Source organism: Liolophura sinensis, chromosome 13 (genome assembly GCF_032854445.1).
Source record: "Liolophura sinensis isolate JHLJ2023 chromosome 13, CUHK_Ljap_v2, whole genome shotgun sequence".
NCBI lineage: Eukaryota > Metazoa > Mollusca > Polyplacophora > Chitonida > Chitonidae > Liolophura > Liolophura sinensis.
Window position 1 is genome coordinate 12,933,483 of NC_088307.1, and position 71,569 is coordinate 13,005,051.

General features: G+C 39.5%; 2 protein-coding genes across 2 annotated transcripts; both read right to left on the reverse strand.

The window, feature by feature from the left end:
* Nucleotides 1-789: 789 nt before the first annotated feature.
* LOC135480779 (peptidase inhibitor 16-like) lies at nucleotides 790-13,848 on the reverse strand. The gene is made up of 9 exons (XM_064760704.1): nucleotides 13,717-13,848; nucleotides 8,890-9,067; nucleotides 7,241-7,317; nucleotides 5,549-5,732; nucleotides 4,787-4,920; nucleotides 3,628-3,722; nucleotides 2,248-2,280; nucleotides 1,573-1,675; nucleotides 790-914 (listed from the first exon to the last, which is right to left on the reverse strand). The coding sequence occupies exons 1-9, from the start codon at nucleotides 13,788-13,790 to the stop codon at nucleotides 905-907; spliced, it is 888 nt and encodes a 295-aa protein (XP_064616774.1). The 5' UTR covers nucleotides 13,791-13,848; the 3' UTR covers nucleotides 790-904.
* Nucleotides 13,849-28,529: 14,681 nt separating this feature from the next.
* LOC135480878 (tripartite motif-containing protein 64-like) lies at nucleotides 28,530-44,125 on the reverse strand. The gene is made up of 7 exons (XM_064760807.1): nucleotides 43,434-44,125; nucleotides 41,845-41,940; nucleotides 40,154-40,384; nucleotides 39,476-39,498; nucleotides 38,916-39,052; nucleotides 37,257-37,771; nucleotides 28,530-28,955 (listed from the first exon to the last, which is right to left on the reverse strand). Exons 1-7 carry the CDS (start codon nucleotides 44,112-44,114, stop codon nucleotides 28,530-28,532), a joined length of 2,109 nt encoding a protein of 702 aa, XP_064616877.1. The 5' UTR covers nucleotides 44,115-44,125.
* Nucleotides 44,126-71,569: the final 27,444 nt, after the last annotated feature.

Genomic DNA, 71,569 nt, shown 5'->3' on the forward strand with positions numbered 1-71,569 from the left:
GTTTGCAGCGAAGAATGACCGGTCGTGCGCCTTCCAAACAACGGTCTTGCATTGCTTATTTATTTATTTATTTATTTATTTATTTGATTGGTGATTACTGAAGAAGGAAGGCATTATGGTGAGAAGAAACCGTGCATAGCCAGCAATTAGGAAAACCCAAGACCTTCCCACGTAGCACTCACAGCGATTGTGTTTTATTGTCCATTGTTGATATCCAAATGCAGTTCTCCCTTAACTTTAACAGAAAGTCTGTTATTTGAATGGTGATAAAATGTATTCTGTTATTCCAGCAGATTATTCTGTTAAAGAGGGATTGTATTACACTAACAGGATATTATGTTGAATAAGACACATTATTATGTTATAACAATGGTCTACATCACTTAGCATCTAGCATCACTCAGACAACAGACTTCCTGTTAAAATTAACATTATTTTTTTGAGTGTGTAGTTTTCAACAAACTTCATGTAACACCACCAAAGTCACGATTGATCGTTTGATGTGACCAAAGTCCCGAGAACGATCGAAGAAGAGGAACTGCCCAGGTTCCTTCCAGTGTGGACATGGATCAACATCAGCGAAAGAGGTAATTAGGTCTAAAGAAAGGGAAGAAAATTTTCCAGTTCTTCGAGATTGTAGATCTTTGATTAACAAAAATTCCCGCAATTTTTTTTTCACAAAATATTGTTTTTTCGGAAATGATGCTGTTGATGTAGACTTAAAATGCGACGTGTTTTGATATGATTTGTTGCGTCGGATAAAGAAAGGAAAACATCCCAAGCTGTATATGATTTACATACTTGTGTATCAGTTTATTTATTATTTCTTTTTAACATAGTCATCATTTGTGAAACCATTCCTTTTTCGTCCTCCAAGTTGTCCAAGGTCAAACAGGATGAGTTTTTAACACTTGCTAAAATAAAAGAGAAAAATACAGATTATGTGTTTATGAAAATAGATGTTAAAACAGTTGTATTGTATAAAATATGATTGCCCAGGGAGTAACACCAGAGCAGCGATGATAATGCCATCTACCTATGATGCTAACCGTACCAGTGACTTCCATAAGATGGCAAGTCATAATGAATGAATAATGATATTTAAACATGGAAAACACATAAAAACTACATAAACTACATTTACGCCTTACTTAAGAATATTTTACTTAGAGCGGGAGGAAACAGGCAGAGCCCAGGGAAAACCCCACGACCATCCCTAGATTGCTGCCAGATCTTCCCACGCAGAGCCGGAGAGGAAGCAAGCAAAACCTGGACTTGGCAAGTTTATCACCTCGACTATGGAGCCCCGCGCCCCCCCCATATTAATATCATAATTTAGATTAAATGCATATGTTTATATATAAACAACATTTTTTGATTCAATTTAAGTTATTACACATGCATGCCTACATTATTATGCAAAGGCTATGTATATAGAGGTGGTCCCAAATTCCCACTGCTGCTTTTTGAGTTACAAGATTTACTTTGTGAAGTGCCGGAGAACTCCTTCAGAGAGAATAAATACCGAAACAGCGTGCCATGGTTTCGTAAGCAATGGAGGTGCATACTCACTCGCAGGTCTTCAAGCAATGCGTGAAATAATAACCACACCAGCCCTTTGACTTGACATAATTACAAGTACCGGCCGTGCTGAGGTCTTGGCATCCATCGGTATCTGAAACAAAACGTTTGTCAGGTGCCGTGCTTTCAACAAAATACTCCATTTAAAAAAAAAGGCTGTTTTCTGAGTAATGTTAGAACATGTATTGTCATTGCAGCAGATTATTCTGTTAAATATAATACACATACTCTAGTAATTCGACATACCCAAAACTAAAAATTGTACTTGGTGCCGCCTTGCTTCATGCTCAGCACTGAAAGTTTAGAGCATGGAGACAGGACTGATTGGCCAGGGACCAGTATATGTCTTGACTAGGTGGGGTATGTCTGGCTCACCCTGCCATAAGAAGACACATTATATGCACCCACACATATAATCATATCTATTAACATATGCCCGTAACGTGGTTATACACGTAAAAACCTTCCCTAGTACCAATGTTCTTTAACGTGAGTACACTGGCAAATGGACAGAAGACAAAGAAATACAGGCCCGAGGGCTGATTTAACCCCATCACACCAGTCTACCAAAGCGTTACAATTTCTCTAAAGTTCTTTACCTTCCAAGTGGACATTCTGAAATACTGTATGGTTATTACAGTTATAGAAACTGTATAATATACTTACTTATGCAGTCAGTTTCGCCTTCGTTACATTTTACTGTAAACAGACAAACGTAACAAAATAAAAATGTTCACCTGAAATTTTAGCACAAGAATAGTCAATTGTGTTTCAACAGTAGATAATTTTGTTTTTGAAGTAAGAAATTCTTAAAAGTGGAGTTAACCACCGATCAGATCACTAATACATTTTTAAATTTTAAAACGCTTAGTTTTGCCCCAGGAGTTCTTCGTTTTCCTCTGATAGTCATACATTTTTGTTTTGAACGTGGTAAATGTTGTTTTTCCAAAATGATTACTGTTTTTGCACTATCTCTCACACGTTACCCCTTTTGAAAACCGTATTCTTGTAAAAGTTAGACAACGTCACCGCTGATCATCTATGCAGAAGACGAATTCCTCCACATCTTTCTTATGGATACATATATCCAAGTCTTAAACCTATGAAGCCACATTACGAAGATGATTTGTTTTAACTCAGTTTATTACTTAAATTTTTCGTTAATATAATGCACATAATGAATTTAACTCTTTTATCGCTAAGGGTAAGCAATTCCTGCATTATCATGTTAACTGTCGAAGATGGTACTAATATCTATTATTGTCACATTTACAATAAAATGTTTGAAGAAAAAAAAAACGATAGAGAAAACTGAGGAAATGAACTTCTAAAACACGACGGGACAGGTGATCAGTGAAAAAAGGTTGCCTAGCAATTATCTCAAAAAATGTCAGATGATACAATAGGACTGCTTTTACCTTTAACGATGAAAATAGTTCGAACTCGAAACTTCCCTGTTATCGCATTATAGGTCTTGTCGTCTTTACCTCTATCGCTATACGAGTGCTTATCCTTGCAGGGCTCACTCTGGCTTCAGTGGTTGACGAGTAAAGCGAATTTTGTTCAAAGACATGTAACACATTTCGGCAAATGAAGTTGCCAGAGCGACAGACCAGTTCAGACCAATCAGAGTACTGGTCTTAAGAGGCCAAGGCAAACTTCAGGTCAACTGATCACACAACATGGATTTATAAAAACAACATGTGACGAGAAGATATGTATGTTCTGAGAGCTTTCATTGGATGATCAACACTAACATGTATTTGGGTGGAACTAGTTCGTATTTAGATCAAACTACCAACAGAACATATTTCAGAAAATCAATCTAATCCTTTTTTATTAGTTTTCCATCTTCAGCGTATCACAGCATGCTTGTTAAAATTGGCAGACTGACCCTATCGTGCCATAAAGCAAAGAGGTCTCGCCATAAAGGGACACCACTCTGTTATCATAACGTCCTATCTTGAAACCTGCGTATTGGTATGAGTTGGTTAGAATTTGTATAAGATTCCTGCAATTCAGTGAAGTTAATGATGGATGTCTTACCACACAAGCCATCTTCACACCTAGACCAGTCAAAGGAGCATTCGCTGCACTCGGAGCCTTCTTCGTACAGTTTCTCACCGCTGATTCCCGACAAGCTGAAATACAAAACAACACGAGGACAGATCTATTACTAGTTTCACAACTCCAAAATGGACGTGGCCAAATGGCTGTTACTAGCGCAGCAAAATGACACCGGAGCCTCTCGCAAATACAAGTACATCTCCTACTGCCTTTCTCTCCTTTTTGCGGGAAAGCCTTACGGCAACCTGCGGATGGTCGAGGGTTTTTCTTTCTGCCCGGTTTCCTCCCGCCATAATGCTGGCCGCCATGGCAAAAGTGAATACACACCCCAGTCAAATAAATTATCAAATAAATTATCAAATAAATCAGTTAATGTATCAAAACGGAAATCGAAAAATGGTACCTAAACATCCTTTGACGTGTAAACTACTCGACCCTCTGATTGCATACTGATGGAAAGCGCATGGGCCACCCCATACGCTCAATTCCCAGGACTGCCACCACCAGACGAAAAATTGTGAACAAAAACCTCGATCAATTTAAGCCACAACGCCAAAGGTCTCTGAGGTGATAGAGCGGGAAGCAAAAGCAAAACCCCGGCTTTCATCTTTATTTGCCGTTGCCACATGGTATGCATGCAATCTTTTACAGATATCGTACACTTCACTGATCTGTCAATAAGTGATGAGGTAGACCTGGTCTAAACAAAAGCACGTGTGGTCAGGTGTCAACCTTGTCCATTGGTGTCAGTGATGTAAAACGAGCACAGGAAACGGTGATAGCACTGTCGCTGAATAAGGTAAGAAAATATCTAAAATGCTAAAAACCTCTTAGGGCGAATTTTGGAAGAGACGATGCCGATTGTGTATTTCTTGATTTCAATCGGATTTAACGCTATGCTCAAGAGCATTTCGCCCGTACGACATATTACTTTTAGGAGTGGGTCAGCGACCCCGGAGTAAACCACGGACATTTGGCAAGTTAGTGACGAACTTTCCGATGTGTGCATAACGTTCCGATGTGTATAGCATATTACACATGCGTGGAAGCAACGTGAACTTCTTGTAAAGTCAAGTAAACATAGGGGCGATGTAGACGGCTTATTGCTTCTAAGCCCGCAAGGGCTGGCTGTACTTACGGAAACTCGAAATTGAAAACACAGAAGGAGACACGAGTAGGGCTGTTTGTGAAATCGTGCATGCCGCTGTTGTTTTCCCAGAGTTCGCAGAAGTTACAAGCAGCACCTATCTTCGTCTGTTTATAAATCATCATCTACAAGAAAAAAGGATAATGTGAACTCACCACAAAAGGCTTAAAATACAGTAGGTTGATTATAGCAATGCCCCCCCCCCCCCCCCCACGATACAACGTATACAAGTATACATGTACATGTACAGGCCCTATCAGATAAAAGAAAAAACAATCATTTGGGATTCCTTAGTGTACAGCTAAACATTGACATGAGGAAACATTTTGATGAATGGCATAAATAAATAAATAAATATCAGAAAGTTCATATTTTGTAATTGTTCTTTCAAATTTTCGATTTCTGAGGCATTTTTCACTGTGGGGGTGGAGAGGGTGGTGGTGGGTGGGCAGATTTCTCAAAATTGAAATATTTTCCTAATTGTTCTTGAAGGATCATAAAGTCTTGATGTTCTCAAACTGGTTTTCTTTCTCCTGATTATGTTACTAGCTTCCCATAATCTAACCTTTCTTGATGTTCAGGAAAGAAAGCGTTTATACTCAATTAGTACGTTAGTAGATGGTACAGTGTTTCAACCGGGCTCTGTCCGGTCTCTACAACAGTAAAATATTGTCGAGTACGGCATAAAACGCTCATCCAAATAAATAAATAAATAAAACAAACTTGACGGTTTGTTGTTATGGCATAACTTACCATTCTGTAGTGGTTACATTCTCCACTTCCCAGGCAGCCAGAATCCGGGTAATTATAGTGAACTATCTCGTTGTAGAAAAAATCCATGTAATATTCCAGTTCAGAGGGTCCCATGTAAGTAATGGAGGAGTTGAAGTTGCCAGCAATGATGTTCTGCCCAATAATCATCTTACCACCAGGAACACTAAACATGAAACACAAATGGGGAATGTATTTGAATATTTGTTTACTATCTTTCTTTTCATTTAGGCACACTCTATTTGTCTGAGTTTTGAACTTTGTATTGCACAAGGTTTTTTTTATCACGAACAACAGAGCAATGTCGGGACCAGATTAAATTTACACCAAGGCGTACATGTATGAAGAAATTCGAAACATAGTTTCAGATAACAGTGAAATGCTTTTTAAAATATAACAATTAAAATTCTGATACAAACATACGGTGATCGGTTAATCTACAGTTTGAGACACTGAACTTTTGTCAAGCAAAACACTTTACTGTGTTCAATCATATCAGAGTAAGAATTCCCTCAGTAATTCAAAATGGTCTTGCAGCAACCTGCATATGGTTGTGGGTTTCCCCCGGGTTCTGTTCGGTTGCGTCTTACCATAATGTTGGCGTCATCGTATAAGTGAAATATCCTTGAGCACAGCGTAAAACGCTAATCAAATAATTTTTTTTTAATTCAGAGACGGGGAGCTTCGTGGCCTAGTGGTTAGCATGTTAGAACGGCACAATGACCCATGAGCTTTTCATCAATGCGACGACTGTAACGTTTTGCCTAACTCATGCTGGCTTCCTTCCCGGGCGTACGTGGGAAGGTATGCCATCACCTTGTGGCTGGTCGTGAGTTTCCCCCAGGCTCTACAGCACCCCATACTGCTAGCTACCGTTGTATAAGTGAAATATTCTTGAGTAAGGTGTAAAACTCCAAAAAAATATATATATTCAAATGATTCATGGAAGCATGTTTCAGAATAAAGCCAAAAAGATTACAGTGGCTCGTAATCTGAATCCCTTTAATGATGCATTTGGTCATTAACGTTACACTCATTGACAGGAGGGCTACTTTATCAACGCAATTTCTACAAAACATGTAGCCTAAATTTTCATACACTTTTTTTTATTTATTTATTTCATTGGTGACAAAAAAAAAACATAATGATCGTGAGGATTTCATCGAGAAGGGAGCTTTTGTCCGGCGGGGCTTTTGTCCGGTGGAGCTTTTGCCCGTTCCTCATTTAATTGTATTTAATGTTGTATGCTTCCTGATTTGAATGCCGCGGGATATCACTAAGCATACTCCTTACAGCGCATTTGCCGCTCACTATGATTGCTTTATATCACTTCCACCACTAGATAACCTTGACCTTTGGACCTGCGCGACCCACATAGGCTTTTTAAGGTTTAGCCTTATCACCAGTGTCCTCGCGAGGAACTATTTTATCAGCATTCATCAATAAAAGTGTTTCAGTGTTGGTCAGAATCATCCCGTGCATAATTTTAGTAAAGAGAACGGATGTAAATAAAGTATCAACAGAACCAAAGATTGAGGCAGAGTTCCTTCTTGTCTCATCGGCGTGACCCCAGTGACGTCAAGATTTGTGTACAAAATTTGGTAGTGGTGGCAGTGGTATAAAATGAACGTTAGTGTTAAGAAATATGAGCACTGAGGTGTGACATGAACTTACTTTCTCAGATCGTTGTGCCCCCAAACGCAACTGTCGGCTACTCTCTGAGCTTGACAAGCCAGTTCGTCATCCCAAAACTAGACGAACAAACACAAAAAGACATAAAAGACACGCTGTACTGAAACAGACACCATTTTGTTTTAATCATAGCGCCCCCTACCTTCGAGCATCGAAATCAGTCAGAGTGATACCTTGTATCTATGTATCTTTGGCGTGAACATCATCGTTGTAAGTGTGTTTATTGTGATAGGGTAAGAAATATTCCTGATTTAAGTTTATATAAATAATAATTCATTCCTTCCGAATCACCAACCACCTAATGCGAACAGCTATCTTCACAAGCTTATTACTGGATTTAGGTTACACGAGTGAACTAATTTTGTTTACTATACGCAAAGAATTTAATTAAGCAATTAAATAGAGTACAGTCCAGACTTGTGTGCGCCAAAAATTTACCTACTTTACTAGTGAATATGTAACTTCAATAATTTATAAAATTAGTGAATTGCACGCCGGTGTGGATGACAGAAAGTCTTTTAAAACTTTTGAAGTTTCTGCATAAGAAAGTTCGTCATCAAAGTTAATTGTTATCGGAACTTTGGCAGAAATTCAAGTCGAATGTGTAGTTTGAGAAGGATGCTCCCTGGTAAATCCCTCCAGTTGTCCTTGTGCGAGTGTCATGGCTCACATTGTGTGTTAAATTTTGTGAAAAAGGGCATCGTTCTGCAACGAAGAAGTACGGGATGGAACATATGAGTCCATTTCTTTGGATGTACTGGGTTGATAGGACAGGGCTATGCTTGAGGTTGAAGGCTTCGTGGGACAGGTGCACTTGAAATGATGTGTCTCATTATTTCCTGCATAACGTTACAATGAGAAGCTACAGCATAATTGTTGATGCTTGCAACATTTGTGTGACCAGTGAGTTGCTATGCTATTGCTATGAAGGAGTGGGGTACACGCAGTTTAACTAGAGCTATTGTTTGTTAAACGGCCAGATAAGTTAAACTTTTTGCCATAGTCTTCATTATGGATTTCCCATTGGCTGACATTTATACCACATGCTACTGGAAACTTTTCTCCTGTAGCTGGTGCCGAGGTAAAATGGTGAGAACACTTAATGTGCAGATGGTTTGAACGATAAATCTGGCCTGAAATGACAGCCGCATGCGCCACGGAATGGAATCTGGTCAAACAAAAAATCACGAAGCACACGACACAAGAGAGCGACGCAAATAATTATTATAAACAGTTTGCCTTTGATAATATGGCATGCAGACAGTGTAGAAAATTAAACTTTTCCCGAAGGTTTAAGGACAGTAAACGGCGTGTTCATGTAAATAGGTCTGGACTGCATGGAAATTCCCGTTTAGAAAGACAGGTTTAAAATCCAGCCAGAGGTTACCCAGTGCGAAAGTATTTCGACGCGTGCGAATATTCAGGGGATGGTGATACGAGAAAATATCACACGGTTCTGTATCAGGCGGGTAACACGCATAAGCATATGATAAATATACTCCCCAGGCTATTCATGTTGCTACTACTGCCTTTCTGGCATCAGGCACCATTGTGGTAGCTGTCTACTTGTATTTGGAAACATTAGTGCCTTAGTGGTTAAATTGCTTGTATTATTAAACTCCTATACTTACCAGTTTGTTCATGTTGCTACTGCCCTTCTGGTAGCGAGCACCGTTGTGGTAGTCGGTGATGAAGGCCTTCTGGTTACCGTCTAGCTGGGAATCTCGTGGGCATGATTCGGACAGGAACATAGTCTGGTGCTCCAGGGACCTCTTCTCAATACGATGCTCAACGCTCGACGACTCCACTCTAGGAAATAGATTAGTCAATTAATTGATTACACGGACCAATTAATTAACTACTCAGTAATCTTACACTTATGCAACCTCTTTAAGGTTTGTTTATTAACCACCGATTTTGGCAAATTACTGACTACCCTTCCCACATATAACATATTTATATGCACACCATATTAGTGGAAAACAAGTGGAGACGCAAATCGCCACACAAGCGTCGTCGATCGCTTAGTTACCAAGGGCCTAGATAGGGGGAATCTACAAAGTCCCTGTCCCTAGGCAGGGTTGAACCCTTACCTCAAGTGTCCTAGCCATTGAAAAGCAGGTGCTCTGCATGGTAAATAGACACGTGTTCTATTTAATTATTTTATTGGTGTTTTACTCAAGAATCTTTCACTGTTACAACGGCTGTCAGGTCTAAGTGTGTATGAGGAAACCGGAGGGGTCTTCATTTATTATTTTCCTCATTACATGTTACAGTTACATGGCTACATATAAGTAAGTTTATATCAATCGTGACAGTGTAGCGATGTGAAGTGCACTTACCTACTGGGTACCTAAAACTAAGTACGTTTCACGAAACTGGGGCCTGGGACCAATTTCTGAAGGCCATTTCTGACTTAAGTCAAAATTTGAAATGCGATCTTAACGCTCAGTTTACGGGCTTGAGAAATTACGATTTTGTCCACCTCATGAATTTTATCTTTGGACAGATGTGTCCAAATTTCAACTTTCACTACCAAAAATTAAGCATTGTGAAGAGGTTTTAAATTTTTAAATCAGTCAGAAATGGCTTTGTGGAATCGGCTCCTTATATTGAAAATTTCATTTATACATCGGAGGCGAGGAATCAAGAATGGCCGGAGTTTATTTATTTGTTTATTAAACTGACGGCTAACAAAGTTCTCAGGAATTCCACTTCTAGATGGGCGATGAAGTTTCCTGTTGGAGGAAAGGAAACCTCGCCATTCCCCGCATATACCTGGCACACGTGAAATAACATAGATTGTGGTTTGCAATTGGCTGTTAAGCTATTCAGTCTTTATTTCTATAAAGATTTCTATTGCACATACAGACATCATACTTGGCTTATTAAATGAGATTTAATGTGGTTTATCAAGTGTTCCCGATCCACCACCAGCGGGCGCTTCCGTGAATAGCAATCTGGCCCATATCTCCATCAATACTGCACCTACAGACATCATACTTGATACATCAATGACACTGAATGCGGTTTGTCACGCGTTGCCAATAATTCCCGATTCTAACACCACGGGACGCTTCCGTGTATGGCAGTCTGGCCCATATCTCCATTAACACTGCAGATGCAGACATCATTCTTGGTACATTAGTGACACGTGATGCGGGGTATCACGTGATGACGAATATTCCTAGCACACCTCTTCACATAAAGTCGCTGTCGAAGCCGCGAGGCCTGGATGTACGCCCGTGGCATCACTGGTAAGGGATCAGTCGCTTGTGGCGATCTTTACTGCATATAAAATTCACCCCGTGTAGCAGGAATACGTAAAATAATCAGGTACAATAGTAACTGCATGCATTTTGAATATTCATACTGTTAAGGCGGGGTATTCTTTTCAAACATGTCTGATCGTTCCTGGTTTGCTAATCTTGAACATGTAATGCTTAACCCCGCTTCTCAACTTGAATTTCCTTCAGTAAGATAGGAATGACACGCGACCACGAGTGTATCGCATGACACGCAACTTTTGCTCTAAATTTTTACTCGGCTTTATACATGAATTTCACGCTAAAATAACTAAGATTGATAATCATGGCAATCATGTATGGATTTCTCAGAATGTGTGGAACTGAAGACTATGAATAAATCCAACCGTAGCCCCTCAACGTGCAATTTCACGCTAGAGACTTCCCCTTCGGCTTACATGAATTTCACACGCTATTCCTGATATCGCAGGTGATTATGTGATATTTACCAATTCGCAATAGCTGTGTCGTCTTATACTCAGGACCGTCGTAAATTTATAATGGCCCATGTTAAGGGATAGGTTGTCAATATATAAATTTCGCGGACCGACCGACCGACTTAAATGTCGAATGATTTACAAAACATCCTCTCTCAGATTAAAAACAAAACATGTTAGTTTTCCAGTGTAATACATTCACATGTGAAATGAGCACTCAAGGCAATGAAATTTACGCGTCAAGCCCAACGTTTGTATACCACTCGTGGATCATAAAGAGTCGTTCCAAGTCGAAAATCGCAAGACCCATTTCGAAAACAATCTAAAACAATGGTTCCTAAAGGGATATGTAAATAGTAAATAAAGCCAGTAACATGCATAGAAGAGAGAAGCAGTCAAAAGTTTTTAGTGATGCAGGAAAGCCAGTCGATGTTCTTGGCTGGCAGCCAGTTGAAATTTCGTAGTTCGTGAAAAATTTTCAGGTCGAAAGCAAATATAGGTATGTTAGTTGCTCATGAAAGCATCATGTTCATGCAATGTACATGGGTCTTTATTAAGCCCCTAGCCCTGGGTTAAGGGGAATTTACCAACCCACGTAATAGTCGGTTGGACTAATTCTAGTACCCGGCCTGTACCCGTATATATGCCCGTATTGGTTTATCCTCGGGGTCTATACGGTGGGAAAAGGTCATTTGATGGTGTGAAAATGGATCATTAATTTGACCTCTACACTATGGGCAGCCTTTGTAGCAGATGTGACTGGCATAGGGCACTAGTATTTATAAATAACAACCATAATGTTGCAACTATGGCAAAGTAATTTGGTAATTTTCCGCATCCAGAGTAATGATGGACATTCATGCTTTCAACAAGGCTATAAATGTATATCAAATCTGGGGCCTTCATTCATAAATATATCTATAGATGTATATAAATATATTGGTAATACCGTCAGTTAATACGAGTATTAAATCCGCTTCTATAAGGCAATAATCTGTAATGATCACGTGATCATGCTATAATTATTGCATCTATGCCATTAATTACTCTATTTACGTGTTCAACTACGAGGCATTTCTTTCCATCTGCCATGATTTGTCTTTGAAATTTTTACTAATGCAAAAAAGAGTTGTTTTGTTCGGTGTTCAGTATAATAACATGGCACGTTGTCCAACTTTTCTCACCTAGACGGCATCAATCATCAGCAAAACTATTCTGAGAAAGAATGTCAGGTTGTATAAAGAGTTCATAGTTTGTATGAATGGATACATTGTCATTTGGTATGACTGTACTTTAACGTCATGTTCGAGAACTGTTCATTGACGCTGGAATAGACCTCTATGCCCGGGATATGTTTTTTTTTTTTTTTTTTTGTAAAACATGTCCTATCCCCCTTATGATAAATGTCAAGCGATGCATCATTAAATAATGACACCGTTTTGTGTTACGTGTTAACGACGGATCAGTTGCTATAAATTATACTAAAACTTCTCCTACCGGTAGCATTGGTGATGCTGTAATCTAGATTAAAGAACCTATTCACATTGCGGGGTTGAGCGTACATGTACTTTAAAGGTAGATAAAATGTTAGCATGGTGGGGTTAGGTCTACATAATTATGAACAAAGAGGGCATTCCAAGGGATTAACAATTGTGCATAAAAACGTAAATGATTATATGGAATAATCCCTTTGTGTAACCATCTAATCCAAGACACACAATTTATTTATCCGATTCTTAATTAATGCCATAATCAAGACTTTTTCACGTGTACTATATTGGTCAATGTTATATGTTGGGGAAAGAGGATTACCTTGAGTGGACTACCGACCTTTGGCAAGTTACTGACGAACTTTCTCATGCGTGCCGTTTATATATGCAACAGTTGAGTGGTCTCTCACAAACGTTAGGGTGGACATACGTACATAAGAGCGTCTTTGACCCTCCAATAAGTTCCAACAAGTAATGAGACGGGGGCGAGGTTGGTTGGTGGTTGGTTGGGGGGGGGGAGGGGGTGTGGTCAACATTCTACAAATTGCGTTTCAAAAGGCAGGTTTGAACCTGCATTTCGTGTGTGCAGCAGGACGTTTGAAATGCAAACGCCTGGACCACTCGGTTTGCCCTCTGCCACTAAAAGACACAAACGCTGGGGTAATATACATCTAAAAAGTTCTCTCTTTTAGCATTGAAAATTCGTTGAGTACTTTTGTCTTGTGACGGACAAGTTTCCAATGTTTAGTATACCAAACAATCCAGACGATTTTTGAGGCCTGTAAAATTAGGCCTTTCGGGAGTCATTTGAAAGCTACATTCATAGGTAGGACGACTATTTAACTATACCAGTCTGTTTTCTATGGAACACGTTCAGATCATGACTCGATTAAACATACTCTTGTCTGTTTCCCCACATTAAATCATACCTACATGTTAGCTGTGAAAAGCTGTCTCGCTAAGAATGGTTTTATTAATTAACCATTAGGGGCCGATTCCACATTTCTGACTCAAGTCAAAATTTAAAACATTTCCACAACACTCATTTTTCGGTATTGAAAGATACGTTGTACAATTTGGGTACAAATGAACAATAAGTTCATAAAATCTTAAGAACGTATTCCAAATTCTGATTTCAAAGTCATGAATTGCTTGGTGGAATTAGTCCTATAACTAATTTCTCTGTTTTGATGAATAATGAGAGATACATTTGCATTCATACTTACGCCTGAATATCAGTTGGGGCGCCATAGAGCGTGGCGAACAGAGAGAGCGCAAATGCCAGCGTGATCCAAACCATGTTGATGGCGAAGACTGTTCCTGATAGCTAAACCTGCCTGGGGAAAGTGCCGAAGTTTTGCACAAGTGCTCCAATATATACCCTTTTCCGGGGTTCCTTTTAGCTTTGATGAGTTCAAAATTGACCAGCTGGCAGTCTATTAAAAGGAAAACTCAATCGTCCGTTAGACTGAGCCTTTTTGCTAATGCACTCATCCACAGCTGGTGGTTAGGTCAATCGTTTTATGACGGAGCGGACGGAGTATAGTAGCTATATAGCTTATCATCAACGTATGAATATTAACTAGCTCATACCGGCAAATAGGCAAATTAAACCTATAGGAATCACTGGGCCTTCAGTTATCTATGTCTTTTGTAGGCTACAATTGGTCAATCTATTTTCATCTTATAATAAAAAAAACCTGCATTAAAACGGCCTTTTATATGATTTAAAAAGAACGTTTCAGCCAAATTAGACATATTAAGATGATATTCCATCCCACAAATATATCAACTATAAAGGTTTTTCGTTTGATAAATTTGTCTTCAAAGGATTTCTCATAGATGTATATGTAAATATGGAACTGATTGAAAGTAAACATTTTTCTGCTGACGCAATTTTTGAATTTTGAACTAATATCACATGTAATTTTTTTTGTGACACACAGCCTTTACGTTTTTCTTAGAAAGTTTTGACAAAAAGGAAAATTTCATTTTAAAGTGGTATATATACAACGTAAAATCAAAAAATGTATACAGTGGATATCAGCTGTACTTTAAATTCGAATGTTTGGAATGTATATATGAAGAAAAGAAAAAGACTGCAGTTCGTGCGGCGGGAGACAACATTCCTCTTGAAATGTGGGTCGAAATGTTTATCAAATGTCAAATTTCCTCCATATATCACCGATTTGGTCTGCTTTTATCGCTTTGATATTGTCACAAGTACACAAAGCGGCCACTTATTGCATGATAAAGCGTTTCCTTCCTCGCACCTTGCCTCACAAACTATTCAATCTTTTACGTTGTGTATTCTTTTTTCCATTTTTTATTCGCCATCGCTTCGCATGGGTCATGGAGATGGCTGATGGCTTGCTCTCTAACTGCCTGGATTGACAGATTAAACGAGTGATAAATTCATACTTCGACATAGAATGAGTGTACAGTAAACGGCTCTGTTTATGATGTGCACTAATTGGACTGGTTGATTGTGTGTAGGGTGGCTTGCTTTGCTTACTCTGTCAAAGAAACAGAAATTCCCATGTACTGAAGTTCTTTCACGCTGGCTCATTGTGCAAAGCGTAGCTCTTAATGCCTCTGATCAGTCCTTTACCAGTTAAGTCGTGTGTTCGAAAACAGCTTTCGCTACAACTACAGGAGCTTTACTCTATCCTATACCTAATAATGATTTTAAAAGTAAACCATCAAGGTATATTGTCTACGTGAACTCTCAGTCTGATACTTAACTAATGACTAACGAATGTTCAGTCATAAAGGTCTAAGGGCAACCTGGCCGTGGGTTTCCCCTGGCTCTGCCGTGTTTCCTCTGCTGGCCGCCGTTGTATAAGTGAAATACCCTTTAGTACAGCGTAAAACAACAATCAAATAAGTAAATAAGTATATAAATAAATAAGTATCTAGGAGGAACAGGCCCTGCATTGTTATAAATAAAAACCTAATATAAAAAATAAGGAGTTCATAGAAATGTTTCAATACCAACATGCGCGCAACGTTTTCTTAAACTTACTCAGCGATTCTTGAAATGTAAATAACAAACACATGACTAAACTTTGATTTATTTATTTATTTGATTGGTGTTTTACGTCGTACTCAATAATATTTCACTTATACGATGGCGGCCAGCATTATGGTGGGAGGAAACCGGGCAGAGCCCCGTGGAAACCCACGACCATCCGCAGGTTGGTGACAGACCTTCCCAGATACGGCCGGAGAGGAAGCCAGCATGACTAAACTTTGAACATACGCGCCTAAATAATACAAGAAAGCTTAATCGTGTTATCGTTCAAAGTATGACCATGTGAAGCTTATGTGAGCGAAACAGTCTCTGGATCTGATATTGACCAAAGATTCAAATACACATAGCGACACTCGATTTTCAGTTTGACTCAATTCACCCTGATAAGCAGGCTTTTGCTTCACGTGAATTGCTAATCCATGTTTTAAATACAAAACTTTTGTCGTTGCATGCTTGGCTGTTTCTCCCTACGCTGTCAGTCTGTTAGTATTATAAGTACTCTGGACTTGTTACGCCATAGTTTTTAGTGGCGAACTATAACATGGCTGGCATTTAAAGTCATCCGCAAACAGCCTAACAAAAGATCATTTGAACTCCTGATTTGCAGCTTAAAGAGATACAGAATCAATGCTGATTGGCTGATAGTAACGCTTGAATAAATGTACTATACCTAAAATTCAGCTAGGCAAGGTATAACCTAGACTGTCTGACATTAGGCAATAAGAATCGATTCTGTATCCGTTTAACCAGTCTTGTAGCTGTCAGCGAACAGTAGTGTTTTAGCCCCGCTGTAAACGATAAGCCCGCATTAACCGCCCGCACCTAAAAACACCTGCATGAATTCGGTAAAACATTATAGCTAGGTGAGGCTCAAAAAATGAGTCCTAATCTAGAAAAGTGAAATATAATAAGCGACAAAAATACAGATAATTTCGAATTTCAGTTAAGCCGTACTTCCAAAACATTGAGTAACTTAAATGTCTAAAAAGTTCGAAGCGAAATCTCTGAAGCTACAATCACAGTGGCATTAGTAAAAGCTGGATTCGAACTCGCGGCCGCATTGATCTAGGTTACAGAAATATGCATATATACGACTGAATTCTCTATAAAAGAGTTTTACGTTATATTTGGAAAAGATTATCAGATCGATAATGTGTTATCTGTCCAACAAATTGTAGATTAGGAATTTATGAGGCAAATTATCTGAATAATAAATCACGCGACATCAAAGAAAGACAGCTAGTGATAAATCCAGCTGTTTTTTCATTAGAGCTTTTAACCGGAACGTACAGGAGTTTTTATATGACCGTATACATCGACAGAGGAAACCGAAGAAAGAAATGACCTTATATTTAAATGAAATAAGAAAATACTTAAAGTGACATATCAAAAGCGCTAATATAGTAACAGGATAATGGATTATCGTGTGACAGTTTCATTAGCATGCCTAACGCAGGTCATATTTTGTCTCGACCTCAGCTCACACACAAGGTTATTTGCTCAAATTAAATTTTAATGTCTGTATCATTTTCACAGCAGGCTTCGACTAAATTAAACAACAGAGGTCGCTTGTACAAAACCTCCAGACAGAGGTAAATACGATTTATATTAATATAATATTAGAGTGGTACTTAAGGCAAATATATAAACAGTTGTGTAAGTAGTCACTGATTTCCAGAGTGTTCTAAGTAATCACTGATCCCCAGACTGTTGTAAGTGATTACTGATCCCCAGACTGTTGTAAGTGATTACTGATCCCCAGACTGTTGTAAGTAATCACTGATCCCCAGACTGTTGTAAGTGATTACTGATCCCCAGACTGTTGTAAGTGATTACTGATCCCCAGATTGTTGTAAGTGATCACTGATCCCCAGGCTGTTGTAAGTGATCACTGATCCCCAGACTGTTGTATGTGATCACTGATCCCCAGACTATTGTAAGTGATTACTGATCCCCAGGCTGTTGCAAGTGATCACTGATCCCCAGACTGTTGTAAGTGATCACTGATCACCGTATAGTGTTTTAAGTGATCATTTGTCTGCAGAGTGTTGTAGTCAGACACTTTGATATGCCGTACTATTGCCAGCAAATTATCATCACGGCATTCTAATAAAGCTAGTATATTATGATTGGAGCCCATCAAGACATTCTAATAAAGCTAGTATATTATGTTTGGAGCCCATCACGACATTCTAACAAAGCTAGTACATTATGATTGGAGCCAATCCCGTCATTCTAATAAAGCTTGTATATTATGATTGGAACCCATCACGGCATTCTGCTAGGGCTAACGGATAGTAGTTGGAACAAATCTTGGCGCTCCACATGACTAACAGATCATAGAACAACCGATGATATTCTTCTGTGGTTAATGGATAATAACTGAAACATACTGCGACATTTTAAACGGATTGATTGGCTGTGGTTGGAAGACTCCAAAATACCCCTCAGGTAATGTTTCTAACACGCGCCGTCGTCATACAAGAGAGATATTCTTGTGTACGACGTAAAACACCGATCATATAAATAAATAAATCAATAAATGTTTGAAACAGGCTTAGCGATTTTAGCATAGTAGGTTCGAGCACCATAATGCTCTACACAGAGCAGTAAATTATGGTTGGAAAATACCACACCGTTCTACTTTTACAAGGTCGTTGTAGTTCATACACACCACGATGCTTTACATAGACCAGTTTTCGAAAATGTATTGCACAGTTGGTAGAGCGTCCGCTTCGGGAGCGGTAGGTCCAGGGTCAATCCTGGGTCGAGTCACACCTAAGACTTCAAAAGAGCAAGTTGTAACTTCCTCGCTTGGAATTCAGCATGAAGGGGATAGTGCAGCGACTGGTTGACCGGTATCAGTATAATGGCTCGGGCGGGGCAGCTTACTTGCCTTCGGTAAGTCGTTTCAGTGAAGCAGCACTAGATAAAAGAGCTGTGGAAATCCGTCCTGCAACAAGGAGGTACATTACATACACCCTAAGGATTCCTTTGTCGCCATATGACCGAAAAATTGTTGAGCACAACGTTAGAGCCCAAGTACTCACTCACCCACTCACTCCAAAGTGTATTAGGTAATACTGGCACTAAGCAAAACTCTGCAGCCAATGCAGTTGCCCAAAGACAAAGTATAACGGCAGCAGTTTTAGTTCATATTTAATATAATGTTACACAATTTTCATTTGGTTAAGTGCAAACTTTAAGACTTGGCTTAAATTTAAAACTGGTATTAAGTCTTAAACCAGTTTTGAACAACCGGACCCAGTAGATAATGGTTTCAACGCATCACGACGTTCTAGTGAAACTAATACGTCATACTACAATCACGCCGCCTTATTCGCCGGGGGCAAGTATATTCGAGGGACAACGTACTTTCACAAACAGGCTAGCTAAGATCTCTCCTATTATATGAGTTGACACGTAGAAAATGTTTCATATCATTCGAAGATCTTAGACTTTTTTCTTTTTGGGTTATCTTAAGGTTATCTATAAAAACATCTAGCAGACATGTTTGCACTTACTTATCTGACACAAATATCGGTTCTCTGTGATCGGATATGTGTTCAGGTATACCTGAATGTCATTTCATTTTTACCACATTAAAAAAAAAGATGGCGGTGGTTTAATCCAGGCATCTGACATGCGCAGCACGGTGGTTTACTCTGGTCACATGGTAAGGAAAGGGCATCCAGTGGGGGGCGACACATTTTTTAATTCCGGTAGATGGCGCTCGAGTGAAGCAGAACTTTTGTTGCGTCAGAAATGGATTGTAAATTAACGTCTACACCGTTACAATGTATCAGGGAAACGAACGTCTGAAGGCAATAAAATGACGTCAAAGTACTACTGCCGGGCGTTTGACAGGTCTGAAATCCCTTGTACTGCCAAAATCCCATGTACGGCCAAAATCCCATGTAGTGCTGAAATCCCTTGTGCTGCCGAAATCCCTTGTAATACTGAAATCCTCCATACAGCCCAAAATACCCTATACTGAAGAGATCCCCTGTAGTGCTGAAATCCCCTGTTGTACCGAAATCCCCTGTTGCACCGAAATCCCCTGTTGTACGGAAATCCCCTGTAGTGCCGAAATCCCCTGTTGTACCGAAATCCCCTGTTCAAGGGAAATAAGATACAGCTATTACAACTAAGAATCAGATCGCCACAGCTTTTAAACGCTCTCCCGATATTGGCCAATCAGAGTGCTACATTCATGGCAGAATTAAACAAACTTAGTGTGAAAGTGAAAGTATTTCAACACTCATAGTAGAATGTTATAATGTATTTGAAATATAATCTACTATCCATAGTGGTTTGTGGTGTTGTGTTCCAAGTGTTATCAATCAGCCATGATAATTATGTCACGTTATGTTTCAACTATAATCTACCACCCACAGTGGCATGTCACCTTGTGTTTCAAGTGCTGTGGTAATTATGTCCCGTTAAGTTCCAACTATAATTTACTACCCATAGTAGTATGCCGTTTTGTGTTCCAAGTGTTATCTATCAGCTATGGTAATAATGTCACGTTACGTCTACTGCCTATAGTGGCATGTCGCGTTGTGTTCCAAATGTTATCTGTCACGTTATGTTCCAACCATCCAAACATAGGTGCATGCAGTTTTGTGTTTCAAGTGTTATCTATCAACTATCATAATAATGTCGTATTATGTTCCCTCTCTTATCTTCTAGGCCAGTCTTGACTAATTTGGAATATGCTGTGTTTTGAAAACGTGATGCATGGGGAGAATCTATGTGTTGAAAAAGACATTCGTCTATCAGTCGTCAACCAATAAGGACTTTCAAGGTCAATAGAATCGTAAGACCAATTCCCAAACGGCGTGTAACACAAACCACCAAGAACTAAGAAAATATATAAAGTACGAAACTGTTAAAACTGTCACTTGATGCTATAATTTTTTTAGTGAACGTTGGACCATGTTTTGCACTATCGTCCACGGTATACGCAACCAATACCAATAAATCAGTCAAGAGGCAAAACGAAAAGGATAAACAGACATTATGGTTATAATCAACGTAATAATTAATAAGTACTATTTATTTGACTGTTGTTTTATGCTATCCTTAAGCGTATCCTTAAGTCTGAGCGTACCTTTGATCGTGTTTTGCAACGAAGAATATCAAGGGCCTATTCCACTAAGCTATTTCTGACTTTAGTCAAAATTTGAAATAAGATCTTTAAGCTTACAGCTGGGCTTTAGAAATTAAAATTTTGCCCCCTTCATCAATTTTATGTTAAGACAAATATATAGAAATTGTACAAGAAACCACCAGTACCAGGTACCAAATTTTACCAGTACCAGGTACCAAAAACTACAAGTACCAGGTACCAACAACTACCAGTACCAGGTACAAAATAGGTCTTCCAGCAACATGCGGATGGTCGTGGGTTTCCTCCGGACTCTGCCCGGTTTCCACCCACCATAATGCTGGCCGCCGTCGTATAATTGAAATATTCTTAAATAGTCAAAAAGGGCTGTGAACAGTGATAATATCAGAATGTAAAAAATGCCTTGCTTGAGAGTGAGGTTGAACTCACATCTGTATTTGTGTTAGTGAGGAAAGGATACCACGCTAACCTCATGCAAGGCAACGACATACGTAACCAATATCAATAAATCAAGCAGAAGGCAAAAATGAAACAATAAAACAGGCTTAATAGTAATTAACACCTTTAGAAAAACTCAAATGCATTTTTAATGCCACCGTTTTGTTAACCACGTGATAAGGAATTTTATCAATACTGTATTTTATTATAAAAAAAACATTTATGTTATTTCACCTTATTATTTATTATAGGAGTAGGCCTATAGATAGGTAGGTTTGGAACACAAAATGCTGCAGTTGTTTCTAACATCCCCAGCCCCAACTAAATAGATGTCAAAAAATATTTTTGATAAAAATTAAACGAAGTTAATGATTAATTTGCACGCTCAAACAGACAATAAACAGCACGCTTTTTCGGTTTTCACTTCATTAGTTCAGTTTTTTCCTGTGAAATTATGCTGCTACCATATTGATTTTAGCAACTGGTTTTCGCTATAATGCGGAATAATTGGACGCAATTTTTTTGTTACTGAACCATGAACATAAAAAAGTAACAAATGCACGCTAAATTAAACAAATTAAACAAAACAATTGTACCATATGGCACCATTAAGCCAGTTTGTTCGCTATAAATTTAAAAAAACTTTCAGAAATACAGATCTGTACTCTTCTCAGTTCGCTACCCTGGAACTCCACCCTTTCGAACGTGCTGACTTCATATCACTGGTTATTTGTGAACAATAAAAAACGAAAACGACAGAAGGTTTGGATTAAAATCAAACAGATTACACCATTTAAAATGCGATCGCCAACTTGTCTGGAAACCTTTGATACCCGGGACATGGGCCTTACTCCCTAGACTCCCCTCAATCCCTGACGAGTCCCACAGCCCCCTACAATCTCTAGTCCAACCAGCGCTATGATCTCTAGTGCAACCACCACTACGATCAACAGTCCAACCAACACAACGATCCCTAGTCCAACCACCACTACGATCAACAGACCAACCACCATAACGATCCCTAGTTCAACCACCACAACCATCCCTAGTCCTACCACAATAACGATCCCTAGTCCAACCACGACAACGACCCCTAGTCCAACCACCACAAGGATTCCTAATACAGCCACCACTACGATCACCAGACCAACCACCAGTACGATCCCCAGTCCAACACCACAACGATCCCTAGTACAACCACCACAAGGATCACAAGACCAACCACCACAATGATCCCTAGTACAACCACCACTACGATCACCAGTCTAACCACCACAAGGATCCCCAGACCAACCACCACAAGGATCCCTAGTCAAACTACCACTACGATCCCTTGTCCAACCACCACAACGATCACCAGACCAACCACCACTACGATCACCAGACCAACCACCACAACGATCCTTAGTTCATCCACCACAATGATCCCTAGTCCAACTGCCAGTACGATCACCAGACCAACCACCACAACGATCCCTAGTCCAACCACCACTACGATCCGCAGTCCAACTGCCACTACGATCCCTAGTCCAACCACCACTACGATCCGCAGTCCAACGGCCACTACGATCCCCAGTCCAACCACCACTACGATCCGCAGTCAAACTGCCACTACGATCCTCAGTCGAACTGCCACTTCGAACCCCAGTCCAACCACCACTACGGTCCGCAGTCCAACTGTCACTACGATCCCTAGTCCAACCACCACTATATCCACACGCCCAAACCCCACTACGATCTTTTATCCGCGAATAAGCGGTTCTACTTTCACTCTGCATATCGAAGATTTCAGTGCTTAGATTAACTTAAAATACCAGTGATTTAGGCATTTACGATAGGCCTCCTACATACCCGTGATTTAGGTATTTACGTTAGGCCCTCTACATACCGCTGATTTAGGTATTTCCTGTTGCCCCCTACATACCTCTGATTATGGTATTTACGGTAGGTCTCCCACATACCTCTGATTTATGTATTTACGGTAGACCTCCTACATACGTCTGATTCAGGTATTTACGGTAGACCCCAGATATACCTCTAGTTTAGGCATTTCCTGTTGCCCCCCTACATACCTCTGATTCAGGTATTTACGGTAGACCCCCGACATACCTCTGATTTAGGTATTTAGGTATTTAGGTGATCACTGATCCCCAGGCTGTTGTAAGTGATCACTGATCCCCAGACTGTTGTATGTGATCACTGATCCCCAGACTGTTGTAAGTGATTACTGATCCCCAGACTGTTGTATGTGATCACTGATCCCCAGACTGTTGTAAGTGATTACTGATCCCCAGACTGTTGCAAGTGATCACTGATCCCCAGACTGTTGTAAGTGATCACTGATCACCGTATAGTGTTTTAAGTGATCATTTGTCTGCAGAGTGTTGTAGTCAGACACTTTGATATGCCGTACTATTGCCAGCAAATTATCATCACGGCATTCTAATAAAGCTAGTATATTATGATTGGAGCCCATCACCACATTCTAATAAAGCTAGTATATTATGTTTGGAGCCCATCACGACATTCTAATAAAGCTAGTACATTATGATTGGAGCCAATCCCGTCATTCTAATAAAGCTTGTATATTATGATTGGAACCCATCACGACATTCTAATAAAGCTAGTACATTATGATTGGAGCCCATCACGGCATTCTGCTAGGGCTAACGGATAGTAGTTGGAACAAATCTTCGCTCCACATGACTAACAGATCATAGAACAACCGATGATATTCTTCTGTGGTTAATGGATAATAACTGAAACATACTGCGACATTTTAAACGGATTGATTGGCTGTGGTTGGAAGACTCCAAAATACCCCTCAGGTAATGTTTCTAACGCGCGCCGTCGTCATACAAGAGAGATATTCTTGTGTACGACGTAAAACACCGATCATAAAAATAAATAAATAAATCAATAAATGTTTGAAACAGGCTTAGCGATTTTAGCATAGTAGGTTCGAGCACCATAATGCTCTACACAGAGCAGTAAATTATGGTTGGAAAATACCACACGGTTCTACTTTTACAAGGTCGTTGTAGTTCATACATACCACGATGCTTTACATAGACCAGTTTTCGAAAATGTATTGCACAGTTGGTAGAGCGTCCGCTTCGGGAGCGGTAGGTCCAGGGTCAATCCTGGGTCGAGTCACACCTAAGACTTCAAAAGAGCAAGTTGTAACTTCCTCGCTTGGAATTCAGCATGAAGGGGATAGTGCAGCGAGTGGTTGACCGGTATCAGTATAATGGCTCGGGCGGGGCAGCTTACTTGCCTTCGGTAAGTCGTTTCAGTGAAGCAGCACTAGATAAAAGAGCTGTGGAAATCCGTCCTGCAACAAGGAGGTACATTACATACACCCTAAGGATTCCTTTGTCGCCATATGACCGAAAAATTGTTCAGCACAACGTTAGAGCCCAAGTACTCACTCACTCACTCACCCACTCACTCCAAAGTGTATTAGGTAATACTGGCACTAAGCAAAACTCTGCAGCCAATGCAGTTGCCCAAAGACAAAGTATAACGGCAGCAGTTTTAGTTCATATTTAATATAATGTTACACAATTTTCATTTGGTTAAGTACAAACTTCAAGACTTGGCTTAAATTTGAAACTGGTATTAAGTCTTAAACCGGTTTTGAACAACCGGACCCAGTAGATTATGGTTTCAAGGTATCACATTCTAATTAAACTAATACATCATACTACAATCACGCCGCCTTATTCGCCGGGGGCAAGTATATTCGAGGGACAACGTACAAACAGGCTAGCTAAGATCTCTGCTTTCATATGAGTTGACACGTAGAAAATGTTTCATATCATTCATGATCTTAAACTTTCTTCTTTTTGGGTTATCTTAAGGTTATCTATAAAAACATCTATCGGAAATGTTTGCACTTACTTATCTGACACAAATATCGGTTCTCTGCGATCGGATATGTGTTCAGGTATACCTGAATGTCATTTCATTTTTACCACATTAAAGAGAAGATGGCGGTGGTTTAATCCAGGCATCTGACATGCACAGCACGGTGGTTTACTCTGGTCACATGGTAAGGAAAGGGCATCCAGTGGGGGGGCGACATATTTTTTAATTCCGTTAGATGGCGCTCGAGTGAAGCAGAACTTTTGTTGCGTCAGAAATGGATTGTAAATTAACGTCTACACCGTTACAATGTATCAGGGAAACGAATGTCTGAAGGCAATAAAATGACGTCAAAGTACTACTGCCGGGCGTTTGACAGGTCTGAAATCCCTTGTACTGCCAAAATCCCATGTACGGCCAAAATCCCATGTAGTGCTGAAATCCCTTGTGCTGCCGAAATCCCTTGTAATACTGAAATCCTCCATACAGCCCAAAATACCCTATACTGAAGAGATCCCCTGTAGTGCTGAAATCCCCTGTTGTACCGAAATCCCCTGTTGCACCGAAATCCCCTGTTGTACGGAAATCCCCTGTAGTGCCGAAATCCCCTGTTGTACCGAAATCCCCTGTTCAAGGGAAATAAGATACAGCTATTACAACTAAGAATCAGATCGCCACAGCTTTTAAACGCTCTCCCGATATTGGCCAATCAGAGTGTTACATTCATGGCAGAATTAAACAAACTTAGTGTGAAAGTGAAAGTATTTCAACACTTATAGTAGAATGTTATAATGTATTCTACATTATATAATCTACTACCCATAGTGGCCTGTGGTGTTGTGTTCCAAGTGTTATCAATCAGCCATGATAATTATGTCACGTTATGTTCCAACTATAATTTACTACCCATAGTAGCATGTCGTGTTGTGTTCCAAGTGTTATCTATCAGCTATGGTTATTATATCTCGTTAAGTTCCAACTATAATTTACTACCCATAGTAGCATGTCGTTTTGTGTTCCAAGTGTTATCTATCAGCTATGGTAATAATGTCACGTTACGTCTACTGCCTATAGTGGCATGTCGTGTTGTGTTCCAAGTGTTATCTATCAGCTATGGTAATTATGTCCCGTTAAGTTCCAACTATAATTTACTACCCATAGTAGTATGCCGTTTTGTGTTCCAAGTGTTATCTATCAGCTATGGTAATAATGTCACGTTACGTCTACTGCCTATAGCGGCATGCCGTGTTGTGTTCCAAATGTTATCTGTCACGTTATGTTCCAACCATCCAAACATAGGTGCATGCAGTTTTGTGTTTCAAGTGTTATCTATCAACTATCATAATAATGTCGTATTATGTTCCCTCTCTTATCTTCTAGGCCAGTCTTGACTAATTTGGAATATGCTGTGTTTTGAAAACGTGATGCATGGGGAGAATCTATGCGTTGAAAAAGACATTCGTCTATCAGTCGTCAACCAATAAGGACTTTCAAGGTCAATAGAATCGTAAGACCAATTCCCAAACGGCGTGTAACACAAACCACCAAGAACTAAGAAAATATATAAAGTACGAAACTGTTAAAACTGTCACTTGATGCTATAATTTTTTTAGTGAACGTTGGACCATGTTTTGCACTATCGTCCACGGTATACGCAACCAATACCAATAAATCAGTCAAGAGGCAAAACGAAAAGGATAAACAGACATTATGGTTATAATCAACGTAATAATTAATAAGTACTATTTATTTGACTGTTGTTTTATGCTATCCTTAAGCGTATCCTTAAGTCTGAGCGTACCTTTGATCGTGTTTTGCAACGAAGAATATCAAGGGCCTATTCCACTAAGCTATTTCTGACTTTAGTCAAAATTTGAAATAAGATCTTTAAGCTTACAGCTGGGCTTTAGAAATTAAAATTTTGCCCCCTTCATCAATTTTATGTTAAGACAAATATATAGAAATTGTACAAGAAACCACCAGTACCAGGTACCAAATTTTACCAGTACCAGGTACCAAAAACTACAAGTACCAGGTACCAACAACTACCAGTACCAGGTACAAAATAGGTCTTCCAGCAACATGCGGATGGTCGTGGGTTTCCTCCGGACTCTGCCCGGTTTCCACCCACCATAATGCTGGCCGCCGTCGTATAATTGAAATATTCTTAAATAGTCAAAAAGGGCTGTGAACAGTGATAATATCAGAATGTAAAAAATGCCTTGCTTGAGAGTGAGGTTGAACTCACATCTGTATTTGTGTTAGTGAGGAAAGGATACCACGCTAACCTCATGCAAGGCAACGACATACGTAACCAATATCAATAAATCAAGCAGAAGGCAAAAATGAAACAATAAAACAGGCTTAATAGTAATTAACACCTTTAGAAAAACTCAAATGCATTTTTAATGCCACCGTTTTGTTAACCACGTGATAAGGAATTTTATCAATACTGTATTTTATTATAAAAAAAACATTTATGTTATTTCACCTTATTATTTATTATAGGAGTAGGCCTATAGATAGGTAGGTTTGGAACACAAAATGCTGCAGTTGTTTCTAACATCCCCAGCCCCAACTAAATAGATGTCAAAAAATATTTTTGATAAAAATTAAACGAAGTTAATGATTAATTTGCACGCTCAAACAGACAATAAACAGCACGCTTTTTCGGTTTTCACTTCATTAGTTCAGTTTTTTCCTGTGAAATTATGCTGATACCATATTGATTTTAGCAACTGGTTTTCGCTATAATGCGGAATAATTGGACGCAATTTTTTTGTTACTGAACCATGAACATAAAAAAGTAACAAATGCACGCTAAATTAAACAAATTAAACAAAACAATTGTACCATATGGCACCATTAAGCCAGTTTGTTCGCTATAAATTTAAAAAAACTTTCAGAAATACAGATCTGTACTCTTCTCAGTTCGCTACCCTGGAACTCCACCCTTTCGAACGTGCTGACTTCATATCACTGGTTATTTGTGAACAATAAAAAACGAAAACGACAGAAGGTTTGGATTAAAATCAAACAGATTACACCATTTAAAATGCGATCGCCAACTTGTCTGGAAACCTTTGATACCCGGGACATGGGCCTTACTCCCTAGACTCCCCTCAATCCCTGACGAGTCCCACAGCCCCCTACAATCTCTAGTCCAACCAGCGCTACGATCTCTAGTGCAACCACCACTACGATCAACAGTCCAACCAACACAACGATCCCTAGTCCAACCACCACTACGATCAACAGACCAACCACCATAACGATCCCTAGTTCAACCACCACAACCATCCCTAGTCCTACCACAATAACGATCCCTAGTCCAACCACGACAACGACCCCTAGTCCAACCACCACAAGGATTCCTAATACAGCCACCACTACGATCACCAGACCAACCACCAGTACGATCCCCAGTCCAACACCACAACGATCCCTAGTACAACCACCACAAGGATCACAAGACCAACCACCACAATGATCCCTAGTACAACCACCACTACGATCACCAGTCCAACCACCACAAGGATCCCCAGACCAACCACCACAAGGATCCCTAGTCAAACTACCACTACGATCCCTTGTCCAACCACCACAACGATCACCAGACCAACCACCACTACGATCACCAGACCAACCACCACAACGATCCTTAGTTCAACCACCACAATGATCCCTAGTCCAACTGCCAGTACGATCACCAGACCAACCACCACAACGATCCCTAGTCCAACCACCACTACGATCCGCAGTCCAACTGCCACTACGATCCCTAGTCCAACCACCACTACGATCCGCAGTCCAACGGCCACTACGATCCCCAGTCCAACCACCACTACGATCCGCAGTCCAACTGCCACTACGATCCTCAGTCGAACTGCCACTTCGAACCCCAGTCCAACCACCACTACGGTCCGCAGTCCAACTGTCACTACGATCCCTAGTCCAACCACCACTATATCCACACGCCCAAACCCCACTACGATCTTTTATCCGCGAATAAGCGGTTCTACTTTCACTCTGCATATCGAAGATTTCAGTGCTTAGATTAACTTAAAATACCAGTGATTTAGGCATTTATGATAGGCCTCCTACATACCCGTGATTTAGGTATTTACGTTAGGCCCTCTACATACTGCTGATTTAAGTATTTCCTGTTGCCCCCTACATACCTCTGATTATGGTATTTACGGTAGGTCTCCCACATACCTCTGATTTATGTATTTACGGTAGACCTCCTACATACGTCTGATTCAGGTATTTACGGTAGACCCCAGATATACCTCTAGTTTAGGCATTTCCTGTTGCCCCCCTACATACCTCTGATTCAGGTATTTACGGTAGACCCCCGACATACCTCTGATTTAGGTATTTACGTTACGCCACCTCCATACCCGTGATTTAGGTAGTTACAGTGCCCCGCTTTACACCTCTGATTCAGGTATTTACGCTACAGTTCACGTCGATGCGCTATATAACAGTAATAACAATGAAAGTCTTCACAGCATAGAGAGTAAACCAGAGTAGTGACAATTGTGTGACAGCTGGCAAATGGACACACGTAACCAGTGAAATGCGGACTCCCGTCAATTTACTCCAGTTAGGGTTTCATTCTAACGATTCATGTAAATGCTTAAATAGTACGTGTTACAAACTACACATTCCATAGCACCATGGCTTAAGAAGAATTAGGTAAAAAAAAATGCAATGAGTTAAATTACAATTTATTACACGTCACTGATCTAAAACTACTTAAAATGCTGTGTTAGCAGCACATATAACATACAGTAACATTCAAACAACGGGACCAGGACCTGGGGATACTTAGCCCTATAGCAGGATCCAGGTTTATGCAGAAAATATCATTTTGAGACTTACAGCATAGACAGTCAGACCCTAATCTGGCCTCAGAAGGGCATGGCACCTAATTGTCGAATATTTCGATTGTCATACATTTTTAAGGAGCTCGGTTCCTACGGTTGACCTCCACCACACGTGCACACCACAACACGTAACTAGCCCAAAATTCAGTCTAAGGATGGCTTGTATTTACTGATATGAGTCTCTCATATCTCGGATTGAGTCTCTCTTCAGTGGGGCGTGCAGTGAAAAGGTAACTGCTAGTACTAACTCTGATATAGTCCAAAATGAAAATTCGAAGACGTCACCTGGAATTCCTGCTAGTAGTAACCTTGCTCAACCCTCAAGAACAGCAATATCAAGATTTTCAGGAAAACGTAAACTGAATCTGGCCGCCACAAATCCCAGCATTAAAAGATTGAATTCATTACCCGACATTCAGTCCCTAATTTGTGCTGATCGAGGTGAGGACGAAACCGAGTTATACGAGGGAACTAACTCCAAGGCTGGAACTGACACTAACTTTCTTACCGAGAGCTTATTGACACCTCAAGTCAGCAAACATCTAAATTGCCTAATCCTGAATGCTGTAGAAACGGCTATAAAACCACTAATTGAGCTAGTAGCGTCGAGTAAGAATGACATAACAACCCTTGCACGTAAAGTTGACAGTCTACAACTAGAAATTGCTGACAGGGATAAGACAATTTGTGAACGTAAGGCTGAAATATCAGATTTAAAATCTGAACTGGCAATCGTGAATTCCCTAGTCAGAAAAAGCTCAGAAGAAAATATGCGACAAAAGGATGAATTCCAGTCCCTTTTAGACAAAGCCGAACAATGTAGTAGACGAGAGTGTCTGCGGATTTCTGGCCTTTCACTTCAACCAGGTGAAACGACTGATGATGCGGTGTGCCGACTTGCAAGTCATCTTAATATTGAAATGTGTAAAAAAGATATCTCGCGATCACATTTTATTGGAAAAAACCAGTCCCAGATAATCGTTAGGTTTGTTTCGTACCGAACCAACTCTGAACTGATTAGAGCACGTCCATTACTGAAGAGCGCCAATGGTTACACAGGGGTGTATATAAATGAAGATCTCACTAAAACTAGATATAAGCTCTTTAAAAGATTACTTCAAAAGAAGAAAGAAGGTGTGATTTTCTCAGCCTGGACACACGACGGAAATGTGTTCTATTGTTCCCAAGACGGGGGAGTGAAGGTGCAGGTGGCTTCTGAATGGGATCTCGAGAACATTTAATTAACCCGGACAAATCACTTTTCCCGTGCAGGATACAGGAGTGTTCATACTATAATCATTAAAGACAGCCGACCGATGTGCTTTCTGTATAGTAACTCTGACTGTACATGCGTGTCTACTAACACAAAAGTGCGGTCTGCTGCCGTAACTTACGTAATAGCAGATAATATGTACGCTACTCCAACACAAACTGCTTCTCAATGTCTCTCTCTAAAACACTTGACTTGATCAACAATATTGTACTCACAACGAATTGATCTTGGACAAGAGTGAGTTATCTACCCTGGCCGTGTAAATGTACATGTATATATACATATATCCATATATCTGCATAAGTAAGCCCGAAAAATTAAAAAATTTATCTGATAGTTAAGAATATATAAATGTATATATGCATTTGGCCATGACACATTAAATATTCCAGTTGAATTACCGGATAAATTCCAAATTAAACTACAAATATTAGGGAACAATAAATATATGAAGCAGACGGGGAAAATGACGTCATTATGTTTGTGTACCAAGCTACAGGGTACCAAAAGTGAAAAGTCACGGTTAACAAAACGTACAATCTATTTATATTGTCTTTGACCATTTTTCAGTATCCTTCCAGTGAGCCCAAATCGTTCTTTATCCGATAAGTAGATAAATAATTACCATTCAAAACTGTACGGAAGATTGGCCCTCATTTCTGATTAATAGTTGTCTCCTTTAGGCAAATCCCAATTCTCAATATATGAGTTGAAAATACTCACCTTAGTGATAATATTTGTAAACAAACTCTCATTGTTAATAACTTCCTCATGATACTTTATTGTGCCAGTAACCCACCTCTCCCTATACGCTTCTGTCTGGGACTAGTGCTTCTGAGGACGTACTATGTACGCACCTTTACACCTCATATTTTTTGTGATTTATTTTGAAATTTTTACTTGTATGTACTGGACTATGTTACACGTGATCTTACGGAAAACTACATGCATAATAAACAAAAATTCGAGCTGTTATAAAGTGAGTACGATGATAACCAGGCTAGAACATGTGCTTCTTTCTTTCTTAAATGTTGTTACGTCATGGATTACCTGAGTCAATATCGTATAACTTTGTGTGCTGTAAAAGTAGGGTACACCTAATCAAACTTATAAACTTGCTGAATGAATTAACAGTGATTTGTAATGCTACTGACTCTTTACTATTTTGTGTTATTATAGGTATTCTTTGTATGTTAAACAACTTGAATTACGTTTTAATTGTCAATATCGCATTACTGCTGCGATGCGGAGATATACATAAAAATCCGGGACCACCAAGCTGGCATAACTTAAGATGTTGTCATTTTAATGCTAGGAGCCTTCTGGCTCAGTCTGATGACCAAATGTCATCATATTCTAAGTTAGACGAAGTCTCGACCGTACTTGTAAAAGAGCATGATTACGATATTATTTGTGTAACAGAAACTTGGCTTAGTTCTGCCATACCAGATGAAAGAGTTAATATAGAAGGGTACTACATTATAAGGAAAGACAGAGATAGGCATGGTGGGGGTGTTGCCATTTATTGTAAGTCATCATTGAATATCACACGCAGATTAGATCTTGAAAATGAAAATGAAATGCTATGGATTACAATTGAATTGTTCAATAGAAGTGTATTAGTTGCTGTATGTTACCGCCCTCCTAACCAATCAACGGAATCACGGGATCTTTTTATTGATAACTTTGATTCTACTCTCACTTCTGTTATATCAGAAAACCCACACGCTTTACTAATATTTGGTGATTTTAACGATCGCTGCACTGATTGGAATAAATACCATGATAAGAGTGAATTAAAAATAAAACTTTTCGACCTTTTGGCTGGAAAAAATTTATTTCAAATACTGAATGAGCCGACAAGATATACGGAAGATAGTGCTTATTTATTAGATCTAATAATCACTGACAATATGAGATATGTAATAGATTACGGAGTGGCTTGTCCCATGGCTAATCTTGACCACTGCACGATCTATTGTAAACTGGATGTTCTGTGCAATGATAAACCTGAATCTTCTAAAAGACATGTATGGGACCTCAAATGTGCTGATATAGACCGTCTACGTAACTTACTGTCTGTCTCACCTTGGGATATATGTGACGTTTTCTCTGATATAAATGACAAAGTGTATGCATGGTCAAACCTTTTTCTGTCATGCTGTAAGGAAGCTGTCCCAAATAAAGAAATTACCGTGAGACCTCGCGACAAGCCCTGGGTGACCAATGATGTGCGATATAAGTTACGAATTCGAAATAGATGCTTTAAAAAGTATAAAAGATCTAAAAATGGAAAAGATAAATTTCGCTTCTATATAGCCAGAAGGGAGGCCAACACAGCCAAAAGAGAGGCAATTCGTCGCTATGCTACACGTCTAAAGACCAAACTATCTGACCCTAATCTAGATACCAAGACTTACTGGTCTTCAATGAAATCACTGTTGGGTTCTAAAGCAAAACCTCCAATACCACCACTACTTGTAAATGGTAAAAATGTGTCCAGTGATATTGATAAGGCCAATGCTTTCTGTGCATTCTTTGCATCACATTCTGACCTTCCATCTCCTGTCCCCGACTTGCCGGATTTCTCCTTCGTTATTACAACTCGTTTAAACAGTATACAAATAACTGAAAAGGAAGTTGGTCATTGTCTCAGTTCGTTAAATACAAGGAAGGCATCAGGTCCGGATGGGATCAGTAATTTTATGTTGCAGAGTGCAGCAGGAAGTATAGTACCCTCGCTTACTAAACTATTTAACTCTTCATTACAAAACGGCGTCTTTCCGTCCGCGTGGAAAAGGTGCCGCGTTTGCCCAGTATTTAAAAAAGGTGATCGACATTGTATTTCTAACTACAGACCAGTATGTCTTCAACCATCGATATCCAAAGTATTTGAAAAAGTCGTCTATAAACATTTATATCAATATCTTACGATAAACAATATTCTTATTCCTCACAATGCAGGATTCAAAAGTGGTGATTCAATTATCTGTCAACTAACTAAAATCGTCCATAATATTTATAAAGGTTTAGACAACGGTAATGATATGTGTTTGGTATTCTTGGATGTGAGCAAAGCCTTTGACAAGGTTTGGCACACAGGTTTACTATTTAAGTTGAGGCAGATGGGTATTGGAGGAATGTTACTGGCGTGGATAAATGATTACTTATCTGATCGATCAATCTCTGTTTGCCTCAACGGTAAAGAATCTAGCTCGAATCCTACGTACTCAGGAGTTCCCCAGGGCTCTGTACTTGATCCTTTGTTGTTTCTTATCTTCATAAATGATATAAATACTAATATTGAATGTGACATAAATATATTTGCTGACGACACATCCTTGTTAGAAGAAATTAAAGAACTACCAGTCTCAGAAACTAGACTGAACCGTGACCTTAACAAGTTAGCATCGTGGGCAAATCAATGGTGTGTCACATTCAATGCTCTTAAGACAGTTTATTTACTTGTATCATTAAAGGGAAATCCGTCCTATCCCAAACTGTATCTTAATGGCACGGAGGTGAAGAGCGTTCAGTCCCACAAACACCTTGGGATCTTTTTACAACACAATGGGAAATGGGACGAACACATTAGAAACTTAGTTAATAAATGTAACAAAAAACTGAGTATTCTCAACCGATGTAAGAAATGCCTTACCCGAAAATGTTTGAAAACTCAAACATACTTCAGTCAAATAAGATCTACCATCGAATATGGTGACATCCTGTTTGACAATTGCGGTGTAGTGTTGTCTCAAAAACTTGAAACAATTCAGCGAAGAGCTGCTCTTCTCTGTTCTAGGGGCCTACGTCGGACATCGTATAGTAAATTATTAAATGAACTAAGATGGGAACCGCTTTATGTGAGACGTAGATCCCACAGCATTCTTCTCTTCCATAAAATTATAAATGGGCTATCGCCTCCTTATTTGAAAAAAAAATACTACCATGCGGATATGAAGCTGATTACCAATGGCCTTTCAGATGACCAGTCTTGTCATAAATGTAATTACAAATGTGAAAATTCTCATCATTTTCTTATTGAATGTCCCGCATATGCCGCTCAAAGGAAGCACATGTTCGACTGGTTTACTGAAACGATTTCTCCAAATGCTCACTTATCTAATTTCCTTCCGCATTGCTCAATACATATCTCAAATATTTTACTTTTTGGATCAAATGACCTATCTCTTGAAGACAATAAAACCATATTCTGTTCTGTGCACAAATTCATTCAAGATACTCGAAGATTTATCCATCGTACTCACCAAGTAGTGCAAACAAGCTCCTTTTAAGGTACAAAGTGCTAAGACTGAAACCCATTCTTAAATCTGTTATATAATCGGTACTTAATGAAGTATATGAGTGTGTGCAGTATTGGACGCCTATGTGTATTGTAAATATGTTATTCTTCACTATCAAGTTTTGATTATATAAATGTATGATGTATATAAGTTTGAGGAGACCCCCTAGTGACCCATGAGTTGTGGGATATCCTCAGTAAACAAATAAAGAATTAAATTAAAATTAAATATATGTGGAGACCTCTGCTATCCTGGATGACATGTGCATCTGATCATCACATTGTATCATAGCTACCCCAGGCCATCATTAAAAAGTTGTTTGTTATAATTATACATAGTCCAGGGAATACATTTCTGATTTTAAATGCTATTTAAAAACTTTGTTGTTTTCATAACCAAGTTCTTTCACACTCAAGTCAAATATTCCTTCTTGATTCTGGACCCAACATTAAATTTGAGAAAATTTACGAACTTTAAACCTGAACAACTAAAACTGAAAGGCATCCATTGCTTTCGCCACTGTGGCAAAGGGACGCCAGTTTGCTTTCGCCACACAGAAATTATATTCGCCAAAACAAGCGTTTGGCTGAAGCCTAGTGACTAAGTAGATAATCCAAGTCTTCTAATGAATATGGAGTGTTTTTTTTTTTTTTTTTTTAGATGCAAAGGGCACTTCGAGGGAACGGCAGCGTACGGTAATCGGTCGCTGAGATGGGTTGGATTAAGCCCTGACATTACATGTATAACCATAGCAACGAGCATACATCTATATACACAGAATCACGTTTACAAAATTAGCCCAGTTGGCGCAAATATGGCGCCGAAGACGGGAATTCAGATTGAAGACAAATAAGCCTTATAGTTCAAGGGAGATAACTGTTTTAACTTTGTAGTACAAATATCCTATCGCTTCACCCCCACTCCCCTCAAACTCGTCAAATATACGAAAATAACCAAACTGTCAAATAAAAAACAAAACCGACACCTTGAACGTGTTTTCTGAATTTTATCCTAAAATCCCGAACTTTATAGCAAATACTGAAACTGAAACAAAGAGTCAGTGCTTTAATTGTTTATTCGATCCTATGTGAGGTAAACATACATGTATCTTTGGTTACTGTTAATTACTGGAATTAGCCTAAACCTAAATGAACAAAACATAAATAACAACAAAATAAGAGTAAAACTGCAGCACTCCTCAGCCTGCATATTCTACGTAGATTTACAGGAGGTCAGAATATCCGGATATATGACGATTACAACATTCAGGCAAATTATGCCGATTTATACGCAAAAATAATGTAAGTATAAATTTGAAAACTCTGTGCAGCAGCTAAAACACAATAATGAAAACATGCGGGCACAAAAAATCCATTAAAGAAATGTCACATGTCATGTGACTGTACCATGGCAGTTTGTTGATGTTCGTTTAGTATATGTCACATGTGAACACCTCGTGGTCTGTTGAAATGAACAGCTCTAGATGTACGTTCGTATAAGACATTAACATATATCAAGGGAGGAGGGAATACCGACAATAACAAGATTACAGATCTGGGTCCCGTCTCACGAAGCGCGCTTTGCATTAAGCCCACGTAACGTCCATGGCGACCTGTACTGAATATATTACGTTCCAATGGTTACGTGAACGTAGCGCTACGCGCACTTTGAGAAACGGGCCCAAGTCTCAAAACTCATTATTATTGGTTTACCTGATACGCAGTATAAGACTTAATTATAATTATATACTTGATTAGAATGTAGTGTCTACATCGTTATGAAAATGTCACTGAGAACTCCAGGTAGCGTCACAGAGGTACCGCTTACGAGACGAGCAGAAGCCGATTTTACGCTCGTAAATTGAACAAATGGCACAAGTGGCTCAGAGAGATTTAAACCACTGGCTGTAAACATTATCTGATTTTCACGACGATCCACGACTGTTAGTGATTTGTCTTCGCAGTTCAGAAACAGACCGAGGTGTTGAGGTCCTGTGGGGGGTAATTCTTTTGTATAGGCGGGTGTGACATCACCATAGATACTATAAAACCAGACCTTATCATTATAGTTCCCCATCACAACACAGTAGCTGTTTGTAGTAGGTCTAGCCGTGGGACAACCGCTCTCCTGTGTAACACCTATATGGCAGTGGCAGTCAGAGTCCGGTGATGACGTCGACACAGAGATCTCCACCTCCCAGTAGTGTCTGCCCGTCTGAAGATGACCGTCTGTAAAGGCTACATCCCACTGGCTACCAGAGAGGTCTCCACACTCTATCATGGAGCCATTCTTAGTGATACTTAGTAGGCTGTTACTTGTCTCTATGAAAGTCAGATCCGGTTCTGAAACATACAACCAACATCAATATTATATAATAAATAAGAAACCAGTACGATCCACTCAGTAAACTAAAAAGAGACATTGATAAAAAAAAAATTAAAACTCATGGGATATCTTAACATGAATCTTGCCAAGCACGGCTTCTTATCAGCGTGAATATCAGTATTTCTAAAAGGAATTTAGACGAGAGGAAAACATAGAAATGATACCAAAATCAGATGGAAGAGCGTGAAAACTTCTGTGCAAATATGTTTTTTAATGTTTGTCCAGCTTTTGACTTGCAGAGGCATTTGGAAGTATTTTTGCGCAGTTGATATATATCGTCATTGTGTAATAATGTTCTAAGTAAGGATGTGATGCATGTCTGATACATTTATTTGAATGTAAATTTGTTGTTTGCATCCAGACACATGCATTTAATTTGAAATATGATAATTTTTATGAAAACACTGAAATACACAAATGATCGAAATCGCGGTTGAAAGCATTTTTAGGTGAAAGGACCAAATTCTAGTGTATATTTATTAAACATATGCTACAGTCTCGTTTATAGCATTATCACAAAAAGGTGGCCCCAAATACACACCATGCAAGAACTATTTTCAAGTGTTTTTTTTCTCTTGAAAGAAAATTCGGAAAAAATATTGAAGACCAGATTTACAATTAACTTTCCACACTCTTTCCTCTGAACTTGATGTCGTCTTTATATTTTCTCCACCTTAAACTACGATCAGACGTATCTTTATCTTCGGTGTGGGTAGAAATTCGTCAACCAGACAATTGATGTGTATTAAAAGCGACTTTTAGGTTTAATTGAATTGAGTAATACTTGTGGAAAATACATGTGAATTTTATCAACAAACAACATCGTTTAACAAGAGAGAATCCAGCTGTGCACATTGTACTAAAAGCTACGACCATTGTACGACCTATTTACAAATAATCACCGCCGGAAGGAATGAGCTTCCAGCACCATCATTTAATCCCATCTTTTAAGAAGTGTTAAAAAGCAAATTCTCTTTTAGGGAAAATTTTTGTGTGACCGACATCAAAAAGTATATACTGTATCCAGCTGAACGCTGCCTGTCAGATACCTCAAATTGGGCCCTTAGAACAGCCATAGGGCAGAGGTGATTGTGTACTCACTTGCACATGTGGGGCCCTCCTTTACAATCACATCCCTGGGGATAACAGGGTCAGCCTTAACACACTCATCCAATTTTTGTTTAGCTTCTCTATAAGCCCTTCTACAATCTTCGATCCCTTTGGACAGGTCATCAATCCTGGAGGAACACAAGAACAAAGTCAAACCCATCACAACGTCAGTAATGCATTCCTGTACGTTTATTTACAATTTGTATCTTAAACAATATTAAAATATCAAGAATGAGACTTTTTTTTTTGATTGGTGTTTTACGCCGTACTCAAGAATATTTCACTTATACGACGGCGGCCAGAATTATGGTGGGTGGGAACAGGGCAGAGCCCTGGGGAAACCCACGACCATCCGCAGGTTGCTGGCAGACCTTTCCACATATGAGCTGGACTTGAACTCACAGACTTGAAAACTAGCTTAGCTTAGTTTTATGTCCTCACGTTATATGGCAGATGTTTAGTTTCGCGCGGATATGTAAAGCTAACACAGATCACTGATGTACCGTGGAGGGCAAAGTGACTCTATGTGAAATAAATAAAATATTACAGACCTTTCCATTAATTGTTTAGAGCCCTGGAAGGAAAACAACAACAATTTTGAGGAAATACTTCATTAATTTGAAACTCTCGGTGATCTCTGGGGCATGAAGCTGGATTAAATGTTGTCTCAAATATATATAAATATATTTTCGAAAAACCGAAAAAAAGCCAACTGTACTCTTAATTTTATAAAGTCAATCAAACATCAGAAAACAGTGACAAGTAATAGCCAATTATATCAGTCTTATGTCATCTAAGCTATACAAAACTGACCTCAGTCTACTAAAAGCATCTTCTGATTCGGGGCATATAAAATCACGTTGGGAGTAGACCTTGAGTTAATGAACTCAAACGATCGTTGGAAACTGATGTTTATTAACTTTCCTTTTCTTGCGAACTTTCATGTATTTTGATATAATCCTTACTGATGCACAAAGAAAAATAGACATTTTTAAGATTTCACTTATTGACGACATCAAATTATTACTTAATTCTGTTTAATTTTTTCATGTCTCAACTTGAGAATTGTGGAAAATTACGGGAATTGTGAGAACCTTGAACAAATTGATTGCATCATGCACCCCCTTCAAAATCGTAACATGTAAAGTCAACTAACTTAAGCCCGTACCCAGCCTAAGTGTAATAACTACAAGCAGCTGTGAGAGAAAATCGGCAGAGTTTATTTTTACCTGTAAAAATTCCACTTCCGAGCAAGATAATAACTTTTGACACGGCTTATGTATTGATTGCATTCTCCGCAAATGGATTTCAATTTCATTTTTGAAAACTGCACATTCAAGGCCCCAGATTGAATGTCTTTTCCTTACAGCTTCAAGAGAAGTTTTCTTCCAGGAGTCCAAAACGTTCAGGGCTATTGTGTACGCTCTCTGTATTTCGGTTGTATGAATATCTTCATTCATCTGACAAAAAGAAATATCATTTGTTTTACATTAAAATGATGTCATTTTTGACTGTGGCTTTATGTTAGAAGATTTGTCATGCACCTAGCAAGTGCGGCGGCTTGTGTCGGTATCTGTCTGGATTTCTTCACCCACAAACTTGTCCACCGTCATATAAGTAACAGTTTAAAGCACCAGTAAAGCAAGAAAACAAATAAATGATACAAAGTAAGTGATACAAAAATGTGAATTCAAAGCTTGTTTGACAACCATTAGGGTGGGTAGCTGTTAAAAGTTCTGAGGATAAAATGTCTGTTGTCATTAACAACATTAATTGTTATATTATTACATCTGAGCTGTGAAATGCGGTCATGTGACGCCTTTACTTCAGTCGTGGATTTATTTCCATTGCTTGGGAAACTGGAAACGTTTTAAATCCACGTGTGGAAACAGACATTTACATACCAACTGTCAACCAAGATGGTCGTTCCAGGTAAATAATCGCAAGCTAATTGCACAAACGACGTTTAACACAAACCACCAAAAGACCAAGGAAATATATCATGTCAGAAATTAATAATGCAAAACCAAGCAGAGGTCTGTTCATATACCCAACATTGCCGGTCTAATGCAACACGATGAATATATGGCCTCTAGAGCAGGTAGTGCCAGATATTATGGACAGTGTGTCCATATTTACTTTGAAGAGAATTATAACTGCTGTAAGACGTATGAAGACGTTTGATGGAATATAAGAGGAGGTTAATCGTCACATAACACACAGGATTTAACAAATGCTACAAGGCGAGATATGTACACCCTATGTGCAGGGCCCCTTGGTATAACAACGGTGGAAAACTAACAAAAACATACATAAAATACATCCCTTGCAATTTTTATTTATATAAGTCGAAACAGCATGTACAGCAATCAATGAAAGCTTTCCGGATTTCATAAGATAATGGAAAACAGACAGCATGTCTTAACATGACGGAAAATTTTATTATAAAGGAAGATTACTGAAGGGCTAAGATCCATGTACTTGCTCCAATTCAGACAACATTTGTAGAATGACATTCGTACCATTTTGTTACAGATATATTAACGGGGTAAAAAGATAACGTGACGGTCTCATTTTCTAAACTAGTGATCATCTCAAAATCAAACAAACGGTATTTAGAGATCATTCAAACAAATTAAGCGGAGAGATAATGTTCATGAATCATTCTACACCTAATACCATGACATGTGCATAATGGAATGTTGATGGCGATGAATTCACGTATTCTCATGCCCAAAATCTCCATCACCACCTATCACTAAAACAATTGTTTCAGCCATGTCGCTTTTTATATAATAGATGAACAACAAATATAAGAAAAAATACCTCACACTCGTCGGGCAATGTATACCTTCTATATGTCAAATTCTTAGGAAAACATTCGTATTGTTTTTTTTTTCTTATCGACAGAAATAGGTACCTTAATATCACGTTGCAGTTGTTCAAATACAGACAGAGCATCTTTTGTTTCTGTGATGAGATTTGTCAGATGACCAGTTTTGTCCACAAATGTCTCCTGTAGAAAAAAATGTTGAACAATATGACAGGCGGAGACATGGAATCTTAAGTATATTACTTATCTTTGCACACCATACAAACATATTATATAAACTAAAATGTTCTTTTCTTGCTTCGTACAGCGACTAGAGATTTGAAAACAGACGGACTACCTTGTGTGACGCGTACAGTTATAACTGTATACAAAACTATTTATTTGATGTCACGCGCATGTATGTAAATGTAAAAAGCCTTTGACGTGGTTATTAACCCCATTCATCTGATTTCCTTGCCATGAAGATTCTAGTGGCAGTAAGCGATAGAGAATAATTTTAATGACGACAGTTATTTGATTTTACATACAGCTTTATTGTAGGTTTCTTAACTTCAACCAGTATGGCATGCCCGTCAATGTGGTTCTCTGGCCGAAAATTAGTTTATGGTGTACATAAATGTTACATGTCAAAACTTGGCACATGGCGTTTACTCCAGACACACCGGATTTCTCCATCCATAGCACAAACCGTGTGATAGAGGTGAAATACTAGGATAAGGACTAAACGCCTCTCAATCTTCTTGATTCTGACCTACGAACTGTGACTTGTGGTACAAGCTGTCTTTCATGTGCCTTGATTCCTTCGTATTGCTCATCCACTGATCTTGATAAATACCTTGGTTAGGTTCGCGTTTCTAACTACTAGGTATTTTAATTATTTGTTTGGCGTTCAGTGCTCGTTGGGCCGTTTGCATGATATTCCGTCCGTCGACGTCCACTTGTCTTCCACCAATACAGTACATAAGCATGTGTTACACATGATAATTTGTTAGTAGTTTACTAAATATCGATTGTTTACCTGGAGGACTCAAATCAATTCAACATCTTAAGCGGCTGATCGCGGTTATAGATCAGTTCGTGGCGTCGCAGATTTTTAATTGGCAAACTTTATACTTGACTATTACCATGCACCAGGAAATGGCCCAGTTATCGGTGAGTTCGGGAATTGAACTAAATGTGCTATGACTACGTGCCTTGTCTGATGTCTGCTGTGTTGGTGATCTAGTTGGGCAGCACCATAGGCACGACGACAGCCAAAACCGGCTTGCTTGAAGGTGACAGAAGCAAAGTACAGTAAAGCCGAAATGCTGTTCATTGTGACATTTACCCATAAGTAAACAACAGTTGGACAAAGACTGGACCACTTTTCGCTTTTACTCCGCTATATTCTCCCCATTTTGATACAATCATCATTGATTCTCACTGAAGTTCCCTATACAGCTATTCATACATTTCTCATCAAAATGCCATTCAAATGGCATCGTGCATGTACACTGTTACACCCAGCTACACCTTACGCACAAGTCGTTAATTGGTCAAATGTTCTTATGCCTTGTACTGTCCAAAGAACTCAAATTTACAACAGTTAACTTCCTTCTACAGCAGATCTTTGGTCATCGCATGCAAAGAAAGCAGTCGATTTGTCGCTTGAGTCATAGCAGGGAAGGGCGACTTACCTTATTTCTGCCTGAAGCTGTCTCTATATCCAGGCTGCTGTGTTCAGGATGCTCTGATAGGCAACTAGGACAGATGACAGTCTTACACGTTACACAGTAAATAGAGAGTGGCTGACTGTGCTTGTCACATACAGGCCTGGGCTTTGATCCAACTGTTTTGTCGGTTATTCCGTGCCCATCTGTCACCTTCTGGGCCAAGAGCTCACTTACAGGTATAATTGTGTGGCGTTTGAATGACTCTCTCATTGGGTGTAATGAGGCCAGGCAGTCATGACAGAAAAAGACGTCACAGTTGGAACAAAATGTGGTGGCGGCAGAGGCACCTGCGTCTTCACACTTTGAGCACATTGGCGTGTCCCCTTTAGCTTTGATGTCTGGTTGCATTTTCGTCAGTTCGTCCTTTTCTTTTAGTTCTTTGCTCATAGACAGAGCCTTGACATCCCCGTGTGTTAAGACGGTGGGAGCGCGACACTTGGGACAGTTGATCTGCTGAGGATGGGAATTACTGCCCGGGGGACTGGCTTTCTCCTCAGCCTCGTTGGGTTTTGACTTCTCCAGAAAAAGTCTCAGACATTCCCGACAGAATCTATGGTGGCACGGCAGGGACTCTGCCTCCCGGAAAATATCCATACAGATGGAGCAACACAGCTCATCTTCCTTTGCTTGTATGGATTCAGCCATCCTTATTCGTCTGTTTTCTGCGAAAAGAATACAAGGTATATTAATAGATACAATTCAATAGAACATCGTCAAATATCAATTTAATAATAATAATAAATATCTTTTTTCACCTAAGCAACCCATAGCTATAAATCTGACGAAAATATTGTTTTCTTTTAACCTTACAGGAAAGTAATTGACAACAAAGCAATGGTAGAGCTACATGCACATGGGCACTTGCAGGAATAGCGCGTCAACCCACTTGGGAGGGGGTTGGGGGGGGAGCTCCGTGGCTCAGTTGGTACAGCGTAATGACCCAGGAGTCTTTTACCAATGCGGGCTCTGTGAGTTCAAGTCCAGCTTATGCTGGCTTCCTCTCCGGCTGGTAATGGGTTCCCCTCGTGCTGTGCCCGGTTTCCACCCACCATAATGCTGGCCGCCGTCATATAAGTGAAATATTCTTGAGTGCGGCGTAAAACGCCAATCAAAAAAAAAAAAATTAACCCATTTGGCTTCAAATTTGGCCACGAATGAGCACATTTTGTGAATGTAACAAGTAATGTTGAGATCTGTTGGCTTTCGTTGAAGTTCGCAAAATTTTGTTTTACGCCGTAGCGGCCTGCTTAAGAATATCGCACTTATTTGACGGTGGCCAGCATTATGGAGAAGGCAAACCTGACACAGCCCTGGGAAATCCGCGACCATCCGCAGGATGATGGAAGACCTTCCGACATACGACCGGAGAGGACGCCAGCATAAGCCAACAAGCTAACTATTTAAAGATAAAATCCTATGATTGAAAACTTGCTTGCCAAACGTGGATAGTTTTCACTGCGATCGTCCAGCTTTTTCCCCTCACAAAAATGGCCGCTATCGAGTCGGTGTGCAATCCTTTATAATAAGGTTAAACAAATATTGAATATATAAGTAAACACTATCGGATATCCTGAGGGTGGAGACAGCCCATACTGTTGACACAGACCCCATACTAGATCGAGTTAAGACGTGAGTAAGCATGTCATACGCGTCACTAGAAATCCTTACACAAGTAACTTGTAGGGGCGCACCTGTTGACACACCCGTAGGGCAGGTGGGTAGACCGAATGCACATGTATAGGCCTATGTAATAGCCGAAAGATCTCCGAGGAGTGACAGACCGGACTGTTCAACTGGTCTATCCACGGTAACATATCATAAAACGCATTGTTTTGGGTGACGTCATAATTATTCAAAATCAAGTTGCATGCTGGACGTTAGGCGTGGAGAGTAATTTGTTTTAAACTGACTGCACCAAGAAGCGGTTAGATCAAACGCCACGCATCAACACAGCCTGCACTATTAATAGATTACATGGTTTTAATTTCCTAACATCCATCTCTAACTCCACACCGCCATGAGATCATATACTACAAGAGATAAAATAAAATTCAGTTAGTAAGGTTATATCACACTAAAACGTGTAAACAATTCCAAGTATGGCATTGTCAGTAACAAGGTTTACAGTTAGGTCGATAGAGGTGTAGGTAAGTGGTATCGCCCTCCGTGAAAATACGTTGAACTCCGTCCAATATCCAGCATGCCACTGCTTTTTTTATAATTGTGACGTCACCCGAAACAATGGGTTCTTACCGTCGAAACCGAGCTTATGGTCATGAATTAGAAAAAGTGTTCAAACGTCATTTTCCCTGGGAGGATATAGACTTCGAGCATATCCATGGTTAGAGCTTGTTTTGTTACGTGTCACTGACTAAAGCAATTTTGGTAGAGACAACTTTACAGGGAGCTGAATGTAGGTGACTCGCTAAAAGAAATAGTCTATAGTTATAATTATTTGACCTAAACGAACATAGTCATCTCTATATATATTGGAATGTAAACCCATTTTGCACTTTGGATTTTTCAACACACTAAACGGAAGATTTATTTGTTGTTATTGTGTAAAATACGTTAAAAAACAATAAGTAGATGTATAGATAAATGTTTCTGCGAATAAATATAACGTAAATTCTAGCATTGGCAATGTTCTAACCTGACGAAAACACATTACTCAAGTTTTTTTGTTTTTGAAAACCGGATACTTATAATCATCCATTATATTACTGGCCTGTACTTTGATTTGTTCAAAAATTTTGGGATTTATCCCTGAAGTAGAATATTCATTCTGAAACACATGGGGTGAAGTGTTTAAATCAAAATAGGTCATGTACTTCTGAGCACAATAGTGTTTAAGTCCTGATATACCTAATTGCATAGAAACTTGGCCAATAATATAAAAGTGAAACGCACATGAGCAGAGAACCCTGGCGAAGGATGTAAAAGCGAGATCCACACAAGTAGAGAACATTATCGGAGAACTTAAAAGTGACACGTACCCCTGTAGAGAGCCTTGGCTGAGGATAAAAATGTAAGACAGACACCTGTAGAGAAGCTTGTCGGAGGTTGGAAACGTAAATCTATGCATCGAAACAGACATTTGTATGTGAGCCTTCAACCAATACGAACGTTCCAGGTAAATAATCGAGAGGCAAATTCCCCAAAACAACATATAAGACAAAATCATGAAAGAACTAAGAAAGTGTATAAAGTAGAAAAATAGGACGGAATCATGCAAAGAGAAAAAGTCAACAGTTTTCAGTGGTGGTGGAAAGACACAAGGTATGTTTTAGACCACTGACTGAAATCAGTATTCAAATCGTGTAACATGATAGAATATCAGCTGTCGATAATGAAATCTCGGTTGAGCTTTGATTGCAACTGTTCACATATCCAACGTGGCGATCTAATTCAACACGACACCGGGGTTAAGCGGAATGAGACACAGTTATGAAACAGGGCGCCAAAGATTCTGGACGATCTGTCCATATTTTCTTTCAAGAGAATTATACGCGTTGTAAAACTTAAGAAACTTGGAGTGAAAGCGTTTCATCGAATAACCTTGACACACTAGTTTTAGCAGTAATAACTTGTGACGTTGATTGAAATTGTCACACAAAACGCAGGATCTAACAATGTTACAAGTCGAGATATGTACACGAAATGTGCATGGCCCTTCATACGAGGCCCACCCTGCAATCGTGGCGGAGGATGTAAAAGTGAGACCCACAGCAGAAGAGAACCTTGATAGAGGACTCAAAAGCGAGACCCATACCTGAAGGGAACCTTGGAGAAGATGTAAATGTGAGACACAACCCAGCAGAGAACCTTGGCAAAGGATGTAAATGTGAGACACACACCAACATGGATCCTTGGCGAAGGATGCAATAGCGAGACCCACACCTCAACAGAACCTTGACGAAGGATGCACATTTGAGGTACACACCTGTATTTTTGAAAACAACATTTCAAATGCCATATTCTAAAATTTTCTAGGAAAGTGCCCTTACCTTCAAGAAAGATTCAACTATGGAGCCAAAGTCGCTTAACACGTGCCCGGATAAAGATTCTGTAAGCTTCACGAAGGTGTTCAAGAGTCTCTACTACTGACGAAGTATCATTTAGCGATGGACGCTTCAATATGTGGACTGGTAAGACTACTGGCTGTCAGCTGACTTGGCTAACCCTTACAACGGGAACAACGGGTCGTCATGATACCAGAACGCTACTTACTGAACCGTATCGAGGCTATTAAAAATTTCAAGATCGTAGATCTTTCATTTTTTTTTTTTGTTATTTAGAACTCTTCGCGATCGAGCTGAAATTACGAAACAGGGACTAAATACCGACAAGTCATGTTCTCCTGCTGCATGCGTTTGGAATATCATCTCCGCTCCCTCATATTTGGTACATCTTTGAAGAGGAAAGAACACACATAACCACACTTAGTATACTTAGAAATTTGGATGTCAGATCCTGCTGCACAGAATCTGGCATTCTGGCAGCCTCTTGAGATGAACCTTTCATAAATGTGTCACTCTCGATGATAAGTTGGTGGTGGACACGATAACGTCCGACACGTAACGTATATGGCTGATGTCGCTCAGGTCGACCAAGGGCGGCAACTGCTGTGCTTTTAAAAAGATTATTTCCTGACTTTTTGTAATGGAAACGGTACTTGTAGATCTGACTTTAATTAGCGGGCACTACATTTGCTGCACTGGTAAATAATAAATTGCATTCTGTACATCCTGTATAATTGTGATGTTTCTTTAGGGCCTACATACACGTCACTTCGATCGAGTGGACGTAGTGTTACTGCGCAGGGCCCATCACTGAAAGCTGAATTTAAAATTACAGGTTGGAAAATATGGATCCTAAAGAAACCAACATTAAGATAAGTTTCATGAAAACCATAGTTAATGTTTTCCCACGTTGAATATCATCGAGTGACACAAAAAAATATAATAAGAGGGTATCGATTTTTTTAAACAAAATTTTATTCAAAGAAATGAACAGGACTGACAAGCAGACAGATCCTGTGAAAATGTCTCTGTACGTAGAATATTGTTTACAATACATGTTGAATAAAAGTTCAGTTTTATTGCAGTTTCATACTTAATTGTTGCTAATAGGAAATAGAAAATTCATATTTAATTGTTGCTAATAATAAATATAAGGTTCATATTTAATTGTTGATAATAGGAAATGTAAGGTTCATATTTAATTGTTGATAATAGGAAATATAAGCTTCATATTTAATTGTTGATAATAGGAAATATAAGGTTCATATTTAATTGTTGATAATAGGAAATATAAGGTTCATATTTAATTGTTGATAATAGGAAATATAAGGTTCATATTTAATTGTTGATAATAGGAATAATAATGTTAAACAAAGGTGAAACTATATCCCTGGTGTGATCATATATATGTAGGCCTATATATTCATAAACATGCGGACACACACCATTATGTTTAAATGATTACATGCGTAGTTATATTGATACATCAGAGTGAAATAAAATATACCAGGTCAAGGTTTGTGAGGCATGGAAGCGGGATACGCTACAAGAGGAAGTAGTCGCTAGTTCAGTATTCTCTGTTGAACGAAAAGGTCTAATATCTGGGCTGTATATGCGAAAAAACAACTATCCAAGACAACACCGGTGTTGTCGAAATGAGTTAGGCTAAAATAGCATTATTAGCTCCCCAGTGATTTTACCTGAGAGTGGGTATTCCACCTTGGAGATGATTCAAAGTGTAAGGCGGAGATGGCAATGCCTTGTCTAAGCTTGGATAAAGCTGTATGGGGCGTTTATGAGAAAAGTGGAACAACTTGTTTAGGCGATCGAACTGACTGGTCAAGATTGGTATGGGGGAGAGTGGGATTCGAACACACGAACACAAGGCTTTAGAACATTCCATTATCCCAGTGAGCTATCCGAGATGACCTCATAAGAAGGTTATATATCATAAGAATGTTATATGTGGGTTCATTCGTTTCTCATCAGTGTGAAATTTTTTTCTAACAGTTTCGTTCTCCGCCTTCACTTCAAAAACGCCAAGTTTGCCAGTGTGAGAAATGGCTTAGTCGCGCCATCAGTTGTCTTAGGCACAAATATGAACAACAGAACAGAGTTTGTACTAAGGTCAACTGGTGGATCTAATGTGTGGCATTCTGATTACAAACATTTTGGATGTCTCCAGGCCCGCTTATTTCAATGGGATAGAAATTGTATATTCTACTATCAGACTTCCCTAGGGTGTATGTAACCTTCAATCCATCTTTCCGCATAACTAATCGTAGACCGAGTCTCTGTCCATAATCTTACACACCCAGTGTATGCTCAGGTATAATCTCTATAGAGGAAAACCGCCTGGACTCCCATTGGCTGAAAGCTCTAACACTGTTGTGCAAAAACTTCATATAACATCGTCACGAAAGATCAACCATGCTAGATATTATTTTCAACTATGCGAATAATGCGGCTCAGCCGGCACGAAAGAGCATTCACTGACGCTAATTATGATGTAAGGTTTTTTTTTAATTATTTGTTTGAAATGACACCGCGGATGACAAGCTATTGCCATTCTTTTATCTGATATACAATGATAAAAACTGAACTTCATCAGAATTCAATCGTCAGGTGGTGTTCAACATGTCGCAGAGAACTCGAGGAAGGGTCACAGCGTCACGTGCTACCAGACGAGCAGACGCCGATTTTACCCTTTTGAAGTAGACAAAAGGTATGAGTGGACTGGACAGATTAAGTTCACTTACAGTGAACATTATCTGTTCATGATCACAGTCCAGAACTGTTAGTGACAGATCGTCACAATTCAGAAATAGGCCGAGGTGTTGAGGTCCCGCCTGAGGTCGGTGTTGTTGATAGGCTGGTGTGACATAACACCTGACCTTACCATTACCGTACGCCATCACAATATACCAGCTGTTACTGCCGGCGTGAATCAACCTGAGTGCACTGTTCTCCTGTTCAAGCCCTACACAGCAATAACAATCAGAGTCAGATGATGACGTCAACACACAGATCTCCACCTCCCAGTAGTGTCTCCCTGTCTGGTACCGACCGTCTGTGACAGCTCTGCACCACCTCCCACCAGACAAATCCCCACACTCTATCATGGAGCCATTCTTAGTGATCCTTAGTAGGCTGTTACTTGTCTCTGTGAAAGTCAGATCCGGTTCTGAAACATACAAACAAACATCAGCATTAAATCATAAATAAGAAACAATTACGATAAACACAGTTTAACTGAAAAACATAAAAAAATGAAAACACATATCACATCAGGATTATAAGAATACTTTAAACTCACCTTGAAATTCGAAACAAGGCTTCATTACTTTTTTTCGGACGTATATATAACTGGCTAAATTCTAAACGGCACTATGTACAGTCGGAGGTAATCATTAGAGATTGACCCAATTATACTGTCATTTATGAATCAAGTGGATAAAGCTGGTTTGTACCATTGCTTAAATGGATTATGAAGAAATAAAGTTAGGAATTGTTTGTCCAATTTATCAGTTTTTAAGAATTTACTTAGTGAAAGCTTTCATCCACCATAGAGTTTAACGTAGACAGCTTCATAGTGCAGATGGTGAAGCAATCCTCACTCAGACGGGTGGCTTCAATAAAAATCTTAACATGAATCTTACCAAACATGGCTTCTGATCAGCGTGGACAGAGTATTTCTAAAGTGAATTTAAATGAGAAGGAAACATAAAAATGATGCCAAATCCAAATGGAAGAGCGTGAAAACTTTTGTGCAAATATATTTTTTTAATAATTTTTCGGACTTTTGACTTGCAGAAGAAAAAGGTATTTAGAATTATTTTGGCACAGTTGATATATATCGTCAGTGTATAATAATGTTCTAACTAAGGATGTGATGCAGGTCTGATACATTTATTTGAATGTAAATTTGTTGTTTACATCCAAACACATGCATTTAATCGGAATTATGAGAATTTTTATGAAAATAATAAGACATGCGAAAGATCGAAATTGAAGTTGAACGCATTTGTTAGCTGAACAGATCAAACTCTAGTGCAAACATATTTATTAAACATGTTCTACATCCTCGTTTATAGCATTATTACGGAAAGACAATACATACCAAAAGGTGGTCCCAATACCCACCATACAAGAACTATTTTCAAGTGTCTTTTTTTTCGCTTAAAAGAAAAATCGCCAAAAGAAATACTGAAGACAACATTTACAATTAACTTCCCACACTCTTCCTTCTGAACTTTATATAGTCTTTATGTTTTCTCCACCTTTAAACTACGATCAGACGATAACTATTTTTTCGGTGTGGGTAGAAATTCGTCAACGAGACAATTGCTATGTGTGTAAAAAGCGACTATTAGTTTTAATTGAATAGAATAATACTTGTGGAAAATAAGTGTGAATTTTATAAACAAACAATACCGTTTAACAAGTGAGAATACAGCTATGTATATTCACCACGTCAGATACTATAGTCTTAACTGATGACGTGACTACAAATTATCGTCCCCTGACGAGATGAGTTTGAAGCGTTATCTTTCATTTCTCAACAAATATTAACTAATTAATTTACTACTTAAAGTAAAACATCACAAAAAAGAATAGATTTTTTATTATTTGCAATCATTTCCAGAAGTGTTTTACTGTTTACATGGAGAAAAGAGCTTGATCCTTTAGGACAAATTTTTGTGCCGCCTTCCCCAGAAATTATACCATATCTTGCTGAACGCTGCCTGTCACATAGCACATATCGGGCCTTTAAAACAGCCGCAGATCACTTTGGAAGGGAGGTAACCTTCTACACACTCATATATGAATTCGTAATTTACATACACTAACATGACTGAGGACAACATACTTGCATATTTGCGACCCTCCTTAACAATCACATCCCTTGGAATAACAGGGTCATCATTAACATACTTACTTACATACTTAACATACTCCAATTTCCTTTTAATTTCTTCATGTTCCTTTATACAATTTCCGAACTCCGTTGAGAGGTCGTCAATCCTGGATGAGCGCAAGAGCAAAGAAAAATCCGTCACACAGTGAGTAATATTTCTAAGTGGGTATATTTATAATTTGTATCTTAAATATAATTAGAATATCAAGAATGAGACGTCTAGAACTCAGGACTAGCTTCAATTTTTGTCTCCCCACGTTTTAACGCACGTGTTTAATTTAAAGTGGATATGTAAAACTAACACAAATCACTGATGTTCAGCGGAGAAGAAATTGACTCTAAGTGAAACAAACGTAAAATATTACAGACCTTTTCGTCAATTGTTTTGAACCCTGCAAAGAAAACAATAACAACTTTGAACACATACTATATTGATTTGGAATTTTGTGGAATAAATACAAATGTAACACGTTATAATTCCATCTATGGTTGACATCTGGGATATAGTGCGGGCTAAAATGTTGTCTCACAAATATATATGCGAAAAAACAAGAAACGTCAGCTGCATTTCTTTTAAGTTTTCAGTAGCTACCCAAACACATTGCAGAATTATGGTGGGTGGAAACCGGGCAGAGTCCAGGGGAAACCCACGACCATCAACAGGTTGCCGACAGACCTTCCCACTTTTCCGAAGACTAGAAAAGAGTCACAAGTAATACCCGTAGGTGGTAAAATCAGTCTCGTGTCAGGTAACCTGTAACAAGCCGACTGAGGCCTGAGTCTGCTGACATTACCTTCAGATTTCGAGCATAAAAAATGAGACGAACAAACGATATTGGCGCACATTATGACGGTAACGGGTTCAATAGCTTGATGGAAACTGATATCTACTAATTTTCTTTCTCTTACGAACGTTCACATATTTTAATATAAGGTTAATATAATAGAAAGTATTCAACAACAATGAACTGACATTCATCACTGACATTTTCAAGGTTTGTGTTTACTTATAGACGACATGCGCGTGTGGATTTAGTGTGCTTGTGGTGCTATGCTAGTACGTATAGACGATGTACGTGTAGGTTTAGTCTGCTTGCGGTGTTATGCTAGTACGTATAGACGATGTACGTGTAGGTTTAGTCTGCTGGTGGTGCAATGCTAGCACTTACAGACAAAGTACGTGTGGGCTTAGTCTGCTATGCTAGTACTTATACACGACGTACGTGTGGTATTAATCTGCTCGTGATGTATGCTAGTACATATAGACGATGTACGTGTCGATTTAGTCTGCATGTGTGCTATGCTAGTACTTACAGGCGACGTACGTGTGGGTTTAGTCTGCTTGTAGTGCTATGCTAGTACGTATAGACGATGTACGTGTGAGTTTAGTGTGCTTGTGGTGTTATGCTAGTACTTATAGACGACGTACGTGTTGGTTTAGTCTGCTATGCTAGTACTTATGCAAGACGTACGTGTAGGTTTAGCCTGCTTGTGGTGCTATGCTAGTACTTATAGTCGACGTACGTGTGGGTTTAGTGTGCTTGTGGTGCTATGCTGGTACTTATAGACGACGTGCTTGTGGGTTTGGCCCGCTTGTGCGCTGTGCTAGTACTTATAGACGACGTACGGGTGGATTTAGTCCGCCTGTGGTGTTTTGCTAGTACTTACAGACGACGTAGTGTGGGTTTCGTCTGCTTGTGGTGCTATGCCAGTACATATAGACAATGTACGGGTGGATTTAGTCCGCTTGTGGTGTTTTGCTAGTACTTACAGACGACGTAGTGTGGGTTTAGTCTGCTTGTGGTGTATGCTAGTACATATAGACAATGGACGTGAAGGTTTAATCTGCATGTGATGCTATGCTAGTACGTATAGACGACGTGCGTGTGGGTTTAGTGTGCTTGTGGTGCTATGCTAATACGTATAGTCGACGTATGTGTGGGTTTAATCTGCTTGTGGTGCTATGCTAATACTTATAGTCGACGTACGTGTGGGCTTAGCCTGCTTGTGGTGCTATGCTAATACTTATAGTCGACGTACGTGTGGGTTTAGTCTGCTTGTGGTGCTATGCTGGTAGTTATAGACGACGTACGTGTGGGTTTAATCTGCATGTGATGCTATGCTAGTACTTATAGACGACGTGCGTGTAGGTTTAGTGTGCTTGTGGTGCTATGCTGGTAGTTATAGACGACGTACGTGTGGGTTTAATCTGCATGTGATGCTATGCTAGTACTTATAGACGACGTGCGTGTAGGTTTAGTGTGCTTGTGGTGTTATGCTAGTACTTATAGACGATGTACGTGTGGGTTTAGTCTGCTTGTGGTGTTATGCTAGTACTTATGGACGATGTACGTGTTGGTTTAGTCTGCTATGCTAGTACTTATGCAAGACGTACGTGTAGGTTTAGCCTGCTTGTGGTGCTATGCTAGTACTTATAGTCGACGTATGTGTGGGTTTAGTGTGCTTGTGGTGATATGCTAGTACTTATAGACGATGTACGTGTGGGTTTAGTGTGCTTGTGGTCCTATGCTAGTACGTATAGACGATGTACGTGTGGATTTAGTCTGCTTGTGGTGTTATGCTAGTACTTATAGACGATGTACGTGTTGGTTTAGTCTGCTATGCTAGTACTTATGCAAGACGTACGTGTAGGTTTAGCCTGCTTGTGGTGCTATGCTAGTACTTATAGTCGACGTACGTGTGGGTTTAGTGTGCTTGTGGTGCTATGCTGGTACTTATAGACGACGTGCTTGTGGGTTTGGCCCGCTTGTCCGCTGTGCTAGCACTTATAGACGACGTACGGGTGGATTTAGTCCGCTTGTGGTGTTTTGCTAGTACTTAGAGACGACGTAGTGTGGGTTTCGTCTGCTATGCTAGTACTTATGCAAGACGTACGTGTAGGTTTAGTCCGCTTGCGGTGCTATGCTAGTACTTATAGTCGACGTACGTGTGGGTTTAGTGTGCTTGTGGTGCTATGCTGGTACTTATAGACGACGTGCTTGTGGGTTTGGCCCGCTTGTGCGCTGTGCTAGTACTTATAGACGACGTACGGGTGGATTTAGTCCGCCTGTGGTGTTTTGCTAGTACTTACAGACGACGTAGTGTGGGTTTCGTCTGCTTGTGGTGCTATGCCAGTACATATAGACAATGTACGGGTGGATTTAGTCCGCTTGTGGTGTTTTGCTAGTACTTACAGACGACGTAGTGTGGGTTTCGTCTGCTTGTGGTGCTATGCCAGTACATATAGACAATGTACGGGTGGATTTAGTCCGCTTGTGGTGTTTTGCTAGTACTTACAGACGACGTAGTGTGGGTTTAGTCTGCTTGTGGTGTATGCTAGTACATATAGACAATGGACGTGAAGGTTTAATCTGCATGTAATGCTATGCTAGTACGTATAGACGACGTGCGTGTGGGTTTAGTGTGCTTGTGGTGCTATGCTAATACTTATAGTCGACGTATGTGTGGGTTTAATCTGCTTGTGGTGCTATGCTAATACTTATAGTCGACGTACGTGTGGGCTTAGCCTGCTTGTGGTGCTATGCTAATACTTATAGTCGACGTACGTGTGGGTTTAGTCTGCTTGTGGTGCTATGCTGGTAGTTATAGACGACGTACGTGTGGGTTTAATCTGCATGTGATGCTATGCTAGTACTTATAGACGACGTGCGTGTAGGTTTAGTGTGCTTGTGGTGTTATGCTAGTACTTATAGACGATGTACGTGTGGGTTTAGTCTGCTTGTGGTGTTATGCTAGTACTTATGGACGATGTACGTGTTGGTTTAGTCTGCTATGCTAGTACTTATGCAAGACGTACGTGTAGGTTTAGCCTGCTTGTGGTGCTATGCTAGTACTTATAGTCGACGTATGTGTGGGTTTAGTGTGCTTGTGGTGATATGCTAGTACTTATAGACGATGTACGTGTGGGTTTAGTGTGCTTGTGGTCCTATGCTAGTACGTATAGACGATGTACGTGTGGATTTAGTCTGCTTGTGGTGTTATGCTAGTACTTATAGACGATGTACGTGTTGGTTTAGTCTGCTATGCTAGTACTTATGCAAGACGTACGTGTAGGTTTAGCCTGCTTGTGGTGCTATGCTAGTACTTATAGTCGACGTACGTGTGGGTTTAGTGTGCTTGTGGTGCTATGCTGGTACTTATAGACGACGTGCTTGTGGGTTTGGCCCGCTTGTCCGCTGTGCTAGCACTTATAGACGACGTACGGGTGGATTTAGTCCACTTGTGGTGTTTTGCTAGTACTTAGAGACAACGTAGTGTGGGTTTCGTCTGCTATGCTAGTACTTATGCAAGACGTACGTGTAGGTTTAGTCCGCTTGCGGTGCTATGCTGGAACTTATAGACGACGTGCTTGTGGGTTTAGTCCGCTTGTGCGCTGTGCTAGTACTTATAGACGATGTACGTGTGGGTTTAGTCTGCATGTGATGCTATGCTAGTACGTATAGACGACGTATGTGTGGGTTTAGTCTGCTTGTGGTGTTATGCTAGTACTTATAGACGACGTAGTGTGGGTTTTTGTCTGCTTGTGGTGCTATGCTAGTACATACAGACAATATACGTGTGGGTTTAGTCTGCATGTGATGCTATGCTAGTACGTATAGACGACGTGCGTGTGGGTTTAGTCTGCTTGTGGTGCTGTGCTAGTACTTACAGACGACGTGTGTGTGGATTTAGTTTGCATGTGAGCTATTCTAGTACATCTACACATCGTACGTGTTGTATTAATCTGCTTGTGGTGTATGCTAGTACTTATAAAGGACATACGTGTGGGTTTAGTCTGCTATACTAGTACTTATAGACGACGTACGTGTGGGTTTAGTCCGCTTGTGCACTGTGCTAGTACTTATAGACGACGTACGTAAGGGTTTAGTCTGCTTGTGGTGCTATGCTGGTACTTATAGACGACGTACGTGTGGGTTTAGCCTGCTTGTGGTGCTATGCTGGTACTTATAGACGACGTGCTTATGGGTTTAGTCCGCTTGTACGCTGTGCTAGTACTTATAGACGACGTACAAGTGGATTTAGTCTGCTTGTGGTGTTATGCTAGTACCTAGAGACGACGTAGTGTGGGTTTCGTCTGCTTGTGGTGCTATGCTAGTACATATAGACGATGTGTACGTGTGGGTTTAGTCTGCTTGTGGTGCTATACTAGTACTTACAGACGATGTACGTGTGGGTTTAGTCTGCATGTGATGCTATGCTAGTACGTATAGACGACGTATGTGTGGCTTTAGTCTGCTTGTGGTGCTATGCTGGTACTTATAGACGACATATGCGTGGGTTTAGTGTGCTTGTGTGCTATGCTAGTACTTACAGGCGACGTGCATGTGGTTTTAGTCTGCTTGTGTCATATGCTAGTACTTATAGACGATGTATGTGTGGGTTCGGTATGCTACTTTTCTATGCTAGTACTATGAGATCATAAGAGAAACTGATTGAATCATATATCGCTTAAAGTAATTTAATATTAGCCCGTAACACGCGTGTGTGTAGAAATTATAATTATGCCTACAATTTGACTGTGTTTTTTTTTAACTGAAAAAATTCCACTTCCGAACAAGATAATAACTTTTGACACCACAGATGTGTTGATTGCATCTCCTCCAAATGCATTGCGAGGTTTTCATTTCTGGCTGTACATTCAAGACTCCAGTATGAATGCCTTTTACTCACAGCCTCGAGAGAAGTCTTTTTCCAGGACTTCAAAACGTTTAGGGCTACGGTGTATGCTTTCTCTATGTCTGATATATGATGATCTTGATTCATCTGACAAATAGAAATATCATTTGTTTAGATTAAAGTGGTGTAATTTAGGTTCAGAGTTTTGTGTTCAACATGTCCACAGGTTCTAATCCAGTTCATGGTAGATAGATTGTGGCTTTAAGTTGGTCTAGGAGGTGCACCTTTTTCTTATTGGTATAACTGGTATTGAGGATGAAAACCATGCAATATTTGCTAACAAGACTGAAAACAATGCAACATTTCCGGAGAGGATGGAAACCATGCAATATTTGCTAACAAGACTGAAAACAATGCAACATTTCCTGAGAGGATGGAAACCATGCAACATTTCCTGAGAGGATGGAAACATGCAACATTTCCTGAGAGGAACATGTAACATTTCCTGAGAGGATGGAAAACATGCAGCATTTCCTGAGAGGATGGAAACATGCAGCATTTCCTTAGAGGATGGAAACCATGCAACATTTCCTGAGAGCATGGAAAACATGCAGCATTTCCTGAGAGGATGGGAACATGCAGCATTTCCTGAGAGGATGGAAAACATGCAACATTTCCTGAGAGGATGGAAACATGCAACATTTCCTGAGAGGATGGAAAACATGCAGCATTTCCTGAGAGGATGGAAACATGCAGCATTTCCTGAGAGCATGGAAAACATGCAACATTTCCTGAGAGGATGGAAACATGCAACATTTCCTGAGAGGATGAAAACCATGCAACATTTCCTGAGAGGATGGAAACCATGTAACATTTCCTGAGAGGATGGAGAACATGTAGCATTTCCTCAGAGGATGGAAAACATGCAGCATTTCCTGAGAGGATGGAAAACATGCAGCATTTCCTCAGAGGATGGAAACCATGCAACATTTCCTGAGAGGATGGAAACATGCAACATTTCCTGAGAGGATGGAAACCATGCAACATTTCTTGAGAGAATGGAGAACATGCAGCATTTCCTGAGAGGATGGAAAACATGTAGCATTTCCTGAGTGGATGGAAACATGCAGCATTTCCTGAGAGGATGAAAACATGCAGCATTTCCTGATAGGATGGAAACATGCAACATTTCCTGAGAGGATGTAAACATGCAACATTTCCTGAGAGCATGGGAAATATGCAACATTTCCTGGGAGGATTTAAAGCATGCAACATTTCCCAAGAGGATGGAAACATGCAACATTTCCTGAGAGGATGGAAAACATGCAACATTTCCTGAGAGGATGGAAACCATATAACATTTCCTGAGAGCATGGAAAGCATGCAGCATTTCCTGAGAGCATGGAAACCATGCAACATTTCCTGAGAGGATGGAAAACATGCAACATTTCCTGAAAGGATGGAAACCATGCAACATTTCCTGAGAGAATGGAAACATGCAATATTTCCTGAGAGGATGGAAACCATGCAACATTTCCTGAGAGGATGGAATCCATGCATCATTTCCTGAGAGGATGGAAACCATGCAACATTTCCTGAGAGGATGAAAACATGCAACATTTCGTGAGATGATGGAAACATGCAACATTTCCTGAGAGGATGGGAACCATGCAGCATTTCCTGAGAGGATGGAAACATGCAGCATTTCCTGAGAGGATGAAAACATGCAGCATTTCCTGAGAGGATGGAAAACATGCAACATTTCCTGAGAGAATGGAAACATGCAGCATTTCCTGAGAGGATGGAAAACATGCAGCATTTCCTGAGTGGATGGAAAACATGCAACATTTTCTGAGGGGATGGAAACCATGCAGCATTTCCTGAGTGGATGGAAACATGCAACATTTCCTGAGAGGATTAAAACATGCAACATTTCCTGAGAGCATGGAAACATGCAACATTTCCTGAGAGGATGGAAACATGCAGCATTTCCTGAGAGGATGAAAACATGCCGCATTTCTTGAGAGGATGGAAAACATACAACATTTCCTGAGAAGATGGAATCCATGCAACATTTCCTGAGAGGATGGAAACCATGCAACATTTCCTGAGAGGATGAAAACATGCAACATTTCCTGAGAGGATGGAATCCATACAACATTTCCTGAGAGTATGGAAACCATGCAACATTTCCTGAGAGCATGGAAACAATGCAGCATTTCCTGAGAGGATGGAAACCATGCAGCATTTCCTGAGAAGATGGAAACATGCAACATTTCCTGAGAGGATGAAAACATGCAACATTTCATGAGAGGGTGGAAAACATGCAGCATTTCCTGAGAGGATGGAAACCATGCAACATTTCCAGAGAGGATGGAAAACATGCAGCATTTCCTGAGAGGATGGAAAACATGCAACATTTCCTGAGAGGATGGAAACCATGCAGCTTTGGGACATGATGAAGTGTCGAAACCTCAAAATGATGAAGACGAGGAAATCACACGTTCTCATATCCAACTCAACGGATTTTGTCAATGTAACATCTCTTTCAACCTTACCGCGTTTTGGATAATAAGACGAGCAGCGAATGCAAGGAATAAGTACCTCACATTCACTGGACAATATAAAACGTCAATATGAAAAATTTTTTAGAAAAACTTTCAAATTGTTGGTGGTTTTCTTGTCGACATAAATACGTACCCTAATATCACGCTGCAGTTTATCAAATCGAGACAGATCATCTTTCATTTCTGTTAATAGATTTGCCAGATGACCGATTTTACACACAAATGTCTCCTGTACAAAACAGAAACGTTCACAAATTTGACATACAATACAGAGACGATTCTTGTCTTGCACAGTGATAGAGATTTTCAACGAGATGGATTACTCCTTACGTTTAGTGTCTATTTAAAGTGATACATAAAACTATACAACTGACTACGCGCATGTTCATAAGAGTAAAAATCTTCTGAATGAATTAATGATTTTGGTTTGACGCCACATTAGCAATATTTCAGCCATATCGTTGTAAACGCGATTGGCTTTCGATTTGGTCATGAGAACATCAAAAATGAACCAAAAAATGATCGCACATGTTTGAAACCAGGAAAAAAGAACCAAAAGACACCTAAAAACTCGAAAACCACCACGTTATTATTAGTTAATCTTAATAGTGCATGTATGTATATGGTTGTATCTGTATTTCAAAATAATAATGATTAGATTTTATATTTTATGATATAGGCCAATGGTCCTCAAATATGTCAGACAAATCATATATAGAGTTGACGGTATAGAATACCGAATAATGAACATGAGCGAAGCGTACACAGTCAACCAAAATGCTTTTGATTTTAGTTATTAATGCCAGTCATTGGGATAATAAATGCAGCAATTTAAGGACGTTTGATATTTGATTTTACATAGACCTTGTTATTGATTGCCTCTCCCCCACCTGTATGACATGCATAACGAGGTGGTTAAGATTTTTTTTGTCGTATATGGGGATGTTACTTGTCAAAGTTTGGTACATCTAGTCGCTGGTTCAAACCCAGCCTTGGACAGGAAATTTGCAGATTCACCTGCTCTCTTTATTCGTTGCACCTTTACGACAGTAAGCGATCGACAACGCTGTGTGGCTGTTTGACGATATTACGTTCGTTGACGTCCACTTGTCTTCCACCAATATAGTACATAAGAATGTGTCACGCGTGAGAATTTGTCAGCAGTTTACCAAATATCGGTGGTTTACGTCCAGTACTCAAATCGAGTCAACATCCTAAGCGACTGGTCGCGGTTATAGGCCAGTTCACGGCATGGCAGATTTTTTAATTCACAAATTTAATTTATATTTAGCTTTCATCATGCACGAGGGTGTAGCTTATCCATTGATCGGCCCGGTATTGAACCAAGTGTGCGGAGGCCAAGCATCTTGTTTGTGCTGTTTGTGTTCTAGTGAAATAGAACAGCGGATAGGTCGACAGTGGAACTTGGAGGCAGCAACACAGTACGCTGGAACCTAAAAACTTTAGAAAGCGACAACTATTTCTGTGATTAATTTATCTATTATCCCAGATTCTGAGAGTTCTACAGATTTTAGAAAGGTGTTTTCAGGTTTGCTTGGAACATGGGATGATCCTCTAATGGGAAATTGTGAGCTTGAGCACAAAAAATAACATTTTGTGACATTTAGTTCCCTGTAAAAATGCATTCGTGTTTGCGAAATCTTAGGTCATTTAGGGTAGTCACTAATTTTGCATTGTTCTTATGATGTGTGTTGTGGAAAAGGATGCAAGTTTACAACATTTTACTGCCTTCTAGGTTTAAATTAAACGGCAGATCTTTGGTGAAATTAACCGCTTTAACCGTCGAGTCATTGCACGAATGGGCTTGTAAATCACAGCGACTTGTCTTACCTTACCTGCTGGTTTGATCCAGCTGTTTTGTCGGTTATCCCGTGACCTTCTGTCACCTTCTGGGCCAAGAACTAATTTACAGGTACAATTGTGTAGCGCTTGAACGGCCCCCTCATTGGACGTAGTGATGTCAAGCAGTCATGGCAGAAAAGGCCGTCACAGTTGGTACAAAATGTGGTGGCGGCTGAGACGCTTGTCTCTTCGCACATTGAGCACATAGGCGTGTTCTCTTCCGTTCTGACACCTGGGTGTATTTTCGCCGCTTTTTCGCCCAGGTCCCTGTCGACAGGTAGAACGGAAACATCCCCCTGTGTTAGGACGGTGGGTGAGCGACACACAAGGCAGTTAATCAGCTGGGGATTGAAATTGCTATCCAGGGAGCTGGCTTTATCTTCATCCTCGCTGGGTTTTGACTTCTCAACAAACAGTCTCAGACATTCCCGACAGAAACTATGGTGGCAGGATAGAGACACCGGCTCCCGGAAAATATCCGTACCGATTGAGCAACACAGGTCATCTTCCATTGCTTGCATGGATTTATGCAATTCTCTGTGTGTGTTTTCTGCGAACGGAATATCAGATATATCAGTGTCAGCCTGTAAATCGAGCATCATTATATACCTATACTGAGCATCGATGGTAATTCAAGACCGGTGACATTTGAATTTTTACACACAGGCGTGATAAGTTTATCTGAGTTCCAGACGACAACAGGTCACTCAAGTGATTGTATCTAGTGCTGGGATATGAGATTTAACGTTCCCAGAAGTTTACATACAGTATAAACTGGCAGATAAAAAAAGGGCCCCTGGCTAATAAACGATATTTACCTCTCTAAATTGTCCCCAGAACCAAAGGCCAAACCCTGGATAACGGAATATAGTTTATTTATTTGATTGGTGTTTTACGGGATAATCAAGAATATTTTACTTATACGACGGTGGCCAGCATTGTTGTGAAAGGATATCGGGCTAAGCCAAGCAGAAACCCACGACCATCAGCAGTTTTCGACAGTCCTTCCCACGTTGGACAGGAGAGGAATTGACTTCAACTCATAGCGGTCACATTGGTGAGAGATTCCTGGGTCATTGCGCTGCACTAGCACGCTAACCACTGTCGTGTTTTAGCTGTTATGTGTGATCAGATGTCGGTTATGACATTGTCATGACTGATGTGTGATCAGATGTCAGTTATGATATTGTCGTCACCGATGTCGTGTTTAAGTTGTTGTGGGATCAGGTGCCAGTTATGACATTGTCGTCGCTAATTTCATTTCAATAACTTCACCTCGAAATTTGCTTTCTTTTAAAGAATGCAGGACAGAAAATTAAAACACAAACCATATTATTGGAAAATAAATCCTGTCACCTCTGGTTTATCTACCTCTGTATGAGCACACTGAAAACAAAATCTGCACCGGAAGAAGAATACGCCCCCTTTACGTATACAGGTAACATTACGTCAATGTGAAGACGACAGGGCCACAAAAATATGTAAAGCATCTAAACTTATTATCTATTAAACTTAATAAAAAATTACAAAGAACTGTGATTTCAAGATTCCCACAGAACACATCTTACCTGTACACACCTGTAAGTTTTACACCTTTAACACTTCACTATTTCTGCGGTGACTGAACAATGCGTTTTCTCGTGACGTAATTCGCTTTATATAAGTGTGTCATCACCAGTATACGATTAGTTATCTCTAAACTATCTGCCAGAACGTCTGCGTAGCTATTCCCATTATCTGAAGTCAAAATTACATGATGATTACGGCGTTTTGGGAAGGTTGGAATAGGAGAACTAACGTACTCTGTATACATGCTTTACATCGTGCCAAAAGTACAAACCCTGCAGAAGCAAGTTTCATGAATATGCATGTTTGATGTCATGCCACTAATGCAAAGCCATGTACTTGTATGTTTGATGTCATGCCACTAATGCAAAGCCGTGTACTTGCATGTTTGATGTCATGCCACTAATGCAAAGCCGTGTACTTGCATGTTTGATGTCGTGCCACTAATGCAAAGCCGTGTACTTGCATGTTTGACGTCATGCAACTAATAATTAAATGCCAAACCTACATACACACATGCCACTAATACAAAGCCATTTAATTGTATTTGCATATTTGATGTTTTGCACTAATGCAAATCCATTTCATCCCTGTCAAGTCACAGATAGCAGCAATATTTAGACTACTGATACAAGGCATAACCCTAAGGGAGATAATTTGACAAGAGGTCGGATTTCACCGGTTTTATGGGACCATTTGCCAACTATCACACTGTCGTCGCTGGAATCATTTGTATTGTGTAGTTGCGGAAACTAGTTTTATATATCATTTAATAGTTTTCATTTTGATTACAGCTAAATATTCTGCAGTGTTTACCACATGAATCTGAATACATATCCTACAGGACAACCGCCTGCTGCCCTACCAGAAATTACATGTACAAATTCTGGCACCTGACAACACCTAACAAAATAGTACTGTGGCAACTCCAACAAATGATTTAATAGTTAGGTTTGATTTAAACCATGTTCAAGAATAAATAGAAATGTGCCGAAAATCTCACACAACCCATCCTGCGCCCCTCTTCAGTAATTACAAAAAAAAAACAAAAAAAAAAAAAAACGTGCCAGAGCTTGACTTGACGTATTTGTCGTACTCTTGCCATGCAATGTGCCTCTAGATAAGTAATATCAAAACACATAAATCGGTCACAAGTATATGTTGTATTCTCCACCGACACAAGCATACGTCTCAGTGGTAATCTTTTACACTCATGTCGCTGTGAAGACGTATATGTCACAAAAAGCTATTCCAAAGCTAGGTTTCAAACGTTAGAACATAATGTAATGAAAAGTATTTGTGACTTTGTAACATTGTGCACCTTATCTGTACACTAAATACTCATACTTCACGGTTCTATGAAACTCCGGCCGTTGACAACGAAAGCAGATTTCTCTCTGAAACACCAATATCTGTGTCAGGGAGATGATATAACCCCCCCCCACCCCCCCCCACCCCCGCCACACACACACACAGGCAAACAGTTGTCTCCCCTATTTTAATTTACACAATCACAGAACACAAACTGTCGTCACATACCTGTCGCGTCACAGGCCCTGTAGTATGAAGTACGGTGAAAAGGGATTTTTTTAATCTATTATTAAAACAGTTGTTTTATTTACTTTGATGACTACTACAAAAGAAATGTTTGAATTGACAAGAGAGTAAATGCGTATTTTAAGACAGACACAAAGCTAAGGGGCTCACCTCGCTCTGAACATACGAACTACAACACTGAACTGCAGGCGAAGCTTGTGAATATTATTTAAATAATGTTTTATTTTGGGATTAACCAATGCGGTTACTGTGAGTTCAAATCCAGCTCATGCCTGGTTTCTTCTCTGGCCGTTAGTGGGATGGTCTGACACAGCAACCTGTGGATGGTTGTGGGTTTCCCCTATGCTCTGTCCGGTTTCCTCCAATCATAATGCTGGCCGTCATCGTATAAGTGAAATATTCTTAAGTAAGGCGTAAAACACCAAGTAAATGAATAAATAAATAAATAAATTTTGGGATTACATCACAGCCATCATTCGATCATTCAAAAGTGAGAAAATTGTAAAAAGTTTCTCTGTTATGTCACAGTATCGCGGCATACGCTTAGTACAGATCACAGAGCGCGTCGTACCACAGTGTGGGCTCTGACCAGTTTCCTTCAACCATAATACTGGACGCCTTTATTTAAGTGAAATATTCTTAAATACGTCTTAAAACTTGAATGGTGTTTTAAGCCATACCAATAATATTTCACAACATTCTGATAAGACATAAAAACGGGATGTTGTCCAAGAAAACGAGGTGAACAAATCAAAACTAGAGAGTGATGTGGAGTGAACTTCACGGTGCGTGTAACGTCATTGATTGCAAATGTACATAACGTTATATAATAACCGTCATACAGCACAGAGAGTAAAACAAACCCCGACGACACGTGATAGTTGGCAAATAGTCACACGTATCCAGTAAAATCAAGCTTTTTGTCAATTTACCCCAGTTATGGTTTTATTCTACCTGTAATTGTAAATGCTTAAATCGTAACAAATTACTTGACCCCTAGCACCATGGTTTCAGAAGAAAAAGGTAAAAAAAAGAGTAGTGAAGATAATTACAATTTATTGGGCGTCAATGATCACGTAGCATTTAAATTTATGTAATGGACATCTATGGTAAACGTTTGTACATATATACTACAAATAAAAAATAAAAAAAATTTTCAGTCGAAACCGAGCTTATGTAGTTGAACATTATGAATTTGAAAAAAGCGTAACTTCATTTTCTTTGCAAGAATAACAACTTCAAACGTCTCCATGTGTAACTGTTGTTGTTGTTACGTGTAACTGGCTAAAGGCAGTTTTGGTAGTCAGTATGACTGATTTTACAGGCGACTGGTTAAAAAACAGACTATAGCTATAAATTTTGGACTAGGTGAGCAAGATGGATGTGAAATTTAATTGTCTCAAAAGATGTTTTCACAAGTAGTTGTTGTTACCTGCTGAATGATTAGAACTCAAGAAAATGAACACAAGAAAATTTGACTGGTACATTGTAAACAAGCGTTGCTATCGGCCGGCACATTCGTCCATGACTCCGTGTAGGTAAGGTGAAAAATGTAGCCAACGCTTGAAGCTGTGCATTTCGCCTGGAAGCTGCGTACCTCACCTAAAAGTTGTGTTTCTCGCTTTGAACTAGTGTTCCTCGCCTGGAAGCTGTGTTCCTCGCCTGGAATCTGTGTCCCTCGCATGTTCGAATGTGGTACATGCAGCTTATCCAACGGGAATTGACCAGTGGGAAGATTAGAATTTTTTCTCTAAAGCGTGATAATGGTTTGTGTCTGTGTTTGTCTTTTATTTGACCTTGCTGTGATTGTTGCTTAATGCTCAAAAATCACGACTTTTCCATTTCCGCTAAATACAATGGCGATTAGATTTATGGGAGAAGTGCCCGGGAAAAAACCCAGAGACATTTGGCAAGTTACCATTAGCCTACTGACGAACATAACCACGTGCTACCTACAGATAAGAGGCCTTCAGTGAACGCTAGACTACTTAAATGCACAAGCAAGCGTCGTTGACAAAGTTTTTGCGATTACTGCACTTCGTAAGAGTCGCTGTGCGAGTCGCGAGAGCGGTAGAATGCACACATACCCAGTTTATGGTCGGGTTCGAAGTGCATTTGTGGCCTTGTCTCATCGACTTTATCACATATTTTGTGTTGTTTATTAACACAAAACACTGTTAAATGAAGGTATGGTTATTGTAAAGTCCATCCCATACCCAGACGAGAAAATAGTTTGTCTTAGTCTCTCCCTTTATTCAAAATAATCAGGACATGGGATGTAACTGTTACTATGTAACCTGTTCTTCGGGATCATCGGAAGGGGTTCAGCTTACACCGCTGTCAGATTATCCCAAACTATATTTGTTTAATCTATGCAATGCAGATTTTAGTTTTGTAACAAGCAAAGACTTAGTTTTAGAGATACTAAAATTATCCAGTTTTCTATTATTTGTACGTGAATATTTTGGCATAACGGATTATAAGATGTGACATAAAGACACGTATGGTCTGAAAAGAGATGTATATTATTGACAATATATTGATAATATCACTAGGTACATTGTTGACGAGTTAGCGTAATATCTTCTCATTGATTCTAGAATGTATTCCGTTATTTTAACATAATATTGTGTTCCATTCAACATAATATCCTGTTGAATTAATAAAATGTATGTGTTATAATTAACACAACAATCTGCTACAACAGCAGAATACATTCTGGCATCACTCAGACAACAGACTTTCTGTTAAAATTAAAAAATTGATTGATGATTTTTACGTGAGGCGGTCTGTCAGCAACCTACAGAATGTTGTACATGTAGGTTTCCTCCGGGCTCTAGTGTCAATAATGCAGGCCGATGTCGCATAAGTGAATAAAAGTGGGCCGAGAATAGGAACCTGGGGAACACCCGAATTGTAATATAGTTCGGCTGATCAATTCAATATCCAGGACATTTGCTCACTTTGGTGATACAAGCACCAAATTTGGTATATGTGATGTTCGTTCAGAAAGCCAGTTAGCCACCTCAGTTTTCAAAATGGAAACCTTTTCCCAAGAAGGTCTACATTTTTTGTTAAACGAAAATCTGCTTTTTCCGATAAATTTAACTGGGTGGTCAGATGATATTAATTCGTGTGTTAAATCAAATATGACAATAATAATAGTGGGCTCAGACAGAACCCTAGGGAACACCGAATGAAGTAGGAGTTTTTCTGATTTGCAGTCATGAATAAGATCACAATTTAGTGTGTCGGTCATTTAGTCTTTAAGTCACAAGAATTCTCCTTATTTTAAACACGATTAGGAGCATAATTATACGCAAATATCTGAACGTAACAGGTTCAGACATAGTCTAGACAAGACAACAGTGAGATAAGTCTGTAATTGCTCCGGTCATGTATAATTATCTCTTTTGAATAGAAATAATATTGGCACTCTTCCATTGGGACAGAAAAAGTTGTTTTGATACAACAGTGAATTGGGTCTGTAATTGCCACGGTCATGTATGATTATCGTTTTGGAATAGAAATAATATTGGCACTCTTCCATTGGGACAGAAAAAAGTTGTTTTGATACAACAGTGAAATGGGTCTGTAACTGCCACGGTCATGTATGATTATCGTTTTGGAATAGAAATAATATTGGCACTCTTCCATTGGGACAGAAAAAAATTCTTTTGTCACAGCAGTGAAATAGGTCTGTAATTGCCACGGTCATGTATGATTACCACTTTTGAATAGAAATAATATTGGCAATCTTCCACTAGAACAGGAAAATTCCTTTAAACCAATTATAGTGATAATTATCACTTTTGAATAGAAGTAACATTGGCAATCTTTCATTCGGACAGAAACAATTTGTTTTATTAACAATACAGAACAGGCAGACGATTCCAGCCTAGCGCTTTGTTTATATCTAAGTTCTCATAAACTTCCGGTTCTGTGACTGTTAGTGGCGATGAGCAAATGCTAGGTTATCTCTCAGTTGGTGTATTAAGTGGAAGTATTCTACATTCCGAAAATTAATCTGTTAATTTTAACACAAAATCTGTTGACTGAGTGATGCTAGAATGTATTCTGTTTGGTCTGCTAAATATAACTATTAATTATATTCTATTAATTCAACATAAAGGTTATATTAGACTAACAGGATATTATGTGGAATATCACAGAATATTGTTTTATATTAACTGAATACATTATAGCATGGCTCAGACAACAGACTTTCTGCTAAAATTAAGAGATTGTTTTTTTACAGGCTAATATCTTGGGAACTGCACGTGTATTTGACATAGGAGGAAAAAATGCAACTATACGATTCATTCTTTACTAATGAATTTCATAACGATTTTGCTGGCCAACATTAATTATATATATAGTTCTGGAGCTTGTAAAACATATCTTACTTCCCTCGGAATATATACATTATATCATGATACTCAATATTATATATGTTATGTATTCGTTAATAGTTTTAATGAACCGATTTGTAATTTTCATCTGAACTCCTACTCCAAATAATAGTCATTTACATTTGTTACATCATCGTATTTTTTCTAAATACGTCCAAATTAAATCTGCTGTGTTTGATTATCGCATACTTAGGACAATGATCGCTACTGTAATAGACACTAAACAACTTCTCTAGCAAATCAGACCGATTGGTATCCAAGTATGCTCCTTGATTGACAGCTCAATACCTGACCTCGCTTCAACACGTGAGGCCAGTAGGTCATCATCGCCATATATGGAATCTGACCTTTTATCCACAGGTTACCATTTCCTAATACGGCACATTTTCTTTACCTTATGGGATAGTAATCGATTTGATTTGCCAGATAAGTGGTTTACATGTAATGTCCGCATCAGGCCTACATGTTCCTTTTAGGAGAAAAGTAGGCGTGGACTGGACGCATGAATGGCCGAACGTGTTGGACAACGTAAGCAGAGGGGATGATATACCGTTCTATACTTAGAGTCCGACTATGGTCCAGAGGTATTTAAAATATCACAGAGTGCTTGGGGAAGAGTAACCGAGGCGCCTGTTATTAAGCGAGCAGACGCTGATTTTACATCCGAAATCCAAACGTATGTAGCGAGTGGTTTAGACAGACCACTGACTGAATACATTATGTGGTTGTTGTCACAGTCCAGGACAGTTAGTGTCCGGTCCTTACAATTCAAATACAGGCCGAGGTGTTGAATTCCTGTATGAGGTCTCCATTGTTTATAGCTTTGGGTGACTTCGCCACCACAATCATTAGCATTGCACCTTATGCCATCGATGTGGTAATCCATGCTGACATACCATAACTCCAGGCCATAGGCAGGTACACTGCAGCCCTCCTCTATAACACCTACATCGCATCTACAGCGACAGTCTGGGGATGTCGGCATAATCCAGACCTCCAACTCCCAATATTGACGTCCAGTCTTAAAACTACCGTTTGTGACAGCTTCACACCAGCCTGAGTTAGACGTCCAGTTCACCTCTATCATGGTGTCATTGCAAGTTATCTTTACATCGCCATCAGTCTCGGTGAAATTCAACACCGGTTCTGTAACAAACAAGTAACAAGTATGAACATTAGCTTTTGTTCTGCAAAGTCGACCCAGTCGCTGCCAACAGTACATCTGTCTAACCTAGTCATATTACACTGACAACAACCCATGTGCCCCACTCAATACTTGTGTAGTGAAACCAGCGCTTCTTCCTCTCTCAGTGGTTGTATTCTGACAACAGCTCATTTGCTCCACTCAGTCGCTGTATACTGACAACAGCTCATTTGCTCCACTCAGTCGCTGTACACTGACAACAGCTCATTCGACCCATTCAGTGGCTGTATACTGAAAACAGCTCATTCTCCCCATTCATTCCCCGAAAACTGACAAGAGCTCATCTGCCCCACTCGGTCGCTAAGTACTGACAGCAGTTCATTTGCCTCACTCAGTCGCTGTATACTGACAACA

Bases quoted from the DNA above. Each gene is read 5' to 3' on its own strand.
- LOC135480878 (XM_064760807.1), bottom strand. From the start codon at position 44,114: ATGGCTGAATCCATACAAGCAAAGGAAGATGAGCTGTGTTGCTCCATC. The intron at 41,941-43,433 runs GTAAGTCGCCCT...TTTTTTCTACAG, and splicing joins CAGCTTCAGGCAGAAATAAG to GAGACATTTGTGGACAAAAC. The intron at 40,385-41,844 runs GTACCTATTTCT...TCTTTTTGTCAG, and splicing joins AACTGCAACGTGATATTAAG to ATGAATGAAGATATTCATAC.
- LOC135480779 (XM_064760704.1), bottom strand. From the start codon at position 13,790: ATGGTTTGGATCACGCTGGCATTTGCGCTCTCTCTGTTCGCCACGCTC. The intron at 4,921-5,548 runs GTAAGTTATGCC...TTTTTCTTGTAG, and splicing joins AATGTAACCACTACAGAATG to ATGATGATTTATAAACAGAC. The intron at 3,723-4,786 runs GTAAGTACAGCC...TTTGTATTTCAG, and splicing joins GTTTTCAATTTCGAGTTTCC to CTTGTCGGGAATCAGCGGTG.